This window comes from Capsicum annuum, chromosome 6 (genome assembly GCF_002878395.1).
Source record: "Capsicum annuum cultivar UCD-10X-F1 chromosome 6, UCD10Xv1.1, whole genome shotgun sequence".
In the NCBI taxonomy this organism is placed as follows: Eukaryota; Viridiplantae; Streptophyta; class Magnoliopsida; order Solanales; family Solanaceae; genus Capsicum; species Capsicum annuum.
Genome location: NC_061116.1, coordinates 45,551,785 through 45,623,873, shown reverse-complemented (window position 1 = coordinate 45,623,873; position 72,089 = coordinate 45,551,785). Strand labels below are relative to the sequence as shown.

General features: G+C 35.5%; 2 protein-coding genes across 5 annotated transcripts; both read right to left on the bottom strand.

Annotated features, from left to right (window-relative positions):
- Nucleotides 1-17,793: 17,793 nt before the first annotated feature.
- Nucleotides 17,794-21,470, bottom strand: LOC107873441 (elongation factor 1-alpha). 2 transcript variants are annotated; one of them, XM_016720295.2, is made up of 4 exons: nt 21,215-21,470; nt 19,049-19,527; nt 18,039-18,971; nt 17,794-17,947 (listed from the first exon to the last, which is right to left on the bottom strand). In XM_016720295.2, exons 2-3 carry the CDS (start codon nt 19,508-19,510, stop codon nt 18,087-18,089), a joined length of 1,347 nt encoding a protein of 448 aa, XP_016575781.1. In that variant the 5' UTR covers nt 19,511-19,527; nt 21,215-21,470; the 3' UTR covers nt 17,794-17,947; nt 18,039-18,086. The 2 variants fall into 2 exon arrangements, with proteins under 2 accessions (XP_016575781.1, XP_016575780.1); XM_016720294.2 differs by having other exon boundaries at nt 17,794-18,971.
- Nucleotides 21,471-38,794: 17,324 nt separating this feature from the next.
- On the bottom strand, nt 38,795-41,612 carry LOC107873442 (F-box/FBD/LRR-repeat protein At1g13570). 3 transcript variants are annotated; one of them, XM_016720296.2, is made up of 4 exons: nt 41,523-41,612; nt 39,707-40,573; nt 39,458-39,613; nt 38,795-39,359 (listed from the first exon to the last, which is right to left on the bottom strand). In XM_016720296.2, the coding sequence occupies exons 2-4, from the start codon at nt 40,553-40,555 to the stop codon at nt 39,069-39,071; spliced, it is 1,296 nt and encodes a 431-aa protein (XP_016575782.1). In that variant the 5' UTR covers nt 40,556-40,573; nt 41,523-41,612; the 3' UTR covers nt 38,795-39,068. The 3 variants fall into 3 exon arrangements, with proteins under 3 accessions (XP_016575782.1, XP_016575784.1, XP_016575783.1); XM_016720298.2 differs by having other exon boundaries at nt 41,428-41,605; XM_016720297.2 differs by lacking the exon at nt 41,523-41,612 and adding an exon at nt 41,353-41,431.
- Nucleotides 41,613-72,089: the final 30,477 nt, after the last annotated feature.

Genomic DNA, 72,089 nt, shown 5'->3' with positions numbered 1-72,089 from the left:
GTGTTGCCAACTACCCAATTTGAGTTTAACAATTGAGAAAAAATAAACAATAAAGATTTAGAAATGAAAACTAAAAAGAAACTAAACTAATGCAGAAAAGTAATGACTCCGAACAATCAACGGATAGAAGCCCAGGTTTAACGCTTATGAACAATCATACGATGTTTTTGAACTTCATTCATTAAGTTGCTTATATTGGTTATTGATTATAGAGTTAATTGCATGATCATGGTTTTCCAACCTCTAATTCTTTTACCTAATTTGGACCTCACACCTATATCGTTAACCGGGGATGTAATAATCCAATTAAGTGTATTAAGCTATCATCCTATGTTAGAATCAAGTAAGGCTTCTAGGAACATCCCTGTCCTAGAAGCTAATTCGAAATTCTTATTTTATAAAAGACTATGAACCTTACCTTGCTTAATCCTGTATTCTATCGCCCTATTCCCTCTCTCGAGATCAAAAGGTTGACAATTAATGTATTCTAAGTGTAGCTACTCCTTAAAATAGTTAAAACAATAATAAACAAACAACCAATAATGGTAAGCAAATCAAAAAGATTAATTCAAAATGAATGTAGTCATGACCTTGGCCTTAACCCCAGAAGGGATTTTTAGCCTTTAATGGAAATATTCATCATCCAGTCCCTTGGATTGATGATACAAACCATGAAAGAAACTAAAATTAAAGAGATATAGGTAGGATGAATTCCATCCACATTGTCCTCAAGCGGTATAGAAGAGTTTCCATAAGCTTTAGATTGTCTGGAAGGCATGATCTGAGATGCAAACAAACAAGAATTAAAGGAGATTCAAGACTTTAGACTCTATAGTCCAAAAACAGAACAACAAAAAAGGGAAAACATTCCTAAATATCTCGTAGTCTCTCCCTTATAAGTTTGGTGCGCTTCACACCCATAAAAAAGGCTCTACTTGACATGGCAGTTTGGAAACTCAACTAACCATGAACCTAGGCTTTGATACCAACTTTGTCAAGACCCAAACTAGGGCTTGACCGTGACCGGTATCTTAAGCCCAACAAGGACTGGAGACCACCCCTGCACCTAACTGAACAGAACACCATAACCTTAACATCAGAAGAATTCCAAACCTATAACAAGATTGCATAAGATAAGCTCAAAGAATTAACCAACTAAAAACAACCAACCAACATCACCCAAGTCCACAGTAATCCACAAAGCCTTCTAACAAAACCAAAATCAATAAAGTGTCGGGACATGCCCCCGACTCTAATAATATCAATGACAATGATAATGTTAATATGAACTTTTCAATTTTAGTCTCTGAAAGGAAACGATGAAATGACCAAGTCCTTTGGAGGATGGCAGTTTTCTACTTTACTGCAACGACCGATGAACCGAAACGATCCTAACACTATGTAGGAAACATAGAAGTATCTCCGATGCCAGTATCACATAGGAATACAACATTCAGAGACGGTTAGTGGATTGAGCACTAGCATGTAACTCATGGATAAGGGAACAAAATAAGGCCATGTATTTAACCCAACAAAAATCATTCAATGCCAATGCACATAATCATTCATAGATATATATACAACTATGTCATGCCAAAAAAGGGAACAAGGCTTAGCATGAAGTAAAACTTTATCATGAATTATGTAGCTCAATCGACATAAAAGGGCATCCACGGACTATATGGGTCCATCTCCCCTACTAAAAGGGCTCTACTGCACGTTAGCCGCATGAACTGGAGGTATCAAGAAAGATCAGAGAATGCTCCGACCCCATGTCAGTCAAAGATACAATTATATCAATAGTGTGAACAATGCACATAAGTCATTAAGACCAAACCTTATGTTAGCAAACATGAGTTTCTAGTATAAGTCATCCAAGACCCACACCTTTACGGCTTCGCTACATAACCCCCATTAAGTCAAATTTAAAGCAAGTTTCACATAACTCATTTATTAACCAATGAACCAACCATTAAGGCACACCATGGTTATCGTCATATCTTTGTACTTGAAAAATTACCTTTATGACATAACAATCATATCTTTATCTTGGGGAATGCCTCGATCCCCTTTGTTCATTAAATCAAACCATAGCCAACAAGGCTTTTAAATTCATGTTCATTGTTCTAACCATTTATGCAATGCAATAACGTAGGTAAGTAAGTCAAACCAAGTGACAATTTCACAATTCAAAGATAATTACACAAGTGAGTTGAGAAAATACAATTATTCAAAACCAATTCCAATTTCAAAACACCAATTCGGGGGAAACCATGACCTTTTTTTCATTCACCATACCCATGAACTCCACAAGTTCAAAACCATTAATAATGCATAATAAATCATAGGAAAATAATTTAGGAATCAACCATGTTAAAACCCTCAACCTTGACAAAATTCTCATTTAAATCCATACAATTTAAACCATATAAAACACATATTTTTCATAAATTAAGAATTAGGGAAGAGTAACATGCCTAAAGGATTCAAAATTATGGAGAAGAAACTATGCTCAACCTTGAAGAAACCCTAGCTTATTTTGCTTGAGAGAATTTGAGAGAGAAGAAGATATGTTTTGATTATGTTATGTATGAGAATAAGGTCTCAATAGTGTTTATAGGTCGTGGTTTATGTTTGGGAAAGAAGAAAATATCCAAACTACCCTTAGTAAAAGACTAAAAATTAGTCACCGATCGTTACGGGTCTCAAATGACTCATTAAGACTCATCGCGACTTATTTCCATGATTCGTAGTCGAGATAGTATCACCAGGAACACACCCTATTAACCCTACGACTCGTATACTATGGCTTGTAATGAGACCCTATGAGTCATTGTCGACAGAGAAACCACTTAGGTATGCACTGGACACCCTATTATTGGGACCTAACGACTCATTATGAGTCTTTATGACTTGTGGCCTTAAGTCGTAGTCAAGACAGTGACTGTAACGCCCGAATTTGCTGAACCAAAATCCTACACGGTGCTTATGACCCCGAGGGAGCACAAGCTAACTCATGACTGATATTTGTACCTGTACACTATATAATATACTTGTAGAATGCAGAAAACATGAACAATAGGCCATAAAGTTCAATTGAATAGAATATCTGATAAATAATAACATCCATATAGGGTAACAAATACCCAAAAACAACTGAAAGCTGAATCTAAAATCTGAACTAAATCTGAAAGCCTCTAAATATTATCTGAAATAAAGAGTTGAAGGAACATGTCTCCAACTAACTTTGTCAAGCAAAAATAAACTGAAATAATGAATGAAATAAAATAATATCATCCTCGAATGGATGAGGAGTCACTACAACTCTGCGACTGGAATGCTACTGCTGATCTGGAACTCGTATCTCTGAACCTATGGTGTAACATAAAAGAAAGCACCATAGCTCAAATGCATCAGTACGAATGGGAGTACTAAGTATACAAGTGAGGTAGGATAAATGCCAAAGGGTTTACATGCATGAACAATGCTAACTGACTAACTGATAAGAACGCAAGAGTACAAACATGCATACATAGTAACTAAAATTGTGAATACATGATATCTGGATTTGTACACTAATAAATGGTTTACTGTTATCTAACATGACTGATACTGAAATTTAGATAACATGGATAATTGTGTCTGATAATCCTGAATCTGATGAAACTACCTGAGTTCCCTACTGTAACTGAATTGACTGTAACTGACAGTCCTGGTATACTGAAATCTGAAGAACTATCTGAGTTCTTTTACTAAGACTGGGACTAAAACTGTGGGAGCTAGTTGCTTAACCAACATGCCCCAATAATGCATATAGCTAGGTTAGGGTCCAATCTCTGCCACGACAGAAAGGGTGTCAATACCGCCCCACTGGTAAGGACACCTGTGAGTGACCCTTAGCTAGCAAGTACTCAAATGAGAATGGTGGGAACCAAAAACTGACAGGTTACACCACCTCATCAACCCTAACCTGGTAGGTTAATATGTCTCAATGTACGCTGGCTACGTAGTTCTGGAACATAAGGATGACTACTAAGAATCACACCCTAAACTGGCAGGTGAGTTCCCATCCTTGGGTTCACTCGGTGCTAACTTCTACTCCTATCTGAAGAGACTGAACATGATTTAACTGGCTGTATATGGAATGAGTAACTGGCTTTTGTTGACTGATGAAATAGTACTACTATCTGAGAATTTATTGAGATCATGAGATTTCTGAGATTTCCTGAGTCACATGACTGACTGAGTTCTATAGATCATGGCTTGACTGAGATTATCATAATAACGTGACATGACTCTAAGCACACAGCTAAATTATTTGGGTACTAGTACCCCCAGGACTCGATGAAAGAAAATGACGCATATAACTGACTTGATCATAAAATAGAGTCCAAAATTCACCATATCATAAGTAGAGAATTTCACACTAAGCATAGTTCTCAATATCTTACGTATGGAAGGGAAATTCATACAACATGTGCATACTTGCATAGCTTCAATATCATGCGCAATCTATATCACAACAACGACGCATATCAATCACGTGAAATTCATATGAAATCATAAAGCATAGAGCATGGACTTGTCATTTAAGCACTATCAAATCATGGGACATGAATTCTATCATCCTAGGTCTTTTATCAAATACTTTGCATGCATTCTTTTAGCTTAGGTATGTTTGTATAAATTTCCTCATTTTAAACCATATAAAGTTCATGGATTTCAACTAATGAACACATAGACTTCATGAAAATATATTTAGATATCATCATTAAACTTAAACAACAATCATCAATATGTACATGGTCATATCACAACAAGACAATCACAATATAATATTTAAAACATGGTTGTTGAGCTCTATGAATGAAATGGATCCATAGATCAACACTACATATACCTTAGATTGAAGATTTTTGATGATTGATGGAGAAATCTGCTTGAACTCAAATCCCTAATTAAAAACTCTAATGTGTTATTGAGAGGATTCTGAGAAAAAGAGTATGTTTTGGTGAAACAAGGGCTTAATTCCATGTTTATGGAATATATATAGGGGTGTAAAGATGACCCAAATATCCCTCTAGATGCGTCATTTAATTTATGTGAAAATTACCCGATTTGGGCCCCCAGCGCAACGCGGAGATATCGCGTTGCCCCCTGTTTGTAACCTGGAAACTCACTGTGACACGGTGGAATTACGGAGAAACTGGAAATTGAAAAACATCATTTTGTCTTACGGCGCGACGCGCCACTGACTGAAATGACCCTGCTGAAACTTTAAATCGCCATAACTTCTTCACCGGGTGTCCGTTTTAGGCAAATTTGGTATAGACGAAAAGATTATTCAATTCTCTATAATTTGGATGTATAAATCTGCCAAAATGCCACCTATAAAGCAAGTTATGCTCATTAAAAGATACCTATGTGAAATCACACACGAAAACTTGGTGGATTAAAAAGGTCTTAGCTTGGCTTACTCTAAGTGACTCTTATGAACATTCTTAACACATCATAAGCTCTATTATCACTAGGATACTCACCCTAATTCATGTACTCAAATATGAATCATAGGATAGAAGGTTTCATGTGTAGGAACAAATCATTTTCTAGCTTAGAAATATATGGGGTATTACAATAAATCCCCCTTAGAAACATTCATCCTTGAATGAGACTGACTGAAACGGGGAGAGATGATAAACTAGAGTATGTACAAGACATACACTACTGGAATATTATCTCATAACGGACCTGACTGATAAGCTAAATATATCATGCTGGACATGCATATCAGATGCATGAGTAACTGATTCATGAATGCATTACTGAGATTTTTTATAACTGAGTTCTCCCAATGAGAATGCATATTTGACACATGATTATACAATAGACTGATACATGATTGCATGACTGAATATGCAATGGTACTTGATATTAGATTTATGATGAAATGTGAGCATGAACTGAATATCAAGTTGTATAGAATATTGAACGGGAAACTTAATAAGCTTAAGGAGAACTGTTACCTTGATCTTGATCTAGATTGGTGGAGAAGAGGTAAGGATACTTAGTACGCATATCTGCTTCTGCTTCCCAAATATCTCCCTCAACGGACTAATTTTGCCAAAGAACTTTGACTAGAGGGACTTCTTTGTTCCTCAGTCTACGAGTCTGATAGTCTAGAATTTCCATCGAAATTTACTTATAGAAGAGACTATTCTGACTGTCAATGCTCTGAATAGGGACTACGACTAATGGATCACATATACACTTCATGATCAAAGAAACATGAAATACTGGATAAACTGAGGCTAGATCTGAAGGCAATTCGAGCGCATAAGCTACCTTGCCTAAGCGACTGAGAATCTTAAAGGTACCAACATATCGGGGACTGAGCTTTCCCTTCTTACCAAACCACTTCACTCCCTTCATAGGAGAGATCTTTAGATAGACATAGTTATCAACCTCGAACTCAAGATCCTTTCTACGAACGTCAACATACGACTTCTGTCGGCTCTAAGCAGCCCAAAGTCTTTCTCTGATTAACTAGACTTTCTTTAAGGCGTCGAATACTAAGTCAGGCCCTATGCCTGAGGCCTCACTAACTTTGAACCATACTATTAGAGTTCTGCACCTCCTACCATAGAGAGCTTTGAATGGAGCTATTTTAATACTGGAATGATAGTTATTATTGTATGCAAACTCAATGAAAGGCAAGTGGTCATCCCAACTTCCCTGGAAATCAATTGCACACGCCCTTAGCATATCTTCAAGAGTCTGAATGGTCTTTTCTGCTTGACCATCTGTCTGAGGATAAAAAGTTGTACTGAGATAAACTTGGGTACCAAGACCCTTTTGGAATACTTTCCAGAAGTGAAAGGTGAACTGGGTAACTTTTTCTATGATGATAGATAATGGAACACCATGTAATCTGACCAACTTTCTGATATAGATTTTGGTGTAATGCTCGGCTGAATAAGAGGTATGGACTGGAAGAAAATAGGCTGACTTGGTCATTCTATCTACAATGACCCAAACTAAATCATGCTGATGACGAGTTTGAGGCAAACCCATCACGAAGTCCATGTTCACTTCTTCCCACTCCCAAGTAGGAATGGTGAACTCATGCATGGAACCACTAGGTTTTTAATGCTCTATATTAACCTGCTGATATGTAGGGCACTTAGCCACAAATTCTACAATATCTCTCTTTATCCCACTCCACCAATAGATCTCCCGTAGGTCTCGATACATCTTAGTGGCCCCTATATGAATAGAGTATCGCGCACCATGCGCTTCTGCAAGAATTCGCTACTTTAAATCATCTACACCTGAAACACAGAGACAAACCTGACAACGAATGACACCATCTCCTCCTTGGGAAAAAACCTCTACTTTTTTATTTTGAACTAACTCTTTTAGGTTGACAAGGCAAGGATCCCTATCTTGCTTTTCTTTCACCTCAAAAACTAGAGATGACTCTGAAATATCCTGAACATATACACCACCCTCTAAAGAATCGACTAAGCAAACACCTAGTCTGGCAAGCTGATGGATTTCCTGTGCTATTTTCTTCTTGCTATCCTCAACGTGAGAAACACTACCCATGGAGAGTCTACTGAGAGCATCGGCCACTATGTTGACCTTGCCTAGATAATAAAGGACATTCATGTTATAATCTTCCAAGAGCTCTAACCACCTTCTCTGACAAAGATTGAGATATTTCTGAGAAAATACATATTGGAGACTCTTATGATTTGTGAAGACATCTACATGAACTCCGTATAGATAATTTCTCCAAATCTTCAAGGCAAATACTACAGCTGCTAACTCAAGATCATGAGTAGGACAATTTTTCTCATGGGGCTTTAACTGCCTGGAGGCGTAGGCTATGACCTTACCATGCTACATGAGGACACAACCCAAACCTACTCTAGATGTATCACATATACTACGAACCCATCTGAACCATTTGGAAGAGCTAAGACTGGAGTTGAGGTGAGTCGAGTCTTTAATTCCTGAAAACTCTTCTCACAAGGATCTGACCACTGAAACTTGACCTTCTTCTAATTCAATCTGGACATGGGGGATGCAATAGAAGAAAATCCCTCAACAAACTGCCTGTAATAGCTAGCCAAACCCAAGAACCTCCTGATATCTGATGGAGAGACAGGGCAAGGCCAGTTTCTTACCGCTTTGGTCTTTTGAGGATCTACTCTAATGCCATCACTGGAAATAATATAGCCAAGAAATACTACTGACCTTAGCCAAAACTCGCACTTACTGAATTTGGCGAATAGATGGTGATCTCTGAGAGTCTGAAGAACAATTCTAAGATGGTCTGAATGATCACGTTCTGTGCGGGAATAGACCAGGATATCATCTATGAAGACAATGACGAATATATCCAAGTACTTCTTGAACACAGGGTTCATCAAGTCCATGAAAGCGGTTGGGGCATTGGTAAGACCAAAGGACAAAACTAGAAATTCTAAGTGACCATACAGAGTACGAAAAGCTATTTTTGAGATGTCACATTCTCTAACTCTGAGCTGGTGATAGCCTGATCTGAGGTCTATCTTGAAAAAATAACTGGCACCCTAAAGTTGGTCAAACAAGTCATCTATTCTGGGAAGAGGATACTTGTTCTTGACCATAACTTTGTTTAGCTGACGATAATTAATACACATCCTGAGAGAACCATTTTTATTGTGCACGAATAAGACTGGTGCGCCCCACGGGGAAACTCTGGGTCTAATGAATCCCTTATCTAAGAAATCCTTCAACTAATCCTTCAATTCTTTGATTTCTCCTGGTGCCATTCTGTATGGCGGAATAGAAATAGGCTGAGTATCTAGAATAAGGTCAATGTCGAAGTCTATTTTCCTTTCGGGAAGAATGCTTAGAAGATCTTCGGGAAAGATATCTGAATATTGGTTAACCATTGAGATTGATTCAAAGCTAGGAGATTTGGAACCAGAGTCTTTAACATGAATGAGATGATAAACACATCCCTTAGAAATCATTTTCTTTGCCCGAAGGTAGGAAATAAGCTAACCCCTAAAAGATGAAGCACTACCATTCCACTCTAGGACAGGCTCATTTGGGAACTGAAATTAAACTATCCTATTTCTGCAGTCGACTATGGCATAACAGAAATGAATCCAATCCATGCTGAGAATGACATCAAAATCAGTCATCTCTAACTCGGCTAAATCTGCTAATGTGGCTTTCTAAAATATCATAACTGGGTAGTTCCTGTATACCCGCCGAGCTATGATAGTTTTACCCACTGAGGTAGAGACTGAAAAGGGCTCTGCTAAAATTTTAGGATTGATTCCAAAATCGCCTGCTATATAAGGAGTAACAAAACACAAGGATGCACCTGGATCTAGCAAAGCATAAACATAAACATGGAAAATCTATAACGTACCATTAATGACATCAAGAGAATTTTCCTAATCCTGTCGGGTCCGAAGAGCATAGAGTTTATTTAGTCGTTGCCCATTAGCAGCACTGGAAGTGGCACCCTGCTGATTTGAGTGACCAAACTGTGTTGTGGAACGATTCTGCTGACCCTGTAGACCTGACTGCGGACACTCTCTAATCTTATGGCCTGGCTTGCTACAACCGAAACAAACATCACTACTAGCTCTATAGGTACCCTTGTGGTTCTTACCATGAGTCTGACACAGGGGATTAGTTTGGGCACTACTGACACTGCCCTGAGACTTATAGCCTGGTGCTCGATCTCTATTGCCATCTCTGATTTGGGTTGACCAAAACTAAAACTGCCTGATCTTGCTCTCTTGTTCTGCCTCTCCCTAGTCCTAATCTTCTACTTCTCTATTTGCTGAGCATGAGTCATGAGCCTGGCTAAAGTCATATCACTATTCAGCATCGCAGACCTACACTCATTTACCACGCTATCATTCACTCCTGACACGAACTTGCTCATCTTAGCCCTGTTGTCTACAACCACATGAGGGGCATATCTAGCTAGTTGAGTAAATCTGAGAGAATACTCTTTAACCATCATATTTCCCTACCTGAGGTTGATGAACTCCAAAATTTTTGCCTCCCTCAGCTCTTGGGGAAAGAATCTATCTAAGAATGTCATGACAAATTCCTCCCACTCTATAGGACCTGCACCATCTACCCTCTCGGACCTCCACTATTTGTACCAAGTGTGAGCAACATCCTATAACTGGTATGCGGCTAACTCGTCACTCTGACAAGAAGTAACTCCCATGATATCTATGACCTTCTGGACTTGGTCAATGAATTCTTGAGGGTCTTCATCAGACTTAGACCCGAAGAAAGATGGAGGGTTCATTCAGGTGAAGTCTTGAATCCTAGCTGCGGCTGAGTTAGCCATTGGATTGGCCGGAATAATTAGTGGTCATTTATTTTGGGTAGCCATAGACTGAGAAAGTGTGGTGAATGAGGCCCTAAACTCTGCATAAGAAACATGTTATCCCGAAGGATCTTCGGGCTGAAGAGCGGGCTAGTTTCTTTTCTTTGGAGGCATATTCTGAAATAAGAGAAGAACGGATTAGACTGAGAGCTTAACTTGAGATTATGCTCACTATCACAACATGAATACTAAAAGTGGGGAAATTGTTCCTAAAACATCTCATAGCCTCTTGCACATAAATGTGGCATGCAATACACCCATGCACAAGACTCTACTAGATGCGGTTTTCAGACTTCCTAGGACTCTATTGAACCTTAGGCTCTGATACCAAGTTTCTAACGTCCCGATTTGCTGAACCGTAATGCTACACGGTGCTTATGACCCCGAGGGACCACAAGCTAACCCGTGACTAATATCTGTACTTGTATACTACATAATATACTTGTAGAATGCGGAAAACATGAACAATAGGCCATAAGGTTCAACTAAATAGAATATCTGATAAATAATAACATCCATATAGGGTAACAAATACCCAAAAACAACTGAAAGCTGAATCTAAAATCTGAACTAAATCTGAAAGCCTTTAAATACTGTCTGAAATAAGTAGTTGAATGAACATGTCTCCAACTAACTCCGTCTAGCAAAATTGAATTGAAATAATGAATGAAATAAAAACTACCGTCCTCTAATAGATGAGGACTCACTACAACTCTGTGACTAGAATGCTACTGCTGATCTGGAACTCGTATCTCTTAACCTATGGTGTAACATAAAATAAAGCACCATAGCACAAATGCATCAGTACGACTGGAAGTAATGAGTATACGAGTGAGGTAGGCTAAATTCAAAAGTTTTTACATGGATGAACAATGCTAACTGACTGACTGATAAGAACGTAAGAGTACAAACATGCATACATAGTAACTAAAATCATGAATACATGATATCTAGATCTATACGCTAATACATGGTTTACTGTTATCTAACATGACTGATACTAAAATTTTGATAACATGGATAACTGTATCTAACAGTCTGGAATCTGATAGAACTACCTGAGTTCCTTACTGTAACTAAATTGACTATGACTAACAGTCCTGGTATACTGAAATATGAAGAAATATTTGAGTTATTTTACTGAGACTGGGACTAAAATTGTGGAAGGTAGCTGCTTAATCGACATGCCCCAATAACGCATATAGCTAGGTTGGAGTCCAATTTCTGCCCCAAATAGAAGGGTGTCAATACCGCGCCACTGGTAAGAACAGCTGTGAGTGATCCTTAGCTGGCAGGTACTCAAATGAGAACGGTGGGAACCTTAAACTGACAGGTTAAGCCACCTTATCAGCCCTAACCTGGCAGGTTAATATGTCTCAACCTACGCTGGCTATGTAGTTCTGGAACACAAAGATGACTACTAAGAATCACACCCTAAATTGGCAGGTGAGTTCCCATCCTTAGGTTTACTTGGTTCTAACTTCTACTCCCATCTGAAGAGACTGAACATGATTTAACTGGCTGTATATGGAATGAGTAACTGACTTCTGTTGACTGATGAAATAGTACTACTATCTGAGAATTTATTGAGATCATGAGATTTTTGAGATTTCCTGAGTCACATGACTGACTGAGTTCTATAGATCATGGGTTGACTGAGATTATCATGATAACGTGAAATGGCTCTAGGCACACAGCTATATTGTTTGGGTACTAGTACCCCCAGGACTCGATACAAGAAACTGACACACATAACTGACTTGATCATAAAATGGAGTTCACAATGCACCTTATCATAAGTAGGAGATTTCACACTAAGCATAGTTCTCAACATCTTACGTATGGAAGGGAAATTCATACAACATGTGTATACTTGCATAGCTTCAATATCATGCTCAATCCATATCACAACAACGACGCATATCAATCACGTGGAATTCATCTAAAATCATAAAGCATAGAGCATGGACTTGTCATTTAAGCACTATTAAATCATGGGACATGATTCTATCATCCTAGGCCTTTTATCAAACACTTTGCATGCATTCTTTTAGCTTAGGTATGTTTTCATGAATTTCTCCATTTTAAACCATATAAAGTTCATGGATTTCAACTAACGAACACATATACTTCATGAAAACACCTTTAGATATCATTTGAAACTTAAACAACAATCATCAACATGTACATGGTCATATCACAATAATACAATTACAATATAATATTTAAAACATGGTTCTCGAGCTCTATGAATAAAATGGATCCATAGATGAACACTACGCATACCTTAAATGGAAGAATCTTAATGGTTGATAGAGAAATTTGCTTGAACTTGAATCCCCAATTGAAAACCCTAATGTGTTCTTGAGAGGATTTTAAGAGAAAGAGTATGTTTTGATAAAATAAGGGCTAAATTTCGTGTTTATGGAATATATATAGGGTGTAAATATGACCAAAATACCCCTCTAAATGCGTCATTTAATTTCTATGAAAATTACCCCATTTGGGCCCCCAGTGCGACGCAGAGATATCGCGTTGCCTCCCGTTTGTAACCTAGAAACTCACCGTGACATGGTGGAATCGCGGAGAGACACTGGAAATTGACAAACGTCATTTTGGCTTATGGCGCGATGCGCCACTGACTGAAATGACATTGCTGAAACTTTAAATCGCCATAACTTCTTCACCAGGTGTTTGTTTTAGGTGAATTTGGTATCGACGGAAAGCTTATTCAATTATATAAAATATGAAGGGTATAAATATGTCAAAATACCACCTATAAACCAAGTTATACTCATTCAAAGATGATCTATGTGAAATCACACACAAAAACTTGATGGATTCAAAAGTTCTTAGCATGGATTACTCTAAGTAACTCTTATGAACATGCTTAATACATCATAAGCTATATTATAACTAGGATACTCACCCTAATTCATGTACTCAAATATAAATCACAGGATAGGAGGTTTCATGTGTAGGAACAACGGTTCATTTTCTAGCTTAGAAATATACGGGGTATTATAGTGACTCAGGAAAATCTCACTGGACTCCTTACGAATCTGGTCCTATGACCCGTGAAGATACCCTACGACTCGTAGAAAGATTCGTAGTTAAGGAAGTGAGCTCAAAGATCAAGAAATTTTCAGGGACCAAAAATCTGAGGTGTTACAGATAGCCCTGGTCTGTTGTAGTATTGATTGGAGGGCTGTGTATTGGTTGATTGATGGATTTATTACCCTTATTGTGCTTGTTATTGATTGCATATTCATGGTATGTTAGTGACTTGGCCTAAAAATTACTGTTTTTTGGTTTAAAATAGGACTTAAGGAACATCTTATCAGATTTTGGGTTTTAAAAAGGTAAAATGGACTACTTTTGCCCCAATTCAATTTCGGGCACTTGACAGTATTGATTACTATTCAGAAATTCTAGTTCAATTAGTCAAGGTATACGGATATCGCGAGTCCCCCATAGGTCCTTCCTTTGCAAGCCATAGATGTTAGAGGAGTACACGATACTTTTGGACATGACACTCATTTCATATTACATTCTGTGGCATCCATCCACATTTATTTTTCATATGCGTTGCTTGTAGTTAGTATTATTTGTTGCTTGTATCCACCGTGTTTATGGGGGCCCGGTTAGGTTGTAGCTAGATTATTGTTATTATGACTTTTGAGGTAGTTTACTTATATTTTCCTTAATCATCTATATTTGATCTGTTATTCTCTTTCTGGCCCTTTTTACTTAACCTTAGTTTATATTTGCATTTTATTCTACTTATATTTTATTTGAGCTTAATCGGCCTATAATGCCTACTGCATACAGCGTATTTTGGTAACTCACAAGGGCGGACCCAATGGTTGTTAGGGGGTTTACCCGATCCCCTCAACAAAAAATTACGTTGTATATATAAGGTAGAAAATCTATATTTATGTACATATACTAAATTTGAACCACTTGAACCAATAATGTTAGATAGATTAGTGGTATTGACTGTACTTTTTGGGCCACTTGTTAATGCCCGCGTCACGGGTTCGATCCTCGTAAAGGCGCAGGCTGCCACTTAATTTTTTATTAATTCACTTTGTTGTCTTGTACCTCTGCTACTATTATTAAAAAAAAACTAGCTACTATTGTTTTTAAAAAAAAAAGGTCAAAATAAGTTAAAACACAAAAGCTTAAAACCCTTTTTCCTTTTTCTAAAATTAATAAACCCAAAACCATTTTTCCTTTTTCACTTGAAATTGTATTTGTTGGATTATTCACACATTTATATTTTTATTTTTCAAACCCTCCGAAAAAAAATTTGAGATCCGCCACTGGTAACTCATACTACATTTCTGTATCTTTTTCCCTGACGTGGATCGGGGTATGAGTTATCATCGTTGATGTCTTCCTCGTGCGGAGCTTTTGGATTCAAAGACTTAGGGTGAGCTCTTGATGACCGGAGTTGATTCATCTCCCTCTACTTCTGGACTAGTGTGATTTTGTATATTTTGTTCCTTCTCTCCCTATATATATGTATTTACAGTCTTTGTATATTTTGTTCCTTCTCTCCCTATATATATGTATTTACAGTCTTCTTTCTTTTGGGTCTTTTTACCTTGTGTATCTCTTTTCCTCTTATTAGCCCGTTACTCATCGTTTTGGGCTACGAATTTGATTTACCTGCTGACGGGTTAAAGTAGGTGTCATCATGACCTGAGTTCTTGGGTCGTGACATACTCCCTCCATGCATTGTCTTGTTTTTCTTTTCCGAATCTTACATGTAATAAAAGATGGAATTGCTTTTAGAATTGGCCTTAGTTTGTTGTTGCACTCAGCATGCCACCATTTGCTGAGTTTTGGCTTCATCTGAATAAAGGGTCCTTGGATTCCAGCAATTGTTGCAAATTGTAGCCAAATCTGTTGAGCTCCAGAACAGGTGATGAACACATGTTCTATGGTCTCCTGAAAAGGTTCATCACAACATCTGCATTTAGATGCTAGGGGAATCCAAATTCTATTTAAAACTTCATCAATATTGATTCTTTGTTATCAACAATAGATGTAGCATGAAGCACTTTTTACTTGTCACATTTTGATAATTTATGTTACTAGGTCCTCCAAGAATTTATATCTATGCTAGATGCTACTAAGTAAATGTGTCGAGATTGTCAGATTAGAGATGATTGTGATGCCTTGATATGTGAAGGTGCAGTTGGAACTTGTGTTGGTGGGTTTTGTGTATATCTAGGGGATTTCAAGACACATCCACCAATCATAAAGGTCTGCCCTTTCTTTTAACTCTTTTTATCGTAGTTTTGCTTCGTTAAATTCTCCTTCTTGAAAGTTTAGGTCATATCTTAGTAACTGAATTCACTAAGGCTAAGATAAATTCAGAATCACCTAATATCTTTTGTTTAGGTTGAGATTTAAATTAGAGAATTCACGTTCTCAACCAACTTTACTGACCACTAGATCACACTTTTTTGAGTATGGTTAAAGGCATACAACATTGTAACTGCATACTAATCAGTTGTGATTTGTTGCACTCAGTGAGGAACCATAGTGGTGTTTATTAGTTGCGTATTAAGGATGTTTGCCTCAAGAAACTATTTTCTACTATTTCAATATGTATGACAGTGCTGAAAGAATAGGAATTAACAATAGAGAAATTCTATAGTTAAATAACAATGTCGGTCGTCACTAAGCTTGACTACTGACACAATATCAAAAGAATTGTTAGCTATAAACATTTCAACAACGGATTACTGACAAAGTTCAAAGTAATTAATTTTTTTTTTTTTTGTGATTTTTGTTATTACTAATACCTTCTAGAACATTAGATCATGCCAAATATTGATTGATTGTGTCTGCATGTACAATAGGCTTTCTCCAATCGTGATAGTTTGGATGAAGCATTTATCTTAGGTTGAGGGATAATGGTTTGTTTATTATTATATCAATAGAAGATGGATAAATCATATAATCCATATTCATTTGTCTGTTTGTTGTTTTCATGAGCTTTTATTTTTTGAATCTAAGCTTATTTTGATTTTTAACACATATCCTCACCTGATCATAGTCGATTAATTCATTTTTAATCTGCACATGCTTGATCCGAGCCGTCCATCTCCTAAATATATGCTAATGAATTGTGTGATCTACGGAAGGGAGGGAGGAAGCATGCACAAATACTTGTAAGAAGACTGTCTTGATTTGCAATGTGAAACTGGTTTTGCAACTTGTGTTGATGGAAACTGTATATGTTTATGAATGATTAATTCAATGTTATTTCATTCAAGAAACAGTTACATACAGTAAAGTTGATACATTTAATATGATTAGTAAAACACATTTTATATGTTTGTTTCATTGAAGAATTAGTTAAGAAAATTACATTTCATATGATTAGTTTCTCTCTCCCTCTTCTTTCTTTAAATAAAAATATTACTCCCTCCGTTTCAGAATAAGTGAATTATTGGGATATTTATTAATGTTTTAAAATAAGTGAAACATTGAATTTTTTTTTCAAATTTAGCCTTATGATTTGACAACCAATTAGCATTACAAGGTCAACTTTTTCTTTTTTAGGGGTAAAAATAAAAAGTTATATTAAATTTATGTCTTTAATGCTTTTTTCTTAATCCGTGTGTCAAAATCCAACAATCCATTTATTATGAAACGGAGGGAATAACAAAACTAGTTGGTTCTTTCTTCACTCATTACCCGCCTTCCTCTACTCACTCGTTCTGTTTCTCGGTGCCATGCAATAATATATTTACTCCGATTGTACAAGTAGTCTGAGGACGGTGCATATACCACCCTACCCCGCCTTTCAAATATAGAGACCGTTTTCGATTGGACTCAAAAGAAGTCATGATTTTAGTAAAATTTAATTAAGATGTTATTTATTTCAAAATTTTCTTTGAAGTGACAATATTCACTCAGAAATGGTGGATTAGACTGTAACTACTTTAACTTTGATCATATGATGATTGACGAGTTTATGAATATTATTCTTTTGAGGGGTTGACAAAACAAGCTAGTGACATCTAAATTATGTGTACACAAATTAGTGACATCTAATTTATCACATATGAAAGTATTTTTACAGCATATATGAGTTGAGACATTTTATAACTCAAAAAATAGGCAATTGAGCAACAAGATGTTAAAAACAAAGAAACACAAATGATGTCTTTTCACGAAGCATTACCACGCAAATTACAATCACTGCCGTTACAGCATACAGGTGTGTGCTAACAAGCACTAAAAGCATTGGCATTTCAATACCACAATTCTTGGAAAACCCATACAAATTCATAAAAAGGAGCAACCTCGGCAAACGCAAAATATAAGACGGAGAAACTTAATGCAAGAAAAGGCAATGAGTCTCAAACTCAAATCTCAAATTTAGGAAACATAAAGAGCAAAACTCCTGAGCCACCATGGAAGGAAAACCAAGGCACCTCAAGTAAATGAAAACATATTCAAATCATGCTCGCCACCGCCTATCAAGCACCCAATTCTGTGAATGGTTAACTGACATACAAGGCAGAGAATTAGAACCTAGAAAGCAAATCGAAGATAAAAATATAGCAGAACTAAACAAAATAGAGTTCACATAACACACTTTATGACAATAGAAAGCATTGAAAACTCCAGCATTACACAGCACTGTTCACTTCCCCTTCTTCTGGGCAGCCTTGGTGACCTTGGCACCAGTTGGGTCCTTCTTGTCAACATTCTTGACAACACCAACAGCAACAGTTTGCCTCATGTCTCTCACAGCAAAACGACCCAATGGTGGGTATTCAGCAAAGGTTTCAACCACCATTGGCTTGGTGGGAATCATCTTAACCATGCCAGCATCACCATTCTTCAAGAACTTAGGCTCCTTCTCGAGTTCCTTACCTGAACGCCTGTCGATCTTGGTCAAAATCTCAGCAAACTTGACAGCAATGTGGGAAGTGTGGCAGTCGAGAACTGGGGCATATCCATTTCCAATCTGTCCAGGATGGTTCATGATGATGACCTGGGCAGTGAAGCTGGCAGCCCCCTTGGCTGGGTCATCCTTGGAGTTTGAGGCAACATAACCACGCTTAAGATCCTTAACAGCAACATTCTTAACGTTGAATCCAACATTGTCACCAGGGAGTGCCTCCTGGAGAGCTTCGTGGTGCATCTCTACAGATTTGACTTCAGTTGTCAAACCAGAAGGTCCAAAGGTCACAACCATACCAGGCTTGATCACACCAGTCTCTACACGACCAACAGGGACAGTTCCAATACCACCAATCTTGTAAACATCCTGAAGTGGAAGGCGGAGGGGCTTGTCTGATGGCCTCTTGGGCTCATTAATCTGGTCAAGAGCCTCAAGAAGGGTTGGACCCTTGTACCAGTCAAGGTTGGTAGACCTCTCAATCATATTATCTCCTTCAAAACCAGAGATAGGGACGAAGGGGATCTTGTCAGGGTTGTAACCAACCTTCTTGAGGTAGGAAGAAACTTCCTTCACGATTTCATCATACCTAGCCTTGGAGTACTTGGGAGTGGTAGCATCCATCTGCAAGAAAATTACAGAACCAGCATGACATATGCTGTTTAAAAAACAATTATTTCCACATATCAATAAAAGCAAACCTTGTTGCAGCAGCAAATCATTTGCTTGACTCCAAGGGTGAAAGCAAGCAAAGCATGTTCACGGGTCTGGCCATCTTTAGAGATACCAGCTTCAAAACCACCAGTGGTAGAGTCAATAATCAGGACAGCACAATCAGCCTGGGAGGTACCAGTAATCATGTTCTTGATAAAGTCCCTGTGCCCGGGGGCATCAATCACGGTGCAGTAGTACTTAGTGGTCTCAAACTTCCACAAAGCAATATCAATGGTGATACCACGCTCACGTTCAGCCTTAAGCTTGTCAAGCACCCAGGCATACTTGAATGATCTCTTGTTCATCTCAGCAGCTTCCTTCTCAAACCTCTCAATAACACGCTTGTCAATACCGCCAAGCTTATAGATCAAGTGACCAGTGGTAGTTGACTTTCCAGAGTCAACGTGGCCAATGACCACAATGCTGATGTGAATCTTCTCCTTACCCATCTTGAGAGACTAAAAGACTGCAATTTATACAACAGAGATAAACACATTTCAGAAGGCATGTAATCATTTCTAGAGAACTGAAAAGTTGGAACCTGTCAAAGTTTAACCAATTGGTTCTCCAATAACATGTCATATACAATAAAACAATGAAGTATGCCTTTTCCATTTAAAAACTAATTCAAAAATATGTTTTTGCTATATATACCCTTTGACTCATTATGTTGAAGACAATACTGAGTAAAATATAAATAATAATGTGTGAATGACTTGGGTTACAAAAAGATTGCAAAAAAAGTAAGCAGCTACAGCTCCTACAGTTGGTGAAAGGACTCGAAAGTTCATGCAAAAAGTAGCAATTGCTACCAGCACATTTTAGGACTAAATTAGGGGCCTTTTGGTAGAATGTATTGGAAAATATAATGCATACATTAGTTAATGAGTACTACTAGTATCTTGTTTGGTACGTCTTTATGTGTATGTATAACTAATGCAAGCATTAGTTATACGCTCTATTTCCTATGTATTAGTAATACAAAGACTTTTAACACATGCATTAACTTATTAAATGACCTTAATACCCCTCAATTTCCCTCTCAAAATATTTCACAGTTTCTTTTCCCGCCATTTTATTTATCAACAGTGAATCTTCTCAAAACATTTCACAATTTTTTTCCCACCATTTTAATTTACAACAATGAATAGTTGATTTAAATAACTACAACATATTTTTTCTTTGCTTTGATGGTCTTTAAAAAGATTAAAAAAATTCTTGAGACTATTCCTTAACTTTACATCTTGTATTTTATTTTTGTTTCAACTATGTTAATAGGTCGGCGTAACATTTCATGCGCAAAGACGAAGGTGTTGCAATTAATCCTAAATCTCTATACTAACTATGTTCGAGATGACAAAAGAACTTTGTTGCAAGAAAAGTAAACAAAGTCAAAGAAGGTATTTTTGTAAACAAACACTTCTTTTATAGAAATTATGTAAGATATATTATTTCTTATAAGAAATAATACAAAGAAGGATATTTTTTTGTAAACAAACACTTCTTTAATAGAAATTATAGAAGATATATTATTTCTTATAAGAAATAATACAAGCATTACTAATGCAAGCATTACTAATACACTATATTCTGCATTGTTCTTATACACTCTATCTAACGAGCCATTAATGATTTAATTCCTGGAACAATGCAAAAGCAGTACATAAACAGAATTATCGCAAGCATTTTAGGACAAAAGACTACCAACATAAGAGTGACAAGTACCTACAGTTAACCTCAGCTCAGCTTAAATAATATACAAAGTTATTAAACTTATGTTATGTGCATATAAAAAATCATTACAAACATTTACAGATCTATATTTATATTACATCTATATACCTATATTCAAGCTCAACAGGCAGATCGGCTGTGTAAACAATTGACACAAATAAAAATAGATGACAGTTAACCGAACATCACTTCACGAATCATAAGATAACAATAACATGTCTTCTGAATGTTGATTCAATATGAATGAACTTACAAGAAGTCACGGAAAATTATCAAGCTGATTAATGAAAATTAAGGAACATTAGTTAAAAAAAAACTTAATAACAATTAAACTACGGATCTACTGACAGAACAAGAACAGATCAACCAAACAAATTGATTAATACAGATAAGAGTAATTGACAGAGAAGTGGTATAACCTTAAAGAAGAGAAATTAGGTCACTTTGCGGCAGCTCTGAGAGAAGGGAATCACAGCAAATGTGTGGAAGGGTTAATTTTGAAGGGATAATGAACCTTTTATAGTATCAACAATGGGAATTAGGGTTCTCTCTATGCCACTCTTAACTCTCTTTACGTAAATGCCCCTCACATTTTCTCTTCCGTTTTTCGTCCACTTACGTTATAAATTCATAAATTGCCTTTTTTATCCCGTCGCTTCAATTTATACCTTTGGTTATTCGAAAAATACATTGTTTGATTTACTTTAAATACTTCCTCCATGCCTCTGGTTATACGAAAAATAGATTGTTTGATTTACTTTAAATACTTCCTCCAAATGTATTTTTACTTGTACATTTTAGATTTTTCATGTTGTTGAATTATTTTTTGGCTATGGGCCTTCTGGGTTGAACTGGTCCGTTAAATTGTTATTCCTTACGTTTTTTTAAATTTATATTTACATATTTCATAAAATTCCTTACTTACATTTACATTTAAAATTTCTTATTTTTTTAAAATTTATATAAAATTTCATTTTTCAACTTTACTCTTGATACATATAAAAAAAATCTCACATCCTATTTTTACTCCACCATTAACTCATTCAAGATTTCCTTCCCTAAAATATCTTCCTAATTATCAACAATTAAATCATCTTTCTTCCTCATTTTTTTCTTCCATTAATGCTTAAATCATCTTCTTTCCTGATTTTTTCTCCTCTATTAATGCATGCAACTTTTTTTTCCTCTTCTAAAATCTCTCCCATTTTAAGAAAAAAAAAATTTATTGATACATATATAAATTTATTTAGTTATTCATACATATTTATTTTTTTTAATGGTGATTCATATGAATGATAAATATGGTATCATTATATGGGTATTATGGTGATTCATACGATAGATACATTTTGTATGATTTTAACAGGTGATACATAAGATATTAATCAGTGATACATATTGTATTATGGTGATTCATATGGTAGATATAATTATTTATTTCAATTATTGGGTGATTCGTATGATATTAATGGGTGATGTATATGGTATTATGGTGATTCATATGGTAAATACAATTATTTATTTTAATTATTGGGTGGTTCATATATATGGTATTTTGGTGATTTTTATTCTAGATACAATTATTTATTTTAATTATTGGGTGATTCATATATATGATATTTTGGTGATTCGTATGGTAGATGCAATTATTTATTTCAATTATTGGGTGATTCATATATATGATATTATGGTGATTCATATGGTAGATGCAGTTATTTATTTCAATTATTGGGTGATTCATATGATATTAATAGGTGATATATATGGCATTATGGGTGATTCATATGTTATTAATGAAAGGTAATCGTATAGTAAGTGTAGGAAACAAAAGTAATAATATTTAAAAAAAAAAAGAACTAAAAGCAGATTGAAACATAATTAAAATGAAATCTAAAAAAGCAGACTAAAATTAAAGACGAAATTAAAGACAAAAAAAAAAGAGAAAAAAGACCAGAAAAACATATCTTTCATAATTAAAGATGAAAAGAGAGAAACATAATTAAAACACCTAAATTAAATTAAAAAAAAGAGAAAAATTAAATATTTTTCCTTAAATAAAGAATACAATGAATAAAAGAGAATCTATTCTTTCTTAAAATAAATATCTGGTTAGTTTCAAATGTATCACATTTTATATGTATCACCATATAACATATGTATCATATTTTAAAAAACCGAGATAAAATGTAATTAACAAAATAGTTGGGATTTTATGTAATATCACTAGGACAAGCCCCAGCTGACTCATACTGTCTGAAATGAATACTAAATCATCTACTAATAAATTGGAAATCTGAATAGCTAAGTCTCCAAACTATGAGAACTCACCAACTGCAGAGATGTAAATGAGATGCTCGAAAATCACTTACGCTGCTGAGAGTGCGCACCTGAACCTACATTATGAGACAATGTAGCACATAGACATATATGTGGATCAGTACTTTGGGAATGTACTGAGCATATAAGGGTGAATAAAATAAGTCAAACAATACTTCAATAGCATCACAAGTTATAAAATCATGCATGCGAAACGTAAATGACTCGCATAGGCTTGAGTAATCTGAAATCTGAAGATCATAAATCATGAATAGTAAAGCATATAATGTAAATCTTGTGAGTCACAATACTTAGTTTTTAAAATCTGTCCTTTTCTAAAACCTATATTTTAATTCAAGAACTTTAAAATTGTAGAGAAAATACTTTATCTTAGGGATTTAGAAATCTAAAAACTTATTCTACATGGGAGGTTCTTCTAACCGACATAAATTATGTGAGCGTTCATGGAGTCCAACGTTTTTGTCCCCCTAAGAAAGAATCCTCACGTTGGGGAGAGAAGTCATACTCTTGCCAGGGAGTATAGCTTATTTAAGTGATCACATATCTATCACCCACGCAGAAGCGGGAACAATCTAAACCCTATGTTGGCACGTAGTTCTGGGGTATGAAATCGTGGTAACGTACTCATCTCGGTTCTAAATACTACTCCCATTAAATCTGTATGCTCATTTTAATGGAAATCCACTTTTAAAATAGTATAGTGGTGTACAATGAAAACCCACTGTATATATGTAAAGCTAAATCTGTAATCTGAATCTGTAAAGTGGATTCCAAACCTATTCTGAGACCAAAAAGTCAAATCTTTAACAACAATCAAAAATAAATCTAGTCATAGGGTGCTTATAGCACAACAAATCTTGAAATAGCAATCTTTAATTAGGGTTTAATGACCCATGCATCAAACTCATGTTAAAATATCATAATATTCATGCTTGATAATGTAAACATTGATAAATTAATTCAAAATCTAGAAATTACTGCAATATACATGAAAATATGAACATAATCATGTAATTCAACTTCTAAATCACTGGAAATCTCATAAGCTTGTAAATCAATAATGGGTATAAATCCTAACTTGAATTTCATGGAAAATCATATAAAATTCAGTAAAATTGGAATTAAAATAAGTTTTGGGCACAATTTATGAACTAGATGCTAAGGCTTGAATCTTGGATCCCTATTGATGCTTTTAAAGTTGAATTTTTGAAGTTCTTGAGTTGGGAATCCTTAATCTTGAATTGCCTTGGAGAATTAATGGAGGAATTAGATTTCTTGAGGAGTAAACTTTGATGATCTAGGATTTTGTTTAAGAGTATTTTGGTGAAAAGTGGGTATAATATGCTTAGGATGGGTTAAATGATCTGTTATTCACGACTTGGTGCTAAAGAAAAGACCAAAGAGCCCCTTTTAAAATCTTAATCGGACTGGAAAAATTCCTGAAATTGGCCTATCGACGTGCCGTTATTGCGATGGCCTACTGAAAACTGCCAACTAGGACCTGTAAAATCACCGCGACGCAGAGCTATCGTGGTACGCTTCTGAATTGACATTTTGTCCAACTCCGCGATGTGCCATTATCGCAGAGGCTCACTGGAAAGTGACAATTGTGAAATGGAACCTCACCGTGACACGGTGGAATCACGAAATCTTACTTGAAATTGACAATTGAGATTTTAAATTATCTCTGCGACGCGCTAGTGACCGAAATGATGGTGTTTTACAACTGGAACTTAAAATCGCCATAACTTCTCGTCCGGTTATTGGATTAAGGCGAATCTTATATCGTTGGAAAACTAATTCAATTTCCTACACATTGGAGGGTCTAAATCTGGAAAATTCTATATGTATGAAAAGTCATTCTCTCTTGAAGCTAACGCTTAACATTCTCAATGCTAAATTGAACTAGGAAAAGTACGGGGTGTTTCATGCGTGATTAATCCATTAAGCACATTTAAATGTGACTAAAAAATTGTACCTTCACCCATATGTAGGGCATACAACTGCTTCTTTAAGTATAATTTATTTGTCAGCATTTTGGACATGTAGAGATTTTCCAACTTTGTCCAAATACCACATGCACTATCTTCGTCAATGATGTTATTGACCACATCATCTGTTAAGTGCAACCTGATTGCACTAGTAGCCTTTTCATCTATTTCTTCCCAATCCTCCAGTTTCATGGATTCGGGCTTTTTGAATTTGCCACTTAGTGCTTTGTGTAATCCTTGTTGGATGAGCAGATCCCTCATCTTCCTCTGCCATGTTGAAAATCGCTATCACCGTTGAATTTTGCTACCTCGTACTTTACTCCGAACATTTTATTTTTACCTAGTATAGTACCACGAACCGCAAATATTATTTTCGTGAATGAGTAGAACCTGTGCTTTGATACCAGTTGTTGGGAATAAACCCCGCTACGATAATAATATTGCGGTAATAAAAATCAATATTTATGACAACAGTAATACGGTTAATCAACAAGAACAACAAGAGCGATAATGACACCAAGATTTTTACATAAAATTCAATGAGGAAAAAAACACGGGCCAAGAGGAGCAACTGTAGTAAGGAATTTTACACCGTAATCACAAGTACAATACTCAAAGTGACTACTACACACTCAAAAAAAATCTCTCTTTTGATTTTTTCACCTCACTACAATATCGCTCACACTCTTTATTTTTCCTCACAGACTAAACTCTCTGTGATGCCTCACTCTATTTTTCTTTCACTCTTTTTGTTGGTGTGATATCCAAGTGAGCTAAAACCCTCTATTTATAGTAAAAAGAGAAAGTGCATTTATGTCACTGATGACATAAATGTGTAGCAGTTGTCAACTACACAGACATAAATGTGTAGCAATTGTCAACTACACGATCTCTAATTGATATTCTCTCCGTCCCAAATTATGTGTTATCATTTCCTTTTTAATCCGTCCCAAAATAAGTGTCGCCTTTCCTTATTTGGCAACTTTTTAAAGGCACAATTACACTTTTACCCTTATTGGTCCCACTTAATTAAAAAAAAAAAATATTGACACATTTTTTTATAAAGGATAATTTGGTAAATTTTACCAAGTCTTCCCTTATTTCTTAAACTCCGTATCCGGTCAAATGGCGACACATAAAATGAGACGGAGGGAGTATCTTCTTACTGCAATGGTTGAAGAAAGCAAACCAAAAGGAAAAGTTTTCAAAGTTTCATTTATGAGCTGGACCCACATTAGATACTTAAAAGGGTATACAATTTTGGTTGGAAAGGTGAGGAGTCTCATTTGCAATGGTGATTCAAGCATTATAGTCAGGGTTTTTCCATTGTTACTCATGTTAGTGCTCTTATCAATGCATGTGAAATCGGAAGGGCTATGATCAGATTCATGTTGAGTGTGATTTCTGGTGATGAGATTCAGAAGTCATGGTTTTCTTTTGTTGGCCGTCTATGGACTGATTGGAGTCTTTGTTGTTGTTACCATTTGCTTGGGTCTTCAAGTCATATCAAGTGCGCGTACAATATGAATCATAGATTGATATCTCTTAAGAAATTTGAGACATATGTCGGTGACTCATATAAGTGTCCTTGGCTTCCTTATTATGTCATGCTGCAGCGGGGTACGTGTTGTTGTACGTGATTCTTATATAATAGGTTTGTTTTCATAATGTAAGTTTTTTATGATGCTTAATTTTGAATTACTATCTTCTTTTTTGGTTAACAAATGGTAACGTGAAAGAGACATGATAATAAGATCAAATTAGCCTAAAAAAATTGCAAAAAAATTGCGTACCTAAGCTGAGATGGAATGAAGGAGCACTAATTATAAAAGTTTTCTTAGGAAATGGTTGTTTAAACTAGTATCATTTAATGGAACCTAGCAAGAGTTTTTTGATTATCGACTTTGCAGCTACATACCTTTATAACGAAAATGGATCTGAAAGGCTTGTTTATCAAAGGGGCATTTTCAATATTTTTCTTATTTTACCCAATTGGTGAACCTAATATAATAACTGGCATGATATGGTAATGATATGGTTAAACTTGTCTGGTAGTGTCATGGAGCACAGATGCTTGGGAGAGACTTGCAGATTGGTTGTAATGGTTCAAGAATACAAAAACTTGCCTATAAATTAGACAAATTATTCCTGCAAAACAAATTCTACAGGGTGGCAGTCCGTCCGGCCATGTTGTATGGAGCAGAGTGTTGACCAGTTAAGAACTCCTACATTCAAAAAATGAAGGTGGCGGAAATGCTGATGTTGCGTTGGATATGTGGGCTGACTAGAGGGGATAGAGTTAGGAATGAGACTATCAGGGAGAAGGCTGATGTGACTCCAGTGGAGAATAAGATGCGGGAATTCCGATTGAGATGGTCCGAACACGTGATGAGCAGGGGCATGGATGCCCCGATTCGTAGGTGTGAGAGGCTAGCTTTGGATGGATTTAGGCGGAGTAGGAGTAGACCGAAGAAGTACTGGGGAGAGGTGATTAGGCGGGACATGGAACAGTTACAACTCACTGAAGACATGACCCTAGATAGGAAGATCCGGAGGACGCGAATTAAGGCAGAAGGCTAGGGTCAGTTTGGGTCGCTAGTGTAGGGCATCACTTGGTAGGGGTATTATTCTTGTTATGATACCTTGTTTCATGCTTTATTATGAATCTGTTTACTTTTCTCTGTTTACTATTACTTGTGGGAGTCGTATTTATGTTATGCCATCTTGTTCCATGCTTTACTATGAATTTGCTTAGTATTCCGTGTCTCGAGCCGGGGGTCTATCGGAAACAGTCTTTCTACTTCTTTAGAGGTAGAGGTATGGACTGCGTGTATCTTACCCTCCCCAGACCTCACTATGTGGGAATATACTGGGTTTGTTGTTGTTGTTGTTGTTGTTGTTGAAAATGACACTCTATAGCATTTTTTAAAACAAATAGCCCAAGTTTGAAAACTTTTCAAAAAGTGGTCAGTCGGATATAATATTTTCGCTTTATAGTCTTTTCTTAATTTGGGTCATTTTGGCCTACGTAGTCCATATACAGTCTATATATAATACTGATACAGTATTCAACTTGGCAAATTCGACCCTTTTAAAAATATTTCAATTTTTTTTTGCTATCAATTTTTTCACTGATCAAATATTCTACTTTTTTTATTGTTTAGAAATAATAATTAAATTATATAAAAATGATATAATTGTTAAATAGAATATGTATCTATATAAGATATATGTATCGAAATTGTATAGTTTTATCAAATATATACATGTATAAAATATATATAAAAACTATATAGAAAGTGTATGAAAATTATATAATTATTGTACAAAACGTGTAAAAAAAATTGTACAGTTATTGTATAAATTGTATTTCAAAACTGTATAATTTTCGTATAGAATATTTATATGTATAAGATATGTATAGAAACTGTGTAGAAGGTGTGTTGAACCGATATAGAACAAGCCAATAAATTGAAAAGGGTAGAAAGTGCAATTTAAATTTCATGGTCATTTTCATGGAAATAGTTTAATTTGAAGTGCCGTTTTTGTCTTTTCCCATTAGTATTTGTGTTGCGTCCAATGGATGAATAAAACATGTATTATCTTTTGTCCAATGACACAAAAAGAAAACATAAATAATATTGAAAAAATCACGAAAATTTTTGAAGTGCAGAGTCACATTAAGAACATTATCCCCATGTTGGCATAGGGTATCCAACAAAACGCAACTAACTTTTTTAATACAAGGTAAGAACATAAACAACAAAAGATTAAATAGATAAGAAAACCCACATGAAAGAAAGTTTCTATTTCGGTGCATATATTATCTTTTGTCCAAAGACACAAAAAAAAAACAAAAAAAACATAAATAATATTGGAAAAATCACGAAAAATTTTGAAGTGCAGAGTCACATTAAGAACATAAACAACAAAAGATTAAATAGATAAGAAGACCCACATGAAACAAAGTTTCTATTTCGGTGCATATACAAGTAAATTTGTAAAACTGCCATATAATGGATAAGATATACAATAACTAAAATACATACAACAATTGTGATAATAATTATAGAGAGAAAGATCAAATATGCCTTCAAGTAGTGAAAACAGTTTTAAAATACTTTCCTTCCATCTTTGGATTCTAAAATATTCTTTAATCCATCTATGTGGCACTAAAATATCCTTCCACTTAACAAACGTGTGATTAGGCTTCTAACTAAACATATGACAGTCTGTTATTGATTGAAGGTTTAATTAATCAAAATATAATTATTCCCCAAAATTCAACTCGATTCTCACTTAAATTACCCGACACAGCCACCCAACCAGGAGACCCAATCCAATCATAATAACTAAAGGGGAAAAACTCTTCTGAACACAATATTTCTTCTTTTGAAAAATTGATCTGTGACTTTATGTTTCATGCGAAAATCATGGTGAATAGCTCGATTATCTATTTCAGTTAACCTCTTTGGTGAATAACTTGTGTTTTTGAGTAAGAACTGAAGAATCCACTAATCTAATGTAGGGTTTAGTTAGGATCTGATTTTTCTTAATATTGTAAGACCTAATGCTTGTTTGGTTGAATGTATTTTGTAATTTTTCTTGTTTTATATGCTTCTTTATATGATTGTAATTAATTTTTGATTTCATTGTACACTAATTTTGTCTGAAATTAGGGTTTTTATGATGTTGATGTTGGAAATTTTTTTAATTATTTTCTCCTGTTTTTACATATTTGTTTTAAGCCTTTTCTAGTTTATTTCATACCTTTGTGTAACTTTTGTTTTCATTTTGTGTATATTTCTGTGTTGGTGTCAATTTTGACATAGTTTGCAAGAATCAAGGATGCGATAACAATTTCACAGAGTCAATCACCAAATAGATTCTAAAGGGAAGGACAAAACCTATGATCAAAATGTCAGAAAATATTAGAATCAAGGTAAGTTAATCTCCCTGTTTAGCTTAGTCTTACGTGCTAATTTTTTCACTTTTAGTCACTTCCCTCTTATATCATTTAATCAATGTTTTATCAGGTTGATATAGGCTATGTAGGGTTGTTTTTTTTCAAGTTTGATATAGGCATATGTATGCTTTTTTGTTCAGGTCGATATAGGCATGAGTACATTGATTTTTCAATTTTATATTAGCTTAGTCCTGTATATTGTTTTTTTCACCTTTAGTCACTTCACTCTTGGGTCATTTAATCACTCTTTTTTTTAATTTGATACATTCACTGTTTTTTGCTATTTTTTTCACTTAGTTTTATCATTGTAAGTTAATATTTTGCACTTAGTTTGATCACTATTTTATCAGCTTGATATAATCACGATTTTTTTCACTTAGTTTACCATTGTAAGTTACTATTTTTCACTTAGTTTGCTCACTGCTTTATCAGTTTGATATAGTCACTATTTTTTCACTTAGTTTAACAATTGTAAATTACTAATTTTTACTTGGTTTGATCAATATTTTACCAGTTTGATATAATCACTATTTTGGCTATTTTTTCACGTAGTTTTATCATTATAAGTTACTATTTTTCACTGAAGCTTCAAGGTCAACAAAAAATGTCAACCAACCTGTTGCCTTTTTAAGAGAAGTTCCTGGCAAAGATTCTGATGAATGTGAGGAGGATGACCAATCAATTTTAAAGCCTAAGGCAATAGCTGAAGCTAAGACTAGGCTTCAAGCAAAAAAGATGTTGAGTCGACCAACTGATACTAGGAGGAGGGAGAAGAAAATGGTGTGAGTATATCTTCTAATCTGTCATACTCACCAAGAAAACTAACTTGAAAAAGCAAAGTAGCTACGACTTCTAACCAGTTGACGGTTGAAAAGGAGAAAAAATTGACAAACTAAGGACGAAGAGGGGTGGAAAGCAGTAGAAAGAAGTGACTGAATGCATTATCTAGTTTTTAGAATTTTTTATTGTTATGTAATGGCACAATGAAACTTTATACGGAAAAGGATCTAAAATTCTCTTCAACTATGTAAAATGGTGCAAAAACGTCCTCCGTCCACTTATTGGGCCTAAAATGGCTTTCTCGTCTACCTATTGAGCCTAGAATGTCCTTCTCACCTACTTGTTAGTTTAAAATGTCCTTCTCATCTATCTATTGGGCCTATTCTATCTTTTTATTTAGGCAAATTACATGAAAGACCGTCCTTAAAACTTAATTACATATATAATAGTACTTTTTCGATATTACAAAAAATAATTTTTTTTTACATATATAGTCATTTAAAAAATTAGAAAAAGTAATTATAATTCTTAATTTAATGCAATAACTAATTATCAATTCGCCTTAATTTAAGAGCTATTTTCAATCTTCAAATTAAATTGAAAAAGATAATTCCTGCTTTCAAATATTTTTCTCTCTTATATTCAAGATTCAAATATTCTTAAATAAATTAAGTATTCCATTATTTGCTCGTGTGTGTTTCGTTTTGTTTTCATGTGTGTTAATCGTCTAATATTATTTTATTATCGTGTATTTTTAATTCTAATGTAATTGGTTAATCATATTTTTTTATGAATAAATATTTATGGAATAAAAATCATTATATTGGAATTACAGATATATCATGTATTTTTGTTGTATAAATATAATTAATGTCAAAGTCATAATATTATTATTATTATTAGTATTATATTTTTGATATAATTTATGGGATAAATATTAATGGTATATCCATTATGTCGGAAGTACTTTTATTGTCAAAAATTATTTATTAAATATAAATATATATTTTCAGTATTACATGGTATAAATTTTTTATATCTAAAATATCATACCATGTATGTTTATGGTATAAATATAATTTATATGGTATAAATATATCATATATTTTTGTGATATAAATATAATTTGTATAATATATAAATATATCATGAATTTTTATGATATAAATATACCATATATTTGTATGGAGATATCGTGAAAGAAGACAATAAAAATGAAAAATATAAAATTTTGATATAGTATGTAAAAAATGAATGGACAAAGGCTTCCATAAAAATAGGTAATAAACAACAAATATGAAAATTTAAGGAATAATTATTTTTCTACATATTAGAATCTGTTATAAAAGTAAATATTTCCTCCGTTTCAAAAAGAGTGACCTACTTTTCTTTTTAGTCTGTTTCAAAAAGAATGACCCCTTTCCCTTTTTGGCAATACTTTAATTTCAACTTTTCACATGACATATTTAGAACCACGTGATTAAAGGATATTTTGGTACATTTGACACAACTTTATTTAAGGCCACAAGATTCAAAAGTCTTCTTTATTTTCTTAAACTTTGTGACAAGTTAAAGTAGGTCATTCTTTTTTAAATGGAGAGAGGATTTTATATGCTATATCTGACAACCAACTAATACGTCTATGTATATGTAATAATTTTTTTAAAATGGCTATTTATATTATTTTTATTTTTATTTATCAGATCAATTTAGAATGACGAAAAATGATATTGTGCACTATTTATTTGATTAATATTAACAAAAATGATAGAAATTTTATGTATTTTTTAATAAAGATAAGTTGTGGTATTATATAATTTTTTTTCTTAAATGAAAGGACAAAATAGTCCCATAGGTAGACGGAAAGAGCATTTTAGGCCCAATAGGTAGACAGAAAGGACATTTTAGGCCCAATAGATAGACGGAGAATATTTTTACACTATTTTACATAGTTGAAGGGCATTTTAGGCCCTTTTCCGAACTTTATATTTTGTTGTTTTTTTATGTTAATTAAACTCAAAAGTTATTGTATTATTATCTAATAAGAGGCAAAAGGCAGGAGAAGTAGACAGCTCTCCGTCAACATGCCTGTTTTTCCTAACATGCTTCATCAGTTGCTTCTTCCGTTATTTTAATTACGTGATCTCTAATTAATTATTATAAGTTATTTATGTATTAAAAAATTAATAATATTTAATAGAAAAAAGTAAAATAGATATTTATGATCCTGTCTATTTCATAAGCTGCTTCCTCCATGAATTTATTATATCAATTCTACTTTATTATTATAAGTTATTTATGTATTAAAAAATTAATAATATTTAATAAAAAAGTAAAATAAATATTTATGACATGTCTGATTCAGCTGTTTCACCCAGGTATTTTTGTATAATAATTTTGTTGTATCACTTCTAATTAGACATGTCTGTTTCGCTGTTTCAATCGTTATTTTACTATGTCACTCCTAATTAATTATTATGAGCATTTAAAAATTTTCACAAGTATTTTTTATAATAATTTTATTGTATCGCTTCTAATTAACTTGTCCACATATCCGCACTTCGCCGGTCATAAAAATATGTTTAAATCATCAAACTCTCTTTTCTTATGAAAATCAACATGTTTATAAACATGTAAATTGGATTCATTAGAAAATGTGAATTACAATAAAGATCTAAGAAATATTAAATTATATTGTATAGGATTTTTAGATAACTATTCGCAAATTATCACATGTTTAGTAGCACCAAGCATTCGAATTTTTTTAATTATATTTTTAGAAACTTAATTTTTTTTTGAAAGAATGTTTAATGTGTTATTTATGCATCAATTTAAAATATATGTTTTCAAATATTAGCTCATAAAGGTATTCTTTTCCAGTACGAGTATTAATAGAAGCATCATCGCATTGTACTATGAAAGATTTGATCACATAAAGAAATTTAAAAGAAGATTTTCGATACTCTTCAACTTGCTTTAATGTGTAACTATGTAACTCGACTTCTTTTATAGAAGTTGAATGAAACTTGACAATTTTCTAGTTTACCTCTCAAATTCCACAAACTCAGAGAAATTTCATAAATACTACTAAATCTTGTACGCAACAAAAAAAGCCAAGTAAACTACTAATTAAAATTTATCTAATATTTTTCTTTAGCCATGTTCATTAAGTATGTTCTTACTTATTTTGTCTGGCTAGTTTCATGCTATGAAAACTTAGTGCAGAGGAAAGATTAACTTCCTGCTCTTTAGCTAACCAACTTAACTTATAAAAATATGTAGATAAAATTTATACCACATAATGCTTTATGGAAAAGACCAAATGATCCATAATATAATGCGGCTTTTGACCAATAATTAAAATAAAAAATAATTCACAATGCAGTTTAATTCGAAGAACTAATCAAGTTTATGTTGTGCACAAAATATTAAAATTTCATCATGATGACAACTTAACCAAGCTTCAATTCACAACCAATAAATACAAATGGATATGAGCGCAGTGGCAAAGAGACTGGGAATGAAATTGATTGTAACAAAAGAAACTTTGGTGGTAAAATTAGATGAACAACATACAACGCTGATTTGCTAGAACTCGAATGAAAAAAGTAACAATCAGATCGAGACCGTGATTAAAATCAAATCTCTTTTCTTTCACTTCAAAGAGCTTTTAAATTCTTTTTGAATTTCCTCTACCGTATTTATCTTTGTGCTTTTTTTTTGACCGATATCAAAGAAACTTGGATAAAATAATGCTAATATTGACATGTTGAGAATTACAAACTATTGCACAAACACAAGTGCACAATAAACAAATATATTGGGACAAAAGCAAACTTCCCTAGTGTTTAATCATACAACAATAAGATATGACAAAGACGAGATAGAAAAACAAATATTACAGTAGCAAATAATTTTTTGTGTTGCTTATGATTAGCAACATCCACCACTCTTTATCATCGGCCGTCCACGAATATTCATTGTTGGAGGGTTAGAAAATTTAAGGTTATTGGCTTGCCATCCTATTTTTGATAGCACTAGTCATAGTCATGAAAGCCTGTTCTATATTCGTAGCATCTTTAGCACTGATCTCCAAGAATGGAATATCAATTTCATCAGCAAATGCCTTAGCCGTTTCACGTGAGACAACTGTATTTGCAGTAGGTTATGTGTTTCAATGTGAATATTATATGTTAGAGGAGGCGTCTCCTCGAGTACAAAAACGGCAGACATAAAAACTGCTTATGATTTATTACCATCGTGGGGCAACATTCCAAAAAAACGGTGCAAACTTGCCTTTTTATTTTCCAGCATTTTCTTATTTTATTTAAAGTAAATAATAAAGGATTAGATGAGGAAAAATTGCAAAAAATGGAGAAAAAAGATAAATACCATTCCTTGATTTTTAGACATGCCACATCAGCAAGATTATATATATATATATATATATATAGATAGATAGATAGATAGATAGATAGATAGAGAGAGAGAGAGAGAGAGAGAGATTGTTGTGAATCATTAAGAGATGTCTGTTTCGCTGCGTTAATCGTAGTTTTACTATATCACCCACGATTAATTATTATGATCATCTAAGCATTTGAAAATTACATAAAAAGTATAATAAATTACAATAGTTAACAATTCAAAATATCTCAAAAATAATATGTTATATATTTTTTTTAAAAATACTATAAATCACAATATTAAAATAAATTTTTAAAAAATATTTGTTGAGCCGGTGCCTTGCACGGGCTATTCGTAACTAGTTTGGGAACAAATGACTAATGTTTTGTGGTTTTTGAACAATACAATTGTTTATGAGAATGTCATTGTTTGTGTTAAGTGATTTTGGTGTCTCTCCTGGTGAAAGTCGACTATTGTGAGTGTGTTTCTTTTGTTAAGTGAGTCATACAGTGTGCTATCATGAAAGTGCTGCCAGACTGTCGCTGCTGATAGTGCAAGAATTTACGAGTTAATTCTATTTGTGAGTTACTTCTAGTTGCTTCAACTTTTTGTTGCCTTTTTAGGAGTTTGCTGCAACTTTGGTGCGCTTATTGCCCCGATTTTGATCCAACTTTTGCTGCTATCTTGGTATAGTTTACAGCAAGGTCTTGATGGATTTTTGTTCTGTTTAAGCTGTTGATTTGGTGCTGCTTTTGCTATTATTTTGATCTACTTTTGGTGCAGATACTGCTCCAATTTTGGTTCTCTAACCAACTCCTTAGTGACAACAAAAAACAATGAAGCTTGGTACTAACCAACAACAACTCATTAGTGCATATCATTTTGCTGCACAAACAGAAATATTTGCAGATAAATAGAACCTGCACAGAGCTAAAAACATTGGTACATGAAGCTTCAGCAATATCAATATCAAAACTATTGTGACCTGAAAAACTACTAGGACCCTTTGCAAACAACATTCATCTAAATCAAGGCGAAAAATTAGTTGTACAGTAAACGATATTTATCCAGAAGTTAACAAAATCTGTAAGAGCCAAGCAACAATTCACAAAATAAAAATAAAAAGAGTAAAATGAAAACACTATCCACAAATTAATAGGAATAAAGCACGAACATGATGGTTCTGTACATTAAGGGTCAACCAAAATGAAAAGGACCAATATCACCAGTCCTCAAAGAGGCAGCAACCTCATCTGCAACAGTCAAACAAGAGTCTACCCAACCAATCATGCAATCCACACCATATTAGACATCTACAGTGTTGTGCTCCATGGAACCGCCATTACATTAGTGACAACAAAACAACTCATACTACTACTAACTGACTCAGACTACATACCTAACCAACAGACACAAACAGCCATACTGCATCATCTTGGCAGCTACAAAACCAATAATAATAGCCCAAGAGATTAGAAACAAGCTTATCAATTGATGCGCTTTCAACTCCAATTTCGTTACTTTGTCATCCAAGGTGTCCAATTTCTTCAAATTTGGACTTTCTATGCTATGCTTCAACTCCAAATTCGACACTTCATCCTTCAAATTTGAACTTTCATAAACAGCCATACACCCTTTAACTCTGAAACATTGTTTAGTTTCTGAATTTTAATGTCACCCATATCCTGCAAGCTCTTCTTCAAATGGTCTCTTTCATTCCGAATGAGTCCAGTTCAACTTTATAATTATGGATCATCAATGACACAGGAGTTGAAACTTTACTATCAATCCAATCCCAATAACCACAAGATGATGAGCCAAGATAACGACATTTATAGAATCAACGTCTACCATTTTCAGAGGTTGTAGCAGTGAGTTAATTTGCAATCAATCCGTTAATTTGCAATCAATCCGCAATTACATGTACGTGTTTCAACTTGTTGAGGAGAAGAAACAGAAGAAGATGCCGGCATTTTAACAATTTTTTTTTTTTTTGGAGATTTACCTATTTGATGGAGGAAGAAGAAGTTTTACCAATGAGGTTAACTGGAGAAGACCACTGGAGCACCTCACCGCCAGTTCTTCAACATGAGGCCGTGACTCAGTTTTTCAGAAGATGAAATGTTATGTTTAGAAGGGTTTTCCCTTTAGTTATTAGGGTGGGTCGGGTAATTTAAGTGGGAATTGGCTTGGGTTTTAGGAAATAATTGGATTTTAATTACCTTCATCAAAAAAAAAAACTATTGGATTTTAATTAATTAAACCTCCAACCAATAACAAGCTGCCATGTGTGAAGTTAGAAGCCTAATCACTTGTCTATTAAGTGGAAGGGTATTTTAGAGTCATATAGGTGGATGGAAGGGTATTTTAGAGTCATATAGGTGGATGGAAGGGTATTTTGTAGCCCAAAGATGGAAGGAGGATATTTTAGAACCGAGCTCAACGGAATATGTTTGAGTAAAAGAACAATTGAGCTGAGGGACAGTGAAACCATTTTCAAGTAAAAGAACCTTAAAGACTATGTACTATATGATGGACTGCATTTCCTTTTGATAGCAATAGAATCTTATCAATGGTGGCAAGAATCTTGAAATTTGGTTGAGATGACCCGAATTGGTTATTGAAAGTGTCTGCATTACATTCAAGACTGAATTACTATCAAAACCAGATGTTGGTTCATCAAGAAGTAAAATTGCAGGGTCATGGAGGAGACTCAAACCAATTGAAACTCGCCTTCATTCTCCGCCCGAGAGAGGCCATGAGCAAGTCTTGTGTGTTTCAAATGTGTAAGCCTGAGCTCAGCTAGCAGAGAATCCAGAATGCAGGAAACATCAACAAGTTTTGGGTTGTGGAGACAGGCAGAAAAGGCGAACATTTCCGAGAAAGTGAGCTATGGAAGGCAAGAATCATGTTGAGGGACATAACCTGAGCTTGCTGAAAGACTGAGGATTTGGAAGGGGAAGAGAGATTAAGAGAAATGTGCCACTTCTAGGCAAAGTTCCAGCTGCTAAAATGTCAAGAATCTGAGAAGGATTAGCAGTGAAAGAAATGTCTTTCAAGATATTAATTGGTGGTGTTTAAGGAGAAGAGGTGGGTAATTTAACGGGTTCTGGGTCAGACCTTTTCCGATAAACCAGGGGCATTTTTGGCCCTTTTCCGAAAGATAAATATAGAAAATGACTTTTAATTGTAGGTCCATGACATAGTAAATTTTAATTTTGTCAGTTAACCAGGGCAATATATCTTGGCACTGTAAGCAGAATAAATTTCAAACATATGAGATTCAATAAATAAAATATAAATACCAAACAAAGTGAACAATGTATGAAAAGATATAGTCCTCTTGTAGTATTAAATCTCCAACGCTCTGCCTTATAGACATAACACACTCGAAAGGAGACTTCAAATTTGCCACAGGGATATGACCAAGAAGATCTAAAAAGAAACTCCATTCAGACTGGTCCCTACCTGTTTCCATATCCCACCAAAACAATGCGATAACCAAACTTTGAAAGATGAAATAACCAACCACAACTTTGATTCCTGTAGTAAGTCATATTTCAAGCACATACATGTAATGTAACAGTACAGAAAAAGTTAAAGAAACCATCCAGACAGGCTAATATCCCAAAAAGTGATGTTTACAATTCTCTCAATACTGGCAAAACACAAGTTTTACTACTGCATCAACATTCATTCTATCTTTTAGCTTCAACACCCAAAACATTTTACCCAGAGATCATGGTCTCTCTGATTGAACATTGGATCAGACATGACGGTACATAATATAGGTGCTTATACTAGTTTAAGGAGAACTTCTGCTTTAGGCGATGCAATCTCAAATTTTGTTAGCTCAGCAAGTCTTTTGACTATTGCAGATTTTTCCAAATACCTGTGGGGCTTGATTAACATTCTCACCAGTGCCGGAGTCTTGGCTAACAGAAGCTTGATAAGTTGCATCTCCCGCATACTGCCATTAGCTTCTACTAGCTTAACTTCCCTTAGGTGTTTAGATATCACATCTGGAAAAGCTTCCACTTCAAGACATTCTAGAGCCAGCATATCATTCATAATATTGTACTCCATCTAAGAAAAACATATCAAAGCTCAACTACCTATGTTTATTGATGATTAGAGAATAAACGAAGAAAGCCACCACATAAGAAAGAGAAAGAAAAGAGAACCTGAATTTCCAGATATCGTAAAAATGGGAAGCTTCTTATCAAGCAAAGAGCACTCAGAATCTCTTCCTTGTCAAGATAAATACACATGCAAAGATGTTTGACACACATCAAATCAAAGGGAAGCTTTGTTGGTATTTCTTGGCCTCTAGCATTTACCTAGGAAAAACAAGCCAAAACCAGGATGAATCGAAGGCCAATAATGCGCAACTACAGAAAATGCAATAGAATGAGTTATGGAGCAACATTTACCGTGTAATCCAAGTGAAGATGCTCGAGAGCAAAACAAGACTCCAAAAAATCTGATGTTAAGAAATTTGCAACATCAAATTTTTTCCGGTCCTTACGATAATACCAGAGAGAAAGTTTTGCCAAAAGAGGGACATATTTTAGGCAGATAGTTGTCATATCGCCCTTGAAGTCAAAGTATCTCAACATGGGAGCATTAATTTCAATGATGTCGCTTAAAGTATCTGAGATCTTCAAGACCAATTGCTCAAGCAACAAGCAATGAGAGATTAAGCATTCAAGCAATTTGGAAGAAACCTTAACATCATGTAGTTCTAGGCTTATTAACCTATCAAATCCTTTGAAGGTTGGTGGAGGAAGTAATAAACAGTTTTGGAGAGACAGATGCCTCAGCTGCAAACATGTGAAAAATGAAGAGGGCAATTCAAATGATCTCGGGAGTCTAAGAACAAGATGCTGAATGCCTTTTTCAGAGAGGAAACATAATAAGTTGTCAATACGAGGGCAGATTTTCCAATACTGAATGCAAAGGGTAAAGTTTGTAATTGATCCCTTATGACGGGTCATAAGGTTGTGGATACACGCTGTAAAGTTACCCGTAAGGTCCTTAGTAGCTCTCCAAACTGTTTTATCACCTGTAAGGTATTCTATATCCTTTTTAGGTTTCCAAAAGTCAGAATCAAGCATCAACTGGGGCAGTCCACACCACTTATATCTCCATTTCTTTGACAAAATGCTTGTGCATACGGCATCTCGAAAAGGCACACGCATAAGAATATCATCAATTACATTGTCAGGGAGATTGCTAAGTACGTCGGGAGAACAATGGTTTTTTCCCTTTGAATCCATCATAGTGCAAAATGTATTTGACTGTAAAACATAAACAAGGAAGAAAAAAAATGAGGAATCACCAAACAAACCACTGTTCACATTGTCACATTATAATTAAAATCAGTCATCTTATCTAACAATTCAAGAACATAAGCGAGAATCACGAGAAAAAAGAGTCTGATATTCAGTCAACTTTTAACACAAACTGTTCATTAGCTAGATTTACAACAATATGCTTTAATCCTAAAAAATCACATGCTATACCATAGTCCAATAAATAGATATCTGTGTTACGATACAAGTCCACGATTTTCTATTTTTAAAAAAAAAGTGGATGAGGTTAGATCCCAATGGTAGGTGGGCTTAGATACAAAATATAGGATTCGTGTTACCCTAAAACTTCTTATTATATCGGGACAACAATGGTTTTTGCTCTTTGGATCCATCATAGTGCAGAGTCAAATTAGTATAGTATTCATGAACAGAAATGAGAATCAGTCATCTTCATCAAAAAGAAATGAGAATCAGTCATCTGATCCAAATGTAATCCAATCAAAATCAGTCATCAGATCCAAGAAATCAATGACAATCACGAGAAAGAATCCGATAGTCAGTCAATTTATAACACTAAAACAGCTCATTAGAGAGATTTAATTCACACAATTTGCGTAACCCTAAAATTGCTTGAATGTATGTATGGTCAAATTAGCAAGCCCCAACTGTAATCTAATTAAAATCAGTCATCTGAACCAAGAATTCATGAACAGAAACGAGAATCACGAGAAGAAAAAGTCCGATAATCAGTTACTTCATCATACTTAAGCAGCTCATTAGTAAGATTTACAAAAATAAGATATACTCCCCAAAATTAGCATAACCCTAAAATTGCTTACTAGTATAAGCTGAACGTATGTATTTCAACATCAAAATGAAATTACTGAGTGCATTCTAATAACCAAGAAAATTAATTAACATCGGAGAAATTAGCTTTTCTTTTCTTGATTGTGCGATGCCTAAAGCATGGTTTACTCGTCTGTTTTTCCGCTTAAGCCAACAGTTATGAGACCATTTGGAATTGCCCTTAGAAAATTACTTATTTAAAATAATTTTATAAAATAGTTTTTTAGAATTATTTTTAAAACATAATTTATGTTTGATAAATTTATTTAATTTTTTTTTTTGATATATAAATTATGTTTGAATAATTTTTTTCAAAAAATATTTTTAAGATGCAAATAACTAAAAAGAACATGTATCACTTTTACTACTAAAATAGAAAAAAATTATTTTAAATATCAATTATAATATTTTTAATTAAAATTTTATTTTTATTTACTTAAAAAGTATTTACTATAAAATTTCAATCAATATTTATATACATAGACACATTAAAAAAATATTAAATAATGACATATTACTTAAATAATTTAAATATTACGTAAGAATATCAAACAAAAATGAATTAAAAAGTTATTCCATATGTTAAATCGTGAAAAATTCCACCACATTTAAATCTTTTATATCTATTTCTATATTTATATACTAAATAGTAAGAAAGTTTTGCCTAAAGAATTACCAAGAAGCATGGGGCTTTGAGCTAAAAGTGACAAAACAGTTTGAAAATGAGGTGTAGGTGACTCAAGTCTTAATAATTGAGTGGAGGTGATAATTATTCTATTATAAATTAATAAAGTTGAGATTTTTTGAAAATAACCCATAAGTTTTACAATTTACACTTTGATCTAAATATTTGTTAATATAATGGAAAACGGAAGGAAAAAGACGTGTTTCTCTCTGTTCTCATCTGTTGTTGTTTTCACCCTCTTCGTGATTTTTGTTATTCATTATTCATGCTGCTTTATTCACCATCTTCTGCTTTATTAGCATCATCTTCTACTTCATTATCATTTTTATCTTATTCTTGTCGACCATTGTTGTTGTTTTTACCGCTACTGCTGCTACTTGATCAATTTTTTAGGTGAAATTTTATTTCATACATGATCACTTTCCACTTTGTCATTATTTCATAGTTGACTTTGAAAAGTAAAATTATGATTTTTAGATGACACTGCTCCTGCTATTTTTTCAATAATGGATAAAACTCGTTCATGAATACAACATAAGAGTCTATAATTTAAACAGATCACTCAGTCTGTTGCAACAGATAATTATTCTGGTGCAATAGAAGACTCATATATTGGATTCATGTTTATGGTCCTCTAGTGCCCGTAACATGAATCGAACAGATGGGTAATATGTTGCAACAAAATAATTATTTGTTGCAACAGACTAGTTATCTATTGCAACATATTACTTATCTGTTACAACAAACGTGTAATCTGTTGCAACAAAATATTTATCTGTTGCAACAGATAATTATTCTGTTACAATAGATGAGTAATCTGTTTGGAACAACACAATACAACTCCTACCATAAACCCAACAGATAACCAATATGTTTCAACTCTTGCTATTGCTATTGAATTCAAATTATTCCTTAATCGTCAATATGTTTGTTGAGAAGAAGAAAGACATAATGAAAATTAAATAAGAATTAAAACATCAAAGTCGATCAAACATAAATTTTTTTATCAAACAAAAATAAATAAAAATACATAGGCTAAAAGAAAAAAATAATCTAATTATTATTATTATTATTATTATTATTATTGTCAGTCGGTCAATCTTCAACCGACAGTAGCAGGGCCCTTCTCAGCCTGCATATCTTTCGGAGCATCCTTACTCTCACGGCACGCAACTCCCACTGCAGGTCATGAACCTTTCCCCGAAGTTCTCACATGGCGTCTTGCAGAAAAGCAATGTCCCACACTGGATCAGCCATATCTAGAACATACATGAATTGACCAAAAACGTAAATACAAAAGTAAAGAAGAGAATCTGAATGTAATACAACGTATATTATCAATTGAGTATATTTACACACAAAGCAAGAAAAAACTTACCTGAGTCAGGGAAGAGAAAGTGATTGAAGGTGTAATATAAAAGACAAGATGCAAGAAATAAATAGAGTGTAGTAGAACGAATGAGTGAGTAAGGAGGCAAAAAAGCGCGATTGTTCACCTCCATTTATTAATTACATATTTGATTACTGTGAAAAGTTATTACTTAATTAAATCAAGTTGCTGACTGACTTTTTGAATATTGTGATAAGTCATGACTTTTCAGCTTATTATTATTAATTAGTTCTTTTCAATAACCATTTTTATTGAGTTGTGCCAACAGATTGTATATCTGTTTAATCAGATAACCCTTCTGTGATAATAGATATATCATCTGTTGCAACAAATCGACAACCTATTGCATCAGATAATCTATTTGTTGCAACATATAATCTGTCTTTTATTTTGATAATCATTATATCATTAATTCAAATTTGATGACTTTTTATCATATAAATTAAAAAAATGTATTTAAAAATAAAAATGGCGAAAAGTCACTATTTGTCGCCTATTTAATATTAACATCAATTATTCAAATTAAATAATCATTTTTTTACGGTTATAAATTGTGTTTATCATTTAAAAATAAAAATGGCGAAAAGTCACTATCTTGTAGAGGCTTGTCAAACTACTAGATTCAGTTTTAGATTTTAGTTGCAGTATTTAGATTTTCAGTATTTTCTTTATCAGACTGATGAGATTAGTATTTTCAAATATACTCAGATAATTCAGATAGTTTTCTATATTTATTTTAATCTTACATTTATATTCCCCTATTTTGAGTTTCAAATTTAGTATAAGGCAACCAGGGTTAGATCAGGACTACTTGTAGTTCGAAGTACCGTGTGGCATCTCAAAAATCAGATTTTGAGGCGTTATAACGTAGTTGGATAACTTTGAAGTAAAGACCGAGGAGGAAGATAAAGCCATCATACTCTTGAACTCGTTGCCATTTTCTTATAATACTTTGGCAACAACTATTTTGCATAGTAAGGACTCTATTGAGCTGAAAGATGTCACCTCACTCTTCTACTCAATGAAAAGATGAGAAAAAAGCCTGAAAATCATGGACAGGCTCTCATCACAGAAAGTAGAGGCAGAAGTCACCAAAGGAGTTCAAGTAGCTATGGTAGAACTGAAGATCGTGGAAAGTCGAAGGTTCGATCCAAATCAAGAACCAGAAATTGCTACAATTGCAATCAACCAGGTCACTTTAAAAGAGATTGTCCAAATCTAAAAAGGAGCAAAGGTGAAAGTAGTGGCCAGAAGAATGGCGACAACACAGCTGCCATGATATAAAACAATAATGATGTTGTTCTTTTCATAAATTAGGAAGAGGAATGTATGCACTTGGCAGGGACAGAGTCAGAGTGAGTGGTTGACACAACAACATCTTACCATGCTATACCCATAAGGGATCTTTTCTGCAAGTCTAAAACAGGTGATTTCGACACTGTGAAAATGGGTAACTCAGGTTATTCAAAGATCCCGGGGATAGGAGACATTAGTATCAAGACTAATGTCGGATGCACATTGGTTCTAAAAGATGTGCGTCATGTACCCAATTTGCGGTTAAACTTAATCTCTGGAATTGCACTGGATCGAGATGGATACGAGAACTATTTTGTAAATAAAAAATGGAGACTCACCAAGAGAGCATTGGTGATTGCAAAAGGAGTTGCTCGTGGCACGTTGTACAGGAAAAATGTAAAAATTTATCGAGGTAAATTGAATGCAGTTCGAGAATAGATTCCTGCAGGTTTGTGGAACAAAAGAATGGGTCATATGAGCAAAAAAGGATTAGAGATTCTCGCTAATAAATCACTGATCTCTTTTGCCAAAGGTATGACAGTAAAATCATGTGACTACTGCTTATTCGGTAAGCAGCATAGAGTCTCATTTCAGACATCGTCTGAAAGAAAATTGAATATACTTGATCTGGTATATTCTGATGTTTGTAGTCCAATGAAGGTAGAATCGATGGGCAGTAACAAATATTTTGTTATTTTTATTGATGATGATTCACAAAAATTATAGGTTTATATCTTGAAAACCAAAGATCAGGTATGTTCAAGTATTCCAGAAGTTTCATGCTCTGGTGGAAAGAGAGATGGGTCGAAAACTAAAACGTCTCTGCATTGATAATGGAAGTGAGTACACTTCAAGGGAATTTGAAGAGTATTGTTCAGGTCACTGGATCAGACTTGAGAAGACAGTTCCTGGAACCCCACAACACAATAGTATAGCTGAGTGGATGAATCACACCATTGTTAAGAAGGTGAGAAGTATGCTCAGAATGGCTAAACTGCCTAAGTCATTCTAAGGTGAAGTAGTTTAGATGGCCTGCTACCTGTTTAATCATAATCCATCAGTTCTATTAGAGTTTGACATCCTAGAGAGAGTTTGGACCAACAAAGAGGTGTCCTACTCTCATATGAAGGCAGAGAATAAAACTAGATGATAAATTAGTTTCTTGCATATTCATCAGATATGGAGATAAAGAATTTAGGTACAGATTGTGGGATTATGTAAAGAAGAAGGTTGTCAGAAGCAGAGATGTAGTTTTTTGAGAAAGTGAAGTCGAAATTATTGATGATATATTAGAGAAAGTCAATGGATTAGTCGCTAATGTTATCACCATTCCTTCTACTTTTGACCATCCAGAAGTTCAGAAAGTATAACCGATGAGGTTGCCGAGCAGGGGGAGAAACCTGATAATTATACTGAACAGGTGAAGTACCCTACTCAAGAAGAAGAACAACAATCTCAACCTTTGAGGAGGTCAGAAAGGCAAAGGATAGAGTCATCCAAGTACCTTTCCTCAGAGTATGTCCTCGTTAATGATGAGGGGGAGCCAGAAAGTCTAAAGGAGGTGATGGTCCATCCATAAAAGAACAAGTGTATGGAAGCCATGCAAGAAGAGATGGAATATCTGTAGAAAAATGGCTCGTACAAGTTGGTCGAACTTCCAAAAGGTAAAAGACTACTTAAGTGCAAGTGGTTTTTTAACTCTAGAAATATAAAAATGGCAAGCTGGTCAGATATAAAGCTCGATAGGTGGTAAAACGCTTTGAACAGACAAAAGGTATTGATTTTGATAAAATCTTCTTACCCGTTGTCAAAATAACTTTTATTCGAATCATTTTGAGCTTAGCAGCTAGCCTAGATCTTGAAGTGGAGCAGTTGGATGTGTAAACTGCATTTCTTCATGGAGATTTGGAAGAGGAAATCTATATGGACCATCCAGAAGGATTGGAAGTAGCTGGAAATAAACACATGGTCTGTAAACTGAATAAGAGTCTTTATGGATTGAAGCAGGCACCAATGCAGTGGTACAAGAAGTTTTACTCATTCATGCAAAGTCAAACCTACAAAAAGACTTATTCTGATCCATGTGTATACTTCAAAAGATTTTCGAACAATAACTTTATTAGTCTGTTGTTGTATGTGGATGACATGTTGATTGTAGGAAAAGTCAAGGAGCTGATTGCCAAGTTGAAGAGACATTTGTCTAAGTCATTTGACATAAAGGACTTGGGCCCAGTACAACAAATTCTGGGGATGAAGATTGGGAAACAGTCAAGTGGATACTCAGGTATTTGAGAGGTACCACAGGAGATTGCTTGTGTTTTGGTGGATCTGATCAAATCTTGAAGGGCTTTACAGATGTTGATATGGCAGGTGACCTTGACAACAGAAAATCCACTACAGGATATTTGTTTACATGTTCTGGGGGAGCTATATCATGGCAATCAAAGTTGCAGAAGTGTGTCGCACTCTCTACAACTGAAGTAGAGTATATTGCAGCTACTGAAGTTGGCAAGGAGATGGTATGGATGAAATGATTTCTTCAAAAACTTGAATTGCATCAGAAGGAGTGCATTGTATATTTTGTTAGTCAAAGTGCAATAGACTTAAGCAGAAACACCATGTATCATGCAAGAACAAAGCATATCGATGTGAGATATCACTGGATTTGAGAAAAGATAGAGGACAAATATATGTTGATCAAGAAAATCCCTACAAGTGAGAATCCTTCGGATATGCTGACCAAGATGGTATCACAAGACAAGTTCGAATTATGCAAAAACTTGTCGGCATAAGCTCTCGAGAATACATCTTTCAGGTTTATGGGACTGGAGAGGGAGATTTATGGGGTCCAGCCCATAAATGAAACATTGAAAACTTTTCCTTTTGGTTTGCTTTCTTTAACTATTGCAGAAAGAAATATCAATTATGATGTGTAGTTGACAATTGCTACACATTATGTCATCAGTGACATATATGCACTCCTTTTTTTTGCTATAAATAGAGGGCTTCAGCTCACTTGGATATCACACTAACAAAAAGAGTGAAAGAAAAATAGAGTAAGGCATCACAGAGAGTTTGGTCTGTGAGGAAAAATAAAGAGTGTGAGCGATATTGTAGTGAGGTGAAAAAATCAAAAGAGAGATTTCTTTTGAGTGTGTAGTAGTCACTTTGAGTATTGTACTTGTGATTACGGTGTAAAATTCCTTACTACAGAGATATTAGTTGCTTCTCTTGGCCCGTGATTTTTTTCCTCATTGGATTTCCACGTAAAAATCTTGGTGTCATTATCGCTCTTGTTGTTCTTATTGATTAACCGTATTACTGTTGTCATAAATATTGCTTTTTATAAACGCAATATTATTATACTTCAAAATTCAGTAAGATGCCCTTCTATCTTACAGAAAGAGATGTAAGTTATAGGGGCATAATGTAGATGAATGAAGAGTATTGCATCTCAAGTTACAGAAGAAAAAAGATAAAGTAGAGGAGGCAGCATCAGTGGTAGAACATTCAAATCAAAAGAGTGTATAAAAGTGCTGTGATTACTAAATAGAATCCCACTAATAGATTCTTTACCAAAATAGAAGGAGAGATTATGAGTGATAAAGCATTAGAAAGAAGCAACATCATTAGCACTAATAACCCTTTTGAGATTTGAATCAGCAAGAACAAGTAGAAGAGAAAGGCAAAGATACTGATGAAACTGACCAAATTTCACAAAAGAGAGGTAGCACAAGGCTTTCCACAACAGCTCAAATGATACCACATCAGAAAGAGAAAATCAACACAATAACCCACTAAAACAGACCAGTGCTATATCTAGGAACATAAGCAATAATAATCAGAACCAGTCAGTTGAAAATAACAGAATAGGCGTAATAGGTAATGACCAACCAAAAGATAAACAATTAGATGTAGTACAGGGTAACAAAGACAACACAATTAAGAAATTAACTGAGAGAGTGAATCTCAATGAACATTAAAGTAACATTAGAAGCGGCAGTGACAGACATTTCCAAAAGAAAAACAACAACAATAGTGCCTAGTTATGAGGACACACCGGTAAAAAAAAAAGTAATGCAATAATCATGTGAAGTTAATTTCACACACAATAAGGAGCTGATGGAGTAGATGGACATACAACAGCAGCTAGCACAAGCCATATATCAAGAGCCATTACAGAATGACACTTTCGATCCCTTAAAGTGATAAATTTAGTAGGGTCACATCCCATGGCATCCAATAGCATATTGATACTATCTATGCCAATAATGGAGAGTGCGTATAAACGTGAGTTAGCATTTCCATGTACAAAGTCAAGCCCTGATAAATCATTGCATGATATAGTCATATCAGGTATAGGAAGAAGGAGACAAACAAATAGATTTCAATCACAGGCAACCTACAGAAAAAAGAAAGAAAAGAATGAAGTAAAAAATGTAGTCCAAATCCTAAATGAAGCTGGTTTATCACGACAGACTATTATAAAGGCAAACAAGGGAAAAAAATAAAGGAGAGACACTGCCTACAAGGACCAATCCAAAGTGAAGTGTCAAGACTGATGTTAAATGATGTTCAAGGCTTTATTTTGAAATGTGAGGTCTGTAAGGACCCAAAATTTATTCCACAGAACGCAGATATTGCACAAATATGACAAATTTCCCATCATTGCTTTGATGAAGCTTTTTCTAGATATTAATCAAATTTAGAAGTGCAAAAGAAGGTGGAGTATGCAAATTACAACTACAATGGTAAAATTTGGGTTTTTATTCAAGAGCATATTCAGATGGATGTCACTGTTGATTTAGAGAATCCACTATCATTAAGATTACTGATTCTAGAATTTGGCCGGTCATTATTGGTCATTGTGGTCTATGTAAAATTTGATACACGAAAAAATTATCCTTATGAGATGATATATACACCCTGAATATGAGTATGCAATAGCCTTGGATGAATGGGGTGATTTTAATGTCATCTTGAGTGATGAAAAGAAGATAGGGGATCTTTCAGTGTATCCTCAGGAGTGTGAGAATTTTGCATTTTATGTGAACTCTTGTGATCTTGTTGATGTCAAGTTCAAAGGTAGTCCCTTTATTTGATGGAATGATAGGATTGATAATTAATGCATCTTCAAAAGACTAGATAAGTTCTTGGGGAATCAATCTTTTCTGGGTAGTTTTGGTTTGGTGGAGTCAGAACATCTAGCAAGGACTGGATCAGATCATGCACCTTTACTACTTTCTTGTGAGAATCAATTTTTTATAATAAGAAGATGTCACAATCTTATTTTTTAAGTCATGATGGCACCTACCCTATCCCACTAGTAAGCAAGCCACGCCATAGTCCGGAATGATAGATAATGGGCTAATGAGCAGAAACCGGAAAAAGACTATATATAACAATAATAGTAGCAATAATAAGTGATAAACAGAAAAGAACCATGTATAATATATCAAAATAAGAGAGAGAAAAAGGACCAAAAATACAAACGAATCCCTCCCAAGACCTAATAAGATCGGTACTAGAGCCACAGCTAAAAGATATCCAGAGTACTAGACAAAATCCAGACTATACACAACATATACAAGTAGTCTTGAGTACAAAATATCAAACTGGAATAGATAGAGGTGATCCATCCTCGAACCAAAGTAAGCTCACCCTACTCCGAATCTGAACTGAAAGATAGGAGCCACGTCAACGCTGACTGCTAGTACTCGAATCTGCATCAGGGAAGAGATGCAAAAGTGTAGTATGAGTACCAAAGCAATAGTTAATCAGTAGGCATCATCGGTCGACTGAGCTTAATATAGAAAAAGTATAACTACAATATGAGGGTTTAATCTAAGTCAACAGTAAACAGGGATAGAAAGCTAAATAACTATCAAGCTATGCAAATACGGTAAAGGAATAAATATAAGCGATATAGAAAATAAATAACGCAGTAATAACAGACAAATCAAACATAACCTAACAGGCCCTCATAAGCTCGCTAGGCACACTGAAGAAGACAATTAATCCAACCATACCCCCATAAGCCGGTGGGACACACAAAAAGTGATTAAAGAAAATAAACGTAAATAATTTGTAATTTAGTTGATCCCTAGACATCATAGTAGTCATCCAGATATGCATCGAGCTTGAACCGACACCAATGGGTAGTAACGAGAGGCCAGATGCCGGGCTCGAACCGGTAGTGGTGGATAATAATAAGAGGCCATATGCCAAATTCAAATTAAAAATAGAGAGTAATATTGAAAGGCCACATATATGATATACAATAGAACTCGGAATCAGATATTGGACTTGAACTGGTACTTAGCGGAACCACAACTCCCTAGAACATCTATAATCAATACCAGAACTCCCAAACCATCACAACTAGATGCCGGACTCGAACCAAAACTCATAGTAGCCATACTCAACTATAATATTAAAATTCAAACCATACCATAACCAATGCTAAAATGGTACCAAAATTCACAATCAATGACAAAAATAAAGTATATATTGAACCTAAACTGGAACTAAAATACATTTAACTAACCATTCGCACATCTTAATTAAAAAGGAGAAAATTCAAGGTTTCACAACTTAATTTCATGTCCTAAAGTGATAGATGTTATATCATACCGAAAGAAAAAATACCCAAATTTACTAGAACAGGATCCTAACTAGATAAATAAGGCATGCTATATATATCGAACGATATGCAACTACAGGTACTTATACAAAACTAGTATAGTAGCACACAATTTTCATAAATAAGCTCAATCTAAAGGTAGGGTAAGCCTAGCCTACCTGGATGTTAAAACTAAAAAAAACTCTCCGAGAAGCCTTCAAATAGTGTCCTACTAGCACTCGAGATGAATAAATATAGCAGTATGTTAAAATTTCCTCTGTGATGCAATCAAGTGTGGGTGAAAAATGATAGCAAACTTTATTTTAAAAAAAATTTATATGAACATAATTTTTTTTTCCTTAAAAATTGAATGTTGAATGAATTAGTACTTTATATAAGAATGATAAATTTTCTTAACACTTTGTCTATCATGATTTGGCACTAACATGCTCTATTCACACTCGGATATTGCATAGGTTCGTGAAAATATATCATAATTAATGAAAAATTATTTCCAATAAAACCTCTATTATATAATAATAATAATAATTTAACATTTCTAGATTTATTATCTTCGCTTAAAATATTAATAGACTACAAAAGCTATTATAAGCTAATATAAAAATACCATAACTTAATGAATTTAGTCAATGTCAAAAATATTTTAGAAGGCAATAAATTATATTTCTACTAAATGCCAATTTAAATTAAGTATTCTACAATATATTTGGTATCACTAAAATTCTTAAACTAATCGCCCAAAATCGAACTATCAGTCCTAATAGGTCATAAATAACTTGGGGCAGTTATAGAAAAACTCTAGACACAAAAAATGTAAGAATATAAGGAAAATGACCATGAGGGTCATTACAATATACACTACTAAAAAGGACTTTCATCCGCAAAAGTAAAGGATAAGTAAATGCCCGAAGGCTCAAACAAGTAGGGACACTAGGTACGCATATAATGCTCGGTATACCAAGTAGCCTCCTCAACTGGATGGTGACACGACTAAACCTTAACTGCTGGAATGTCCCTGGAGCACAACCGTCTGACATCTCTGGCCAAAATGAACGTTAGATCCTCTACAAATGCTAACCTCTCATCGAACTGAATTAAGTTCCACCGAAGCATGTGCAACTCATATGGAATATACGATCGAAATATAGTTACATGAAAGACTAGGTGAATGGCTGAGATGGCAGGAGACAATGCCAAAACATAAGTTACCTCCTCAACTGTCTGTAGAATCTCAAAGGGTCCAATATATCTGGGTCTAAGATTGCCCCTCCTCCTAAATCTCACCACACCCTTCATGGTTGATACTCAAACAAAGACCTTATCATCAACCCTGAACCACAATGGACGATATCAGCGGTTAGCATAACTCTTTTGTCTACTCTGAGTTGCTCATAGCCTATCCTGAGTCACCTAAACATAATCTAATGACTAAAAAAGCAAATCTGTGCCCCGATGCCTAGCCTTAGAAGTCTCGAGCCAACCAACAGGAGATCAACATCGCCTACCATACAATGCCTTAAATAGGGCCATCTGAATACTCGAATGAAAGATGTTATTATATGTAAACTCTGCCAAAGGTATAAACTGGTCCCATTATGTCACGACCCAAACTAGGGCCTGGTTATGAGGGGTATCTCAAGTCCCATGTGGATCGAAGATCACCCTCGTTACCTAACCTAGTCAGCTCAACAACCTCAAGGGTCAGATAATTTTCGAACATATGACAAGATAGTGCATAATAAGACTAATCATAACTTATGAAATGTCTAAACCAATCCACCAAAACAACACACCCAAGTCCACAGTAATCCAACAAAGCCTCTATAAATTCAAAGTACCCCAACAGTAGCCAAAAATAAAGTCTGAGATAGAATATAAAGACCATAAAATAAAGCATTCCGATGTATGAAAGCTTACCACTTCAATGTCAACTTGCAAACCACTCAAACACCTAATCACTATGCAGTAAAAGTATAAGAAGTTTTGATGCCTGTATTGTGTGGGGATACAGTGTCCGGAGACGATTAGCGGTTGGAGCACTAGCATGTAACTTAGGGAAAGAGGAATAAAATAATTCCATTATCAAAACCAAGTCAAATTATCATATGTAATCACATGTATACATATATATATATATATATATATATATATAGAGAGAGAGAGAGAGTGTGTGTGTCAGGATAGGGAACAAGTCTTAACATGAACTTTAAAAATCTTAACCTGGGTTGTGTAGTATAACCGTAAAAGAATAAGACACCAGGCTATATGGGCCCAACTCTCCCCTATCTGGAATGACCCTAGTGCTTGTAGCTGCACGAACCATAGAATATCCATATCTTTATACGTCTTTATGGGGGACTCAAACCTCCCGGCATAGTTAGGGTGATTTAAGCACCAATGTATACAATATGGGGGACTCAAACATCCTATTCATATATCCATACAAGGGACTCAAACCTCCCGGTCATATAGACACCCGCATCGAATAGCGTAGTTTCTAGTGTTAGTCCTTCAAACTCTACTTTCATGGCTCGGCTACACATCCCGCTTTAAAGCTTAATTAAAATATTCCTTACACATGCACAACTGTTAATCCAATTACTTACCAAAGGTATCTCGTTGGTATCGTCATACAAATCTCACTTGCAAGTGTACAACATGCCATAACCATTATTAATCAACTTTGCGACTCGAACCCATTGTCTAAACCAAGATATCAATTCAATTCAACATTTAGGGACTCTAACCCATTTAGCCAATTAAACCACCAAGGTTACAATTCTAATCAATTTATAACCAACAAGGCCTTCATAAAATCATTTACCAACCAAAAAATTTCTAGGCCAATGCCTTAGTTAGAAACACAATTCAACATGTGACAAGATTATTCTCATTGACATTTTCACAAACAGGTTGAGGGAATACCATTATCAAACTATTATTCAAGTAAAAAACCATCAAGTCTAGGGTTAAACATGACCCATTCATTAAGCCACGGGTGCAAAACCAATATCAAAACATGTATAATCATAATTTAAACCAAGAGAAAACAATACTCAATATTGTGCATTCAAACCTTAAACCATGGTTTTCCAAACCACCATATATAATTCATGAACAATGTTTAAAACACGTGATTTTTGTGAACTAACAATGAAGTAAGAGTCACATGCCTGAGTTACAAAGATTCATAGAGATATTTTGATCTTAAGCCTTTAGATGATGACCTTGAAGAAACCCTAGCCCAATACTCCTAAGAAGTTTTTAGAGAGTGTTTCAATTTTTTAAAGTGTAGAATGAATCACCAAAAAGTGTTATAAGACTGGGGTCTTAAGTGCTTTGGGTGGGAAATATCCAAACTACCCTCAGCTTAAAAGCTTTGGAAAACTCGCAGGTGGGTACGAGTGGATTCTCCAACTCATCACCACATCATATGAGTGGTACCCTTAAACTATCACAAAAATAGAAGGCTGAATGTGACATTCTGTCCAATATACCACTCCCTTGCCTAACTCGTCACAACACCATACGACTAGTACCATCAAGTTGTAGCCAAGGATAAACATCAAGGGTTAGACACTGGACAACGTGCGATTGGACACAACCCTCTTATTACATTAGCATACAACTCATATGGAATCTATCATACCAAGGATAGAACTTGGTTAATCAACACACTGACCAACATACGACTAGGGTCGCTAGACCTGTCATCACACTGTACGACTTATGGTGTGAGTTGTATGATGAACAGAAGGTTCAAGACTTAAGGCTTTCATGAGGGCCAAAGTTTGGGGTGTTTTAGTCTCCCCCCTTCAGATCATTCATCCCCGAATGACTGGACAAGGCAACACAAGAACGATTGAACCCCTACTGTCTCTACTTTTACCTTTAAGACGAAAAATAAAACACCAAGGAATTCACAATCTACCTTTAACAAAGACAGAAAATAAAGATGTTAAGTTCAACGCATTCCTCTAGCACGAATTTTTGAAATAAGAAATAGGAATGAAAACTTGGACTTCATGTTCTCCTTGGTTTCCCAAGTAGCTTTATCAGACTTTTGGTTCTGCCATAGAACCTTTATCAAAACCACGTCTTTCATTCATAATCGACTAACTTTTTGATCCAAGATTCTCACTGGGACCTCCTCATAGGACAAAGAATCTGCAATACCAATGTCCTCCAAGGAAACAACCAACGAAGGATCACCCACGTATTTCCGCAACATGGACACATGGAATACCGAATCGATGGAACTCATGCTAGAGGGCAATTCTAACTTATATGCAACATTACCAATCCTTATCAAAACCAAGTAGGATGAACATACTAGGAACAGAGCTTCCCCTTCTTCCTAAACCGCATTACTCCCTTCATGGGAGACACCTTCAAGAATACCCATTCTCAAATGTCAAACTCTAAGTCTATTCGCCTCACGTCCACATAGGATTTTTGGAAACTTTGGGCTATCTTAAGCTTATCCTAAATTACTTTCACCTTCTTCATGGCTTGATGAACCAAATTTGGGCCAATCATTTCCACTTCACCAACCACGAACCACCTAATAAAAGATCTATATCTCCTACCATACAATACCTCAAATGGGGCTATACCAATGCTAGAATAGTAACTATTATTATAAGAAATTTTAATGAGGGGCAAAAGGTCAAACCAATTACCACCAAATTTAATCACACAGGCTCGCAATATTCTTCCAAAGTTTAAAGTCCTTTCGGCTTGCCCATCCAACTACGGATGAAAAGTCGTACTGAGACTCACTTTAGTACCCAAACCACACTACAAAGAGTGCCAGAAATGCGATAAAAACTGAGTACACGATCTAAAATAATTGATACAGGCGCGCCATAAAACTTTACCATTTCCTGAAGGAACAACTTTGCATAAGCCTCAGCAGAATAAGTAGTCCTCACCGAAAAGAAGTGAGCGGACTTAGTCATCCTAACCCAAATGGAGTCATACTGATTCTGCAACTACAGAAGGCCGATAATAAAATCCATATTAATTACTTCCCACTTCCACACTGCTTGTTCAATTTCTTGGTGTAGCCCATCGGGCCTTATGTGCTCAACTTCACTTGCTGATACACTATACACTCAGCCACAAAGTTGGCTACATCCCATTTCATGTTATTCCACCAATACATACTCTTGAGATTATGATACATCTTTGTTAAACCAGGGTGAACCGTATACCGTGATTCATGGGCCTCGACCAAAATCCTGCCTTGTAATCCGTCAACATCAGGAACACATAACCTCCCTTGGTACCTCAAGATATCATCTCCTTCGATCTCAAAGGCCATCACCTTTTGCTTACTCACATCATCCTTGATTTTTATCAAGAGAGGATCTAATACCTGCTTCTCTTTTATTTCTGAATCAAGAAATGATTGCACTATTGTACAAACACACCATCATTCTCAGAGTATAAAATAAAGACTCCAAGGTTATCCAAATGATGAATGTCCTTCATCGTTTTCTGCTTATCCTTATCCACATGCGACAAACTTTCCATAGACAACCTGCTAAGAGCATTAACAACCATATTAGCCTTACCAGGATGGTAGTGAAGACTCATATCATAGTCCTTCAGTAACTCAAGCCACCTCATTTTCCTGAGATTAAGCTATCAACATGGGCCCCATACAGATAGTGACGCCAAATTTGTAACTAGAACACCACAGTTAACAATTCTAAGTCATGAGTCGGATAGTTTTTCTCATGAACCTTTAACTGTATAGAGGCATAAATAACCACCTTACTATACACAACCTAAACCAACATGGGATACATCACAATAGATGAAAAAACCCTCGGTACCCTCTGGTAGAGTCAAAATCAGTCCAAAAGTCAACTTATCTTTTATCTTCTCAAAGATACTCTCAAAGGCATCAGACCATAAGAACATCACCTTCTTTTGAGTCAATTTGGTCAATGAAGCAGCAATAGAAGAAAAACTCTTTACAAATCTTTTTTAATAACCAACTAAACCCAAGAAACTCCAAATATCGGTTGGAGCCATGGGTTTAAGACACTTCTTAACTATAATAACTTTCTGAGGATCCACCATAATCCCCTCACTAGACATGATATGACCCAAATAAGTTACGAAAATCAAGCAGAATTCACACTTAGAGAATTTAGCATATAACTATTGATCTTTCAAGGTATGCAACACAAGGTAGAGGTAATCGAAATGATCCTCCTTACTGTTAGAGTACACCAAAATATCATCGATGAAGACAATCACAAAAAGATCTAGAAACTAATGAAAGGCCCTATCATCAAATCCATGAATGTGGCGAGGGAAATGGTCAAGCCAAATGACAACACCAAGATCTCAAAATGCCTATACTGGGTACAAAAAGTTATCTTAGAGATATCTACTTCCCTAATATTTAGCTGATAATATTCAGATCAAAGATCAATCTTAGAAAAAAATTTGGCACCGTGAAGCTGATCAAAGAGATCCTTATTTCTCGAAAGGGGATACTTATTCTTTACCATCACCTTATTCAATTGCCAGTAATCAATAGACATTCGGAGGGAACCATCCTTCTTACGCATGAATAACATCGGTGCACTCCACGGGGATACACTAGGTCAAATAAAGCCTTTGTCTAAAAGGTATTTCAACTGCTCCTTAAGTTCCTTCAACTCAGTTGGAACCATTCTATATGAGGGAATAGAAAACGAGCATCCGGAATAAGATCAATCCCAAACTCAATATTCCTATCAGGAGGGACACTAGGAAGGTCATCAGGGAATATCTCAGGAAATCATTTACCACATTAATAGAATTTAAAGAAGGACCCTCTGAGATAGAATCTTTAACCCAGACCAGAAAACAGAGACACCCCTCAGAGATTAATCTTCGAGCTCTAAGATATGATATGAACCTTATCTTAGGATCTAGGAAACCACCCTCCCACTCAATAACTGGCTCATTAGGGAATTTAAACACGACCTTATGGGTCCGACAATCTAAAGAAGCATAGCACAAGTGTAACCTGTACATTTCCAGAATAACATTAAAGTCAACCATGTCTAACTCTATCAAATCTACCAGATTTTCTCTACTACTAACAGATAGCACATAGACCCTATACACTCTTCTAACAACCACAGAGTCTCCTAGCAAGGTTGAAATAGAAAAAGGGTCTGACAGACACTCAAGACCAAAACCAAAATGCATAGCTATAAATGGGGTCACATAAGAGAGAGTAGACCCTGGATCAAATAAACAATACACATCAAAGTAAAAGAGTATCAATATACCAGTAATAACATCCGGAGATACCTCAGACTCTTAATGAGTAGTGATAGCATAGAGAGGATTCCGACCAGTGTCAAAGCCAAAAGTAGCACTCTTTGGTGTAGGAGCTAATAAAGAGGAAACAATAACTTTGTTTTCCCCAAAAGCAACTCTAGTGGGACAATTCCATTGCTTATGCCCAATCTAACCACACATGAAACATCTATTCCACCCCTTCTCACACTGACCACGATGGTGCTGATGACAAAATTTATAGTAAGGGTAGGATAGTGCTGATTGGGCCCCAACGACTTGAGATTGGGCACCCAGTGCCCTAGAAGCATCACCACCCTAAAAATGTCAGTCACCAGGCGACTTTGGGTAGGGAGAACTAGTCGTAGAATAGGAATTAGGACTCCCCCAATATTTCTTCTTAGAACACCTTCCACTTAGCCTCTTCCTTATTTTGAATACCAAAATTTCTTACTCTGTCTCTCACCAATCTCAGCCTTCTTTGTTTTCTCCTTATTGACATGTTGTATATACAGAACATATCTAGAGATGCTCATGTCCTTGTTTAATAAGGCAGCCTTACTCTCAAGAATTAACTCATAAGACAATCCCAAAGCAAACTTTCTCATCCGGGTCCTTATATTGGATACAAATTTAGGAGCATACTGGGACAACTAATGGAATTTCAAAGCATACTCCTTGACTATCATTCTTCCTTTCTTTAAGTTTACAAATTCTTCTACTTTTGCCTTCCTAAACTCCTGAGAAAAGAAGCGATCCAGAAATGCACCAGAGAAATCATCCCATAAGGCAGAACCAACACCTCACCTCTAAAATTGTTCCCACTTTTCATACCACCGGTACGCCACATCCTTTAATTGATAGTCAACAAACTCTATACCTTCAACTTTCAAAGCATGCATAACCCGAAAGATTTTCTCTATCTCATCAATGAAACTTTGAGTATCCTTCTCAACCCTTGTACCAGTAAATATTGGAGGATGCAACCTCAGAAATTAGCCAACTCTAGTGGCCTCAGACGAACCCATAGCAACACCATTAGTTACTGATGGTTGTGACTGAGATTTTACTAATTGATCTAATAGGTTAATAGAGCTTCAGAACTCAGCGTTAGTAACCCCCTCGGGAGGTGACTGAGTATAAGTATTGCCCTCAAAAGTAGAATTAGTGGGTATAGGTGAGACCCACAAGGACAATCATATGTTATAACCCTTAATCAAGTCTAGGCCTCAAAAGTTAAATGAGCTTCGTCCACATTGTCCTCAGATAAGACAGAAGAGTTCACATAGATATTAGTTCTTCTAAGGGAATGATCTGAAAGATGAACAAACAAAAATTGAAAAAATCCAAGACCTTAGACTCTATAGCTCGAGATTAAGACAACAAGAAAGGGAAACATTCCTAAATGTCTCATAGCCTTTTTCTTATAAGTGTAGCGCGCTACACACCCATAAAAGAGAGTCTACTTGACACGGCTTTGTAGATACCCAATTGACCATGAACCTAGGCTCTTATACCAACTTTGTTATGACCCGAACTAGGTCCTATCCGTGATGGGTATCTTAAGTCTCATATGGACCGGAGATTACCCTCTTCACCTTAGCTAGTCAACTCAACAACCTCAAGAGTCAGATTAATTTAGAACGTATGAAAAGATAGTGAAAAATAAAGCTAATCATAACACATGAAATGTCTAAATCAGTCCACCAAAATAACACACCCAAGCCACAACAACCCAACAAAGCCTCTATAAATCTGAAGTCAGTAAAATGTCAGGACATGCCCCCGACATTAGCCAAAAATAATGGCTAAATTAAGCATGAGACATAGAATATAAATACCATGAAATGAAGAGTTTTGAAGTATGGAAGCTCACCACTTCAATGTCATCTCTTGAACAACTTGAACACCTGATCACCGTATAAGAAAAGTAGAAGAAGTTTTGGTGCCTGCATCGTATGGGGATATAGCATCCAAAGACGGTTAGCGGTTGGAGCGCTAGCATCTAACTCAAGGATAGAGTAATAAAATAATTCCATCATTCAAAACTAAGTCAAACTATCATATGCAATCACATGTATACACACACACATATATATATATATATATATTGAATCAACTCGACCCCAGGCCTTGTCGTAATAGGCATCCCAAGTCCAACTAGGACTTGGACCGCCTTCTGTTACCCAACCCGTCCTCCTTTATCTAGCCTTTAATGGATTGAATTTCGAACATATAATAAGATAACATAAATGTACTCATCAAGACTCTGGGATAGGGTCACAACTATGACCGACCTGACCAAGTCCAATTGTATCACACCACCCGCCCAACCACACCAAACCAAAGCATAGGCCATAAACTAGGCCATAACCAAATAAGTTAGACAATATTTAATATTATTAATCCCAAAATGTAATATGATAGAACAACCAATAATATCGTCCAAAGATGTAAGCCCCAACACCAATGTCAATGCCAAGGAAAACATCATTACTGATCCTGCCCATACCAAACCCTAGAAGTACCACAAATCCCTTATCCAAAAGAGTAAACAAATCCGATTGTGACATGTCCCCAACTATGGCCAAAACCAATATCCAAAATAAAAGAAAAGTATCTAAAGAAATCTATAGCATGGAATGATGTCTTCAGAAAGAATGGAAGCTCACCACTTCAGTCCAAATACTGATATCGAATTTGCATGCTACATAGGAAGAGTAGAATGGCTAGTTTCTGCATAGCGTGGGTATACTACTGCCAGTAGATGGGGTTAGCGAGTGACCGCTAGCATGAATCTCAAAATAAGGATAAAATAATACCAGTTATAAAACCAAGTAAATCCATCCATAATCCATACAACTATACATATATAAGTGTTGGGAAAGGGAACTGGGTTTAGCATGCATTGAAAACCTTTACCTAGGTTGTGTAGCTTGGCCGTCTTAAACCACCCACGGGCGATATGAGTTCAGCTCCCATTGCTAAAAGGGCCCAGTGCGTGTAGCCTCATGACCGGGGAAGTATCCCATGGGATGACTAGTACATCCACTAATAGTGTGACATTATGCACACAGTCCGCTAAGACCAATCCTCATATAGACAAATACGAGTTTCTAGTTTTGGTCCCTCTGGGACCGCCATCTTCCACGACTTTGCTATACACTCTGTCATTAATGCCCAATTAAAGCCATTTCCAAATGACTAACCAAAACCATTTATCATTTTATTAACCAAGGCCAATATTAGTGGTATCATCATACCACCCCTTACCTGCAAGTAATATCCATAGCCAAACTATTTATGTTAAGTGGACTTTCAAGTGCCCTTCCATATACCATATTAAACCACTTAGGAGACTTCAATATTATCCACAAGCATAAAAAAATAGGCTTTGTCCTTTTCAACCCATTTAAACCATGCAAAGTTCCTTTACCAAGTTTAAAGTATGCAAGAATTCTATTAAAAGAAGTCAATGCAATGGACGTATCTTTATAAATATTTTAACAAACACCTTGGGGGCATAATATAACCAAAACCAATTCCAAAGACCATTAAACCATTACCATGCAATCCAATTGTCCAAAACCACCATTAATGTATGTAAAACCATAATTAAAACCATAGGGAACCATAACCAAGCATTTAACATCAAAACCACCAAATAATAGTTGAAAACCATAATCATAAAATAGTAAAACCATGAAATAAATCATATAAAGCATGCCTTTAGTTGAAATTACAATGTAGGAAGAGAATTATGACATATACCAAAGAATTAATGGAAAGAAATCACCAAGAAAAGCCCCAAAGTAATCCTCAAGATAAAAACCTAGCCTTTTTGCCCCAAAAGCTCTTGAGAGAATTGTAGAATGTTTTTGGAATGGTTTCTAAGTGTTAATGAATAGAATAATAGGGTAAATAACATCCTAAGTGTATTAGAAGTCATGGGTCCTAATTAGGGTAAGTAGAGAAATGTCCATAATATCCCCACTTAAGTCCCTTAAAAATACCATCACAGTGATACGACTGATCCATACGAGTCGTATCCTCCTATACGGTTGGTACCTACCATTCGTATCCAAGCCTCAACCTTGGATCAGACACTATCTAGTATATAACTCATCTTATCTAGTCGTAACCACAATATACGATCTGTATCCATAACCCGTATCCCTGGCAGAATGAAATACCAGGACGGTCAAACACTGCCCACCATACGAGTCCCTGATATGACTCGTACCAAGCCCTAAAATTCAAACCCCTAAGTTGTACCCATTCCAGTGATAAAAACTTTCCCACCAACGAACACTAGTCAACATATAGCAGGACCCTACAACTCATACCCCAGGATGTTTGAGTCTCCCCCACTAGGAACATTCATCCCCGAATAACGGACAAGGTAGGGGTAACCACACACAGAGTTATTTACATTATCAAATATCCTTTTAACAAAGTTTTGAAACAAAGGGGAAAAGATGTTAATCTTTCCTTTAACATACTCATAAAATAAAGATATGTTAAAGAGACATACCTTCCACATGAATTCCGAGAGCAGAAAAACATGCAGATATTTGGACTTCAAGTCCTCTTTCGCTTCATAAGTAACTTCTTCCACCTTATGGTTCCACCATAAAACCTTAACCAAAGCGACATCCTTGGTCCGTAACAGAAAAACTTTCCTATTTAATGTCTCAACCGACAACTATTCATAAGATAGACAATCCGAAATACCCAATCCTTCCAAAGAAACAACCAAAGAAGGATCACCAATGCACTTTCTTAGCATAGAAACATGAAAGACCGGATGATACAAACTCAAGTTAGATGGAAACTCCAACTCATAAGCAATATTGCCAACTCTTCGCAAAATCACATAAGGACCAATAAATCGAGGACTTCGTTTCTCTTTCTTGCCAAACTGCACCATTTTTTTCATGGGAGACACTTTGAGGAACACCCTATCCCAACCTCAAACTCTAATTCTCTATGCCTAAAATTCACATAGGACTTTTGGAGACTTTAGGAAGCTTTAAGCCTATCCCGAATCACCTTGACTTTCTCTATCAATTGATAAACTAAATTCGAGCCAAACATGTCCGCCTCCCCAAGCTCAAACTAACCAATCGTAGATCTATACCTCCTACCATACAATACCTCAAAAAGACCCATACCAATACTAGAATGGTAGCTATTGTTATAAGCAAACTCTACCTAATGAAGATACTCAACCTTATTTCCACCATAATCAATCACACAGGCCCAAAGTATATCCCCCAATGTTTGAATAGTTCTCTCTACTTGACCATCGAACTGTGAATGAAATTAGTACTTAGACTAACCATACTCCCCAAACCTTTCTGGAAAGACCGCCAAAAATGAGATATAAACTTTGTACCATGATCAGAAATAATCAAGACAGGTACCCCATACAACTTTACAATCTCCTGAAGATACAGCTTCGCATAATCCTCTACCGAGAAGGTAGTCCGCACTGGCAATAAGTTCACAGACTTAGTCATCCTATCCATGATGACCCAAATCGAATTAAATTGGTTTCGAGACTGAGGAAGACCGATAACAAAATCCATATTGATCATCTCCTTCTTTCATTCGGGCAACTCTACTTCTTGATACAACCCACCAGGACTCATGTGCTGAACCTTAACCTATTGACACACCATCCACTTGGCCATGAAATCAACCACATCCCTCTTCATACCATTCTACCAATAGACTTTCTTGAGATCATGATACATCTTTATCAAGCCGAGATGAACAACATAGCATAGCTAAAACCCTTTGTCGCAACCCATCGACATCAAAAACACACAACCTCCTTTGGTACCATAAAGTACTATCACCACTGATCTCAAACACCTTTACTTTTTTCCCACTAACATCACTCTTTATTTTTATTAAGATAGCATCCAACGTTTGCTTCTCCTTAATCTTTGCACTAATAGATGATTGAACCACTTCTTGCACTATCACACTACCATGCTTAGAGTCCAAGAGATTAACCAAAAGATTAGCCAAGCGGTGAATATTCTTCACCAAGTCTCACTTTTCTTCCTCCACATGAGCCAGACTACCTATGGATAACCTGCTAAGAGCATCAACAACCACATTATCCTTACCTGGGTGGTACTGAAGACTCATATCATAATCCTTGAGAAGCTTAAGCCACCTTCTTTGCCTGAGATTTATCTCTTTTTGAGTGAACACATACTGAAGACTCTTGTGATAAAAAAAGATATCTACTGAACACCATACAGATAATGCCGCCATATTTTCTAAGCAAACATAACCGCTAACAACTCCAAATCATGAGTAGGATAATTTCTCTTGTGCACCTTTAACTGCCTGGAAACATAGTCAATCACCTTCCTATACTGCATCAAAACACAACCAAACCTTACCCGAGATGCATCACAATAAACTACAAACCCATCATTGCCTTCCAGCAAAGTCAGGATTGGAGATGAAGTCAACTTATCCTTCAACTTCTCAAAACTCTCTTCACAAGCATCCGACCAAGAAAACTTAACCTTTTTTTGAGTCAACTTAGTCAAAGGAGAAGCTATTGAAGAAAAGCTTTCCACAAACTTCCTATAATACCCGGCTAAACCCAAGAAGCTATGAATATTAGATGGAGTCGTTGGTCTAGTCCACGTCTTCACCATAACAACTTTTTGTGAATCCTCCACGATTCTTTCACTAGAAATTATATGACCCAAGAAAGTCACAATGTTCAATCAAAACTCACACTTAGAGAACTTGGCATACATGTGTTGTTTCTTTATGGTCTGCAACACCACACAGAGGGTATTAGCATGATCCACCTCACTCTTTAAATAAACTCGAATGTCATCCATAAACACAATGATAAAGAGATCCAAATACTGCCTGAACACCCTGTTCATCAAGTCCATAAATGTTGTCGAAGCATTAGTCAACCCAAATGACATCACCAAGAACTCAAAATGCCCATATTGAGTACGTAAAGTCGTCTTAGGGATATCCACCTCCCTAATCTTAAGATTATGGTACCCATACCAAAGATCTATCTTTGAGAAGAACTTGGCACCTTGCACCTGGTCAAACAAGTCATATATCTGGGAAACAAAATACTTGTTCTTGACTGTAACCTTATTCAACTACCTATAGTCAATGTACATCTGAAGGGAACCATCCTAGTTACGCACAAACAACACCAATGCACCCCATAGAGAAATACTAGGACAAATAAACCCCTTGTCCAGAAGATTCTTAAGTTGCTGCTTGAGTTCCCTTAACTCAGTCGGAGCCATTCTATATGGAGGAATAAAAATTGAATGAGTGTCCGAAACCAAATCAATATCAAACTCTATTTCCCTATCTGGAGAAACACCAGGAAGACCATCCAGAAAGAACTCTTGAAACATATTAACCACTGGGACCGAAGACAAAAAAGGACCTTTAGAGTTAGAATTTTAAACCTAAACCAAGTGATAAAGACAACACGTGGAGATTAACCTCTGATCTCTAAGATAAGAAATAAACCCCCCTCTAGGAGCTGAGGAACTACCTTCCCATTCAATAACCAGTTCACTAGGGAAGTTAAAGATAACCATACGGGTCCGACAATTCAAAGATGCATAACAAGAATGCAAATAGTCCATACCCAAAATTATATCAAATCTACTATATCCAACTCAAACAGATCTGCCAAGGTCTGATTGTTACCAATAGATACCACACCGCCCCTATTGACTCTCTTAGCAATAATTGAGTCACCTACCGAGGTAGAAACAGAAAAAGGATCCTAAATAACTTTCAGATCAAAATCAAAAGACACAACCACATATGGAGTCACATAAGAAAGTGTGGACCCTAAATTATGCAAATAATATACGTCAAGAGAGAAAAGTTGTAAAGTACCAGTAACAACATCAGGTGATGTCTTGAATTCCTATTGGGACGCTAAAGCATACAAACTATTTCGACAAATACTAAAACAAGGAGTAGTAACAAAAGCAGATGCCCCACCACCAGGTGCAGGAGCAAAATATAAAGCCACAGGAATCTTATTCTCCCCCATACCAACTTTGTTAATCGGATAATCCCTGAGTTGATGGCCTACCTGGCAACACTTGAAGAATTTGTCCCTTTTTTTCTCACAATAACTTCAATGAGGATGAGCATAAAATCGACAAGGAGGAAATAAAGAAATTGACTAACCTCCGCTCACTTGAGATTGGGAATTTGATGCTCGAGAATTTTCACCACCTTAATGACTTCTGTCTCTCAACTGATAAAGAGCACTAGCAGAAAAGGAGCCAGAACTCCCCCACTTCTTTTTTGTCCATTTACCACCATCTCTACCACCCTGAGACTGAGCACCTCCCTGATAAAAAAACTTGCTCCTCTTTTCTTGCCTATCCCCAAACTCTGCCTGCCTCCTCTTCTCTTTCTCAACTTGCTGCATATAAATAGTTAATTGAGAAATATCCATATCTTTAATTAGCAAAGCATTCTTTCTCTATAAAATCAAATCTCTATTCAACCCCAAAGCAAACTTTCTCATTTTCAACTTCATATCAGCCACTAAGTCAGCAGCATACCTTGATAGTTGATGGAACTTTAAAGCATATTCCTTTACTAATATCCTTCCCTACTTGAGATTCACAAACTCCTCCATCTTAGTTTTCCTCAACTCCTGCGTTAAGAACCAATCCAAGAAGGCATTAGAAAAAGCCTCCCACAACCCTTTCTCTTCCATATCACCTCTATCCCTGTTCTACTCCCCATACTACTGATAAGAAATATCTTTGATCTGATAAGCAATAAAGTTAATCCTCTTCTACATTAGTAGCCTGCATTACTCGAAAGATCTATTCCATCTCATCCAAGATGCCCTATAGATCCCCCTACACCATCACTCCAGTAAAAGTGGGAGGACCTATCTTCATAAATTGACCAACCCATGTGGCATCAGCAGACAAACCACCAGTTGCATCCCGCTCAGCCTGAGCAGCAACAAGTTGGGCAATAACATGAATAGACTGACAAAATTCTGCATTCGTCATATTGCCCTAAGGGACCTGAGGAGAACTAGATGGAATAGGAGAAACTCCAGCACTATCAGAAATAGGACTATGAGATCGAAGATGTACTCCAGATGTAGGACGTACCCCTTTAGCATTATCCCCAGATAGAACGGAAAAATTTCCTTGTGCTCTAAATCTAGGAGGCATGATTTGAAAGACAAAAAAACAAGGATTAGAGAGAATTCCAGGATTGAGTAATCAAGCTTGAAGATAGAATACTAAGAAAGTGAAACATTCCTAAATGCCTTATAGCCTCTTTCATATAGGTGTGACACGTATACCCCTAAAATAGACTCTACTAGACACGACTTTGTGGACTCCCAAGTGACCATGAACCTAGGCTCTGATACCAACTTGACATGATCCGACCTCGGGCCTTATCGTAATGGGAATTTTAAGTCCAACTAAGACCGGGGACCGCCCCCTGTTACCCAACTCATCCATCTTTATCCAGCCTTTGATGTGTTGAATTTCGAATATATAAAAAGATAGCATAAATATTCTTATTAAGACTCTGGGATATATTCACAACCATGACCGACCCAACTGAGTCCAACCATATCACACCAACCTCCCAACCAAACCAAACTAAACCATAGGCCAAAACCAAATAAGACAAACAAAATTTAATATAATTAATCCCGAAATGTAATATGATGGAACAACCAATAATATCATCCAAGGGTGTAAGCCCCAAACCAATGCCGATACAGATTCCTTTCATACAAACCCCCAAAAGTACCACATAGCCACTTTCCAAAAGAGTAAAAAAATTTGGTTGGGACATGCCCCCAACCATAGCCAAAACCTATATCCAAAATAAATGAAAAGTGTCTAAAGAAATCCATAACATGAAATGATATCTTCTGAAAGGATAAAAGCTCACCACTTTAGTCAAAATTCTGATACCTAATCCGCGTACTAAACAGGAGGAATAGGATGGTCGATTCCTGCATAGCATGGGTATGCAGCCACCAATAGACGGGGTTAGCGAGTGACCGCTAGCATGAATCTTAAAATAAGGATAAAATAGTGCCAGTTATAAAACCAAGTAACAATTCATAATGCATACAACCATACATATATAAGTGCCGGGAAAGGGAACCTGGTTTAGCATGCATTGAAAACCTTTACCTGGGCTGTGTAGCTTAGCCATCCTAAACCATCCATGAGCTTATGGCGTTTAACTCCCCTTGTTAAAAGGGACCTAGTGCGTGTAGCTGTACGACTAGGGAAGTATCCCATGGGATGACTAGTACATCCACCAATAGTGTGACATCGTGCACATGGTCCACTAAGACCAATCCTCATATTGACAAATACGAGTTTCCAATTTTATCGCCTCGGGACCGCCATATTCCATGACTTTGCTACACACCCCGCCATTAATGCCCAATTAAAACTATTTCCAAATAATTACCCAAATCCATTTACCATTTTATTTACCAAGGCTAATATTAGTGGTATCATCATACCACCCCTTACTTCAAGTAATATCCCTATCCAAACTATTTAGGTTAAGGGGACTTTTAAGTGCCCTTCCAGACACCACATTAAACCACTTGGAAGACTTCCATGTTCTCCACAAGCATAACCATTTAGCCTTTAGCCTTTTCGAACTATTTAAACCATGCATAGTTCCTTTACTAAGTTTAAAACATTCAAGAGTTCCATTAAAAGAAGTTAATGCAATGAATATATCTTTATAAGCATTTTATCAACAACCTTGGGGGCATAATATAACCAAAACCAATTCGAAAGTCTATTAAACCATTACCATAAAATCCAACTATCCAAAACCACCATTAATGCATATAAAGTCATAACTAAAACTATAGGGAACCATAACCAAGCATTTAATATCAAAAACCCAAAAAAATAGTTGAAAGCCATAATCATGAAATAGTAAATAGGGTAAATAAACTCTTAAGTGTATTAGAAGTCGTGGGTCCTAATTTGGGTGAGTAGAAAAATGTCCAGAATACCCCTTCTTAATTCGCTTAAAAATACCATCACAGTGATACGACTGACCCATACGAGTCATATCCTCCTATACGATCGGTACCCATCATTCGTATCCAAGCCTTACCTTGGATCAGACACTGTCCAGTATACGACTCAGCCAACCAAGTCGTAACCACAACATACGATTCATATCCATTACTCGTATCCCTGGCAAAATAAAATACTAGAAGGATCAAACACTGCCCACCATACGAGTCCCTGATATGACTCATACCAAGCCCTACAACTCATACCCCTAAGTCGTAGCCATTCCAGTGACCAAAACCATCCCACTAACTAACATTGGTTAGCATACGACAGGACTCTACCATTCGTACCCAGTATACAATTCATACCCCTAAGTCATACTGTGTTCGGAGAACAGAAATTTAAGGAATTTTCTAAGGGTCAGAACCCAGGATGTTTCAGTCTCCTCTACTAGGAACATTCTTTCCCAAATGACAAAAAAGGCAGGGGTAACCACACAAGAGTCATTTGCATTATCAAACATCCTTTTAACAAAGTTTGGAAACAAAGGGGCAAAGATGTTAATTTTTCTTTAACAAACTCAAAAATAAAGATATTGTTAAGACACATACCTTCCAGAGGAATCCTAAGAGAGGAAAAAAATGCAGATATTTAGACTTCATGTCCTCTTCCGCTTCCCAAGTAGCTTCTTCCACCTTATGGTTCCACCATAGAACCTTAACCAAAGCCACATTCTTGGTTCGCAACTGACGAACTTGCCTATCTAATATCTCAATCGTGGCCACTTCATAAGACAGAGAGTCTGAAATACCCAATCTTTCTATAGGAATAACCGAAGAAGGATCACCAATGCACTATCTCAACATAGAAAAATTAAAGATTGGATGAACTAAACTTAAGTTAGATGGCAACTCCAACTCATACGCAACATTTCCAACTCTCCGCAAAATCACATAAGGACCAATAAACCAAGGAGTGAGTTTCCCCTTCTTGCCAAACTGCACCATTCCTTTTTTGGGAGATATTATGAGGAACACCCTATCCCCGACCTCGAACCTCCCATTCATATATCTATTCAGGGAACTCAAACCTCCCAGCCACATAGACACCTGCACCAACTAGTGCAGTTTCCATTGTTTGTCCTTCGGACTCTACTTTTATGACCCAACTATACATCCTACTTTAAAGCCTAATTAAAATATTCATTATACATACACAACCATTAATCTAATTACTTGCCAAAGGCATCCCATTGGTATCATCAAACCAACCGCACTTGTAAGCACACAACATGCCATAACCATTATTAATCAACTTTGAGACTCGAACCTATCGTCTAAACCAAAAGATCATTTTGATTCAACATTTGGGTATTCAAACTCATTTAGCCAATTAAACCACCAAGGTTACAATTCAAATCAAATTATGGCCAACATGGCCTTCATAAAACCATTTGCCAACCATTAACATTCTAGGCCAATGCCTTAGTTCAAAACACAATTCAATATGTGACAAGATTATTCTCATTGATATTTTCACAAATAGGTTTAGGGCATGCCATTACCAAACCATTATTCAAGACAAAAACTATCAAGTCTAGGGTTAAACATGACTCATTCATTAATCCACAATTCTCATGCGCCTATATGTGCAAAACCATTATCAAAACATGTATAATCATAATTTAAACCAGGAGAAAACGATACTTAATATTATGCATTCAAACCCTAAACCATGGTTTTCAAAACCACCATATATGATGCATGAAAATTTTTTAAAACAAGTGATTTTTATGAACTAAAAATGAAAGAAAAAACATGCCTGAGTTACAAAGATTCATGGAGAGATTTTCATCTTTAAGCCTCTAGTTGATCACCTTGAAGAAACCTAGCCCAATCCTCTTGAGAAGTTTTTATAGAGTGTTTCAATCTTCTAAAGTGTAGAATGAATGACCAAAAAGTGTTATAGGACATAGGATCTTAAGGGCTTGGAGAGGGAAATATCCAAACTACCCTCAGCTTTAAAGTTATGGAAAACTCCCAGGTAGGTATGAGTGGACCCTCTAACTCATCTCCACATCATACGAGTGGTACCCTCAAACTGTCACCAAAATAGAAGGTTGGACACCACATTCTGTCCAACATATGACTCCATGCCCAACTCATCACAACATCATACGAGTAGTACCATCAAGTCATATCTAAGGAAGATTATCAAGGGTTAGGCACTGGACAACGTACGATTGG

What these genes read in the sequence shown, in the direction of transcription:
- LOC107873441 (XM_016720294.2), bottom strand. Translation starts at nt 19,510, where the DNA reads ATGGGTAAGGAGAAGATTCACATCAGCATTGTGGTCATTGGCCACGTT. An exon ending in TGATTTGCTGCTGCAACAAG is followed by an intron (nt 18,972 to 19,048) that starts GTTTGCTTTTAT and finishes ATTTTCTTGCAG; the next exon opens with ATGGATGCTACCACTCCCAA.
- LOC107873442 (XM_016720296.2), bottom strand. Translation starts at nt 40,555, where the DNA reads ATGATGGATTCAAAGGGAAAAAACCATTGTTCTCCCGACGTACTTAGC. An exon ending in ATCTTCACTTGGATTACACG is followed by an intron (nt 39,614 to 39,706) that starts GTAAATGTTGCT and finishes TGTTTTTCCTAG; the next exon opens with GTAAATGCTAGAGGCCAAGA. An exon ending in TACGATATCTGGAAATTCAG is followed by an intron (nt 39,360 to 39,457) that starts GTTCTCTTTTCT and finishes TGTTTTTCTTAG; the next exon opens with ATGGAGTACAATATTATGAA.